Source organism: Leguminivora glycinivorella, chromosome 27, assembly GCF_023078275.1.
Source record: "Leguminivora glycinivorella isolate SPB_JAAS2020 chromosome 27, LegGlyc_1.1, whole genome shotgun sequence".
Taxonomy (NCBI): domain Eukaryota; kingdom Metazoa; phylum Arthropoda; class Insecta; order Lepidoptera; family Tortricidae; genus Leguminivora; species Leguminivora glycinivorella.
In genome coordinates this window covers 791,750-863,838 of record NC_062997.1, presented here as the reverse complement: position 1 = coordinate 863,838, position 72,089 = coordinate 791,750, and the positions used below count along the sequence as shown (strand labels likewise).

Below are 72,089 nucleotides of genomic sequence, written 5' to 3'. Positions count from 1 at the left end.
AAAAATACTCCCTTCTTGACGTATAGGGGGTACATAATAAAACATTTTTTCCACTTTTTATTTTACCACTTTGTCTGCGTGATTGATATATGTATATATATTGGTACCAAATAAATAAATAAAATAAATAAATAATATAGGACATTCTGACACAGATTGACTGAGGCCCACGGTAAGCTCAAGAAGGCTTGTGTTGTGGGTACTCAGACAACGATATATATAATATATAAATACTTATATACATAGAAAACATCCATGACTCGGGAACAAATATCTGTGCTCATCACACAAATAAATGCCCTTACCGGGATTCCAACCCGGGACCGCGGCGTAGCAGGCAGGGACACTACCGACTGCGCCAGACCGGTCGTCACCAAATGTCAGCTTTCTAGAGCTAACGGTCACTGAGATTATCCGCGGACGGACGGACGGACGGATTGACGATGGTGAAACTAAGGGTTCCTAGTTGACTACGGAACCCTAAAAAAAGGGTAAGGATTAAAAATAAAACGTTTTTTGTTTATGGTTCGTCATTTGACAATGGATTGAGTCATGAAATGGGTGGGTTTTTGAGTTTGGGTTGTTTTCGTACTTTTTTTTAATTACTTACGTAATTTTGAAGTCGGTTAGCTTGTTGGCGTGAGCTGAGGGTCTCGTTTCTGATAAGAGCAAATATTTGTAGTTTTTGTCTGTGATTTATGATGCTTTGAACAATAACTAGAATGATGTATTTAAGCTGTTAGTTTAAACAAAACTACTTATATTATAACTAGAATGATGTAATAGTATCATTTGAACGTCATTTATATTTTGTGTATTTTTTTATTATTTTTATATGTATAAATTCAAGAAAACAAATAATATAAATAAAACCGATTTCTTGTTTTACACAGTCAATCACAAAATCAACCAATAGTCCTAATGATGTTATTGTTTTAAGTAATTATATGTTAATTCTTAATAATGATGTTACACGTTATCTTCTATTTGGGCTAACTTGGGAGGTCATATTACCATTCATTATACATCAACGCATCCATAATTTTGTCGATTTTTTTATATAAATAAATAAATACATAGGTATTACGAGTATATGTATATTATAACACATGCACAGATTGACTGAGTCCCACGGTAAACTCAAGAACGTTTGTGATATATGTAGTGGGTGCTCAGATAACGATATAGAAATGAAATGAAATATTTATTTTCCAAGTAGGCATATTACAATGCGCATATGAACGTCAAAAAAAGCTACGCCGGCTCTTAATTAAAAAAAAAATCAGGCAAAAAAAACATAAATGACAAAAAAACAAACGCCTACGCCTCAGCCTCGAGAAGATTTCAGTCCCCCCTCAGTTGGAGGGGGGTATCCACTATGGGACGAAACCACTTCTTTTCAAAACATTAGGTACATCTTATAATTAACATGCATTAAAAAACAAGATACAATTTAACATACAAAAGTATATCGTTACACAAATACTTTTAGAATTCATCCACGACTCAGAAACAATATCTGTACTCATCAACAACTAAGCTAGAGCGGTCGTCAAATATACCTTAGTTTTGATATTTTACCCAACTCATGACTCATACTCAGAATATATGTCCAAAATGTAAGTAATGTATGTTTTTATGTTTTTTCTGTTTTCGGGACCCGGCCGGTGTTTTTTTGGAGGCTCCCGGGGTGGCAGCGGAGGCCGATAAATCAGGCCCGACACCAGATACGGGTTAAGGGGACGATGGAGTTATATTTAAATTTGTAATATCGAAGATTATAGAGAGTTACTGTCGAAGTAAAATGTGTAATCACAGTGCATAGACTGCCATCTCTCGACACAGGCTTAAAACTTTTGAACCTCAGTTTTTTCAATTTGGCCCATATTCTTAGCTTGATATGTGTTAAAATGTCAAATATTAATATTAGCGTTATCTAGCTGAGCGTTCCCCAAAGGTGTAACGCCATCTAGGCCACCGTACCTTTTCCTGTATGGAACTGAGGTACGTTTTTTTCTTAGACTTTATCTGCTTATATGGTCTTTGGTAATATGTATACATAGAAATACGGTAATTTAAATTACTTGTAATTACGCGATGATATGCAGTTGCAGGTAAACTACTTAACAACAATTTATATAAGTGGGAGGTAGGTTTTTTTTTTATATTTTGTAGGTATGATATTACAGACACTGACACTAAATATGGATCAATGGCTTGAATGGTTATATTTAAAATAAGACATTTGAAAGAAAATTTTCATTAAGTTTTTTATTAACAAAACCAGTTTAAGTTATTCTCCCTATTAATACCCGTGTATTCTATAATTTTATGAATTATTTCATTATGATACTTCTATATAGTACATTACGATACAAGTGCGTAAAAAAAGGAAGTTCGAAACGAGTAGCGATAAATTAAAACACGACCGAAGGGAGTGTTTTAAATCGACACGAGTTACGAATTTCCTTTTCGCACGTGTATCCTACGACGTTTTTCAGTACAGATGAGCCTCCGAAGTTTCGACCTGGCATATAATGAACGACTTCTCGCACTAGTGCGCAAAAAAAACACCATCTGTACTGAAAAATATATAAAAGAAGAAACTGACTGACTGACATATCAACGCACAGCCGAAACCGTTGGTCCTAGAGATTCCAAATTTGGCACGTAGGTTCCGTATAGAGTGTAGAGGAGCACTAAGAAAGGATTTTTCAAAATTCACCTCCTAAGGGGGTGAAATGGGGGTGCAAAACTTGTATAAAAAAACAAGATTAGATTAGTACGCGGGTGAAGCCGCGGGAAACAGCTAGTAAATTATTATGACCTGAGATCGTTAGTCAAAAATTAAATGACTGGTAAAATATTCTCTAACTTGTTTCATACATACATACATACATACAATCACGCCTGTATCCCATAAAGGGGTAGGCAGAACACATGAAACTACTAAAGCTTCAGTGCCACTCTTGGCAAATAACGGGTTGAAAGAAAACGAAACTGTGACATTGCAGTGACAGGTTGCCAGCCTCTCGCCTACGCCACAATTTAACCCATATCCCACAGTCGCCTTCTACGCTACGACACCCACGGGAAGAAAGGGGGTGGTGAAATTCAACTTGTTTCATAAATATTATTTTATGAAAATTTAAACGTTTTGTGCGTTGATGTCTTTTGTACTCCAGTCCGGTTGAATTACTAAAATACGGAACTCCAAAAAATGAGATGGACAGAAAAAAAATTGTACGCACTACAAACATATACCTGCACAAAAATATATTTAACCAGGGTGAATTGCAGAAAATGTGTACCTTCCAGACACACACACAGTTGTGTCCAGTATCTAATGGGGTGGCAACGCGCATGTGACACTCACACATTTCCATCAGGCGGACCGTAAGCTTGTTTGCCACCGACGTAGTATAAAAAAAACCTTTTTGATTTCGTAATAAAACTGAGAAGTAACGAAACTGATAAACTATAAATCTAAATCGGTTCATCCGTTCGGGAGCTACGATGCCACAGACAGACAGACACGTCAAACTTATAACACCCCGTCGTTTTTGCATCGGGGGTTAAAAACTAAATCTAAATCGGTTCATCCGTTCGGGAGCTACGATGTCACAGACAAACACACACACACAGACAGACAGACAAACAGACCGACAGACACGTCAAACTTATAACACCCCGTCGTTTTTGCGTAGGGGGTTAAAAAGGGTCTATCACTTTGTTTTTTTTTTCGATTTAGTTTTAAAAAATCGTTCATGCTTTGATGACATTCAAGCTAGCAAGCTCTGAAAAAGATGTATTTATTGCACGAAAAAAATGTGATAAAATTAGAGAGAACTTCCCCTTAAGGGTGGGATGTAGACATTCCGGGCGCGGAATGCGCATGCGGTAATGACCGCTTGTTCAACCCTATTGTTACATGTGTTTGCTGACGCGACAGCCCTAGCGAGTACGCAAGCATTGTGACTTTATACTCATTTTTGTAAAAAGTAAACGTTGTTTACTCCAATTACATTTTAAATTTGTACTTAATATAATTTCTTGAAATTAATTTCCATAGAGTGTAATTTTTTTTTATGAATATTTTTGCTTATTAAATTGTATCTTGTTTTTTAATGCATGTTAATTATAAGATGTAATGTTTTGAAAAGAAGTGGCCCGCCGAGTTTCTTGCCGGTCCCATAGTGGATACCCCCCTCCAACTGAGGGGGGACTGAAATCTTCTCGAGGCTGAGGCGTAGGGTTAGTGCGTTTTCACATTATCCGATCCGATATCGGATGTCGGACCGATATCCCATACATTACAGGCGCCATCTTGGATTTTTTCCATTGAAATCCTTCCGACATCCGATATCGGATCGGATAATGTGAAAACGGCCTTAGAGTCGGCATAGTTTTATTTGACGTTCATATGCTCATTGTAATATGCCTACTTGGAAAATAAATATTTCATTTCATTTCAATTACAAGTAATTTAAACTAAAAAAGGGCACTACATGCCATATCCTGCGATTTGTTTAGTTTATTGAAGTTATATTGATAAATTAGGCGTACTCCATTTAATTGCACAAATAAAACTAAATACCTAACCTACTTGTAAACAAAAAAAATTACCTTAATCGAACAAATAAAACTACTTAAAACTAAATTCCTAACCTACTTATAAACAAAAAAATTGATCTTAATCGCCAACAATGGGCAAGGTACCCAGAAGGCTGGCAGCATTTCCACGCTGTATAGCGATTACTTATATGTCGCGCTAAATACTGGCCAGCCTTCTGGTTGCCTGAGGTCTCTAATAGATACAATAAAAAATAAAACAAGTACTATCTATAGGAAATGTATTAATCAGTTTCCCAGAGAGTGTTCTTCATATTATGTCTATTTACATAATAATTATTTTGTAAATCAATTACAGTGTGTATAACAAATATAGTGTAAGTAAACGGTAATGGCCGCTTGTTCAACCCTATTGTTACATGTGTTTGCTGACGAGACAGCCCTAGCGAGTACGCACGCTTTGTGACTTTATACTCATTTGTGTATAAAATAGGCGTTGCAGTCAATGCAATTATTAGTTGTAACCTTTGTTAATGTGTTACCTTAAGTAAAAACCGGCCAAGAGCGTGTCGGGCCACGCTCAGTGTAGGGTTCCGTAGTTTTCCGTATTTTTCTCAAAAACTACTGGACCTATCAAGTTCAAAACAATTTTCCTAGAAATTCTTTATTAAGTTCTACTTTTATGATTTTTAGGGTTCCGTAGTCAACTAGGAACCCTTATAGTTTCGCCATGTCTGTCTGTCCGTCCGTCCGTCCGTCCGTCCGTCCGTCCGTCCGTCCGTCCGTCCGTCCGTCCGTCCGCGGATAATCTCAGTAACCGTTAGCACTAGAAAGCTGAAATTTGGTACCAATATGTATATCAATCACGCCAACAAAGTGCAAAAATAAAAAATGGAAAAAAATGTTTTATTAGGGTACCCCCCCTACATGTAAAGTGGGGGCTGATTTTTTTTTCATTCCAACCCCAACGTGTGATATATTGTTAGATAGGTATTGAAAAATGAATAAGGGTTTACTAAGATCGTTTTTTGATAATATTAATATTTTCGGAAATAATCGCTCCTAAAGGAAAAAAAAGTGCGTCCCCCCCCTCTAACTTTTGAACCATATGTTTAAAAAATATGACAAAAATCACAAAAGTACAACTTTATAAATACTTTCTAGGAAAATTGTTTTGAACTTGATAGGTTCAGTAGTTTTTGAGAAAAATACGGAAAACTACGGAACCCTACACTGAGCGTGGCCCGACACGCTCTTGGCCGGTTTTTTTTCATATTTTTTAAACATATGGTTCAAAAGTTAGAGGGGGGGGGACGCACTTTTTTTTCCTTTAGGAGCGATTATTTCCGAAAATATTAATATTATCAAAAAACGATCTTAGTAAACCCTTATTCATTTTTAAATACCTATCTAACAATATATCACACGTTAGGGTTGGAATGAAAAAAAAAAATCAGCCCCCACTTTACATGTAGGGGGGCTACCCTAATAAAACATTTTTTTCCATTTTTTTATTTTTGCACTTTGTTGGCGTGATTGATATACATATTGGTACCAAATTTCAGCTTTCTAGTGCTTACAGTTACTGAGATTATCCGCGGACGGACGGACGGACGGACGGACGGACGGACGGACGGACGGACGGACGGACGGACGGACAGACAGACATGGCGAAACTATAAGGGTTCCTAGTTAGAGATGGGTAGGGGTGAGTAAATACTGAGTATTTACCCGTAATTTACTCAAAGCACCGAGTAAATACTCGTATTTACTCATTTGGGTGAGTAGAAACTGTTACCTAAAAATAATCTAAAAAATGAGATTTAAGTACTTAATCGTGTTTATTTTAACTGTGTGGACATTTTTATATGAGATTTATATTATTAGAAGCTTATGGGAGTCTTAGTTTGTCGAAAAAGAGGTCATTGTGAGAAAAAAATAGTGATAATGTTTAGTTAGCAGTTTTGTGTTAAAAAAGCAGGTATTTACAGTAAAAAATAAGTTCAAAAACTAAAACCCGACTACTATAAAATGTGCTCTTAAAAGTATGAAACAAGATAGAATTGTTTTATGAAATTATCATGCATGAAATACACAGTGTGTATTCTTTTCAATACATAAACTCAATGTTATAATAAGTTTGTAAATTTTAGAAATACTTGCAGAGATTCCGAAGATAACCGTGGTCGTTTGCCACAATTATAAACTTTAAGGTAAGTGGCATACGACCACGGCCATCTTCTGAATCTCTGCAAGTATTTCTAAAATTTACAAACTTATTATAACATTGAGTTTATGTATTGAAAAGAATACACACTGTGTATTTCATGCATGATAATTTCATAAAACAATTCTATCTTGTTTCATACTTTTAAGAGCACATTTTATAGTAGTCGGGTTTTAGTTTTTGAACTTATTTTTTATTTAACTTACTTTGGGGTTACTATTTTATTTATTAAGTATGAGGGCGCTGAAGGCGCCCGGCTTAGGAAAGCCTGCGTCGGGCTTCGCCCGACACCTTAAAAGGAGCCGAGGACGCCGGGCTTATTACTACGTGCGTCGGGCTTCGCCCGACACTTTAAGTTTGAGGGCGCCTTCGGCGCCCGGCTTAGACAACGTGCGTCGGGCTTCGCCCAACACTTTAAGTTAGAGGGCGCCGAGGGCGCCCGACTTAATACCGCGTGCGCGGCTTAGACCACGTGCGTCGGGCTTCGCCTAACACTTTAAGTTATAGGGCGCCTTCGGCACCCAGCTTAGGACGGCGTGCGTCGGGCTTTGCCCGACACTTTAAGTTAAAGGTTGCCTTCGGCGCCCGGCTTAGGACCGCGTGCGTTGGGCTTCGCCCAACACTTTAAATTAGAGGGCGCCTGCGGCACCCGGTTTAAACCACGTGCGTCGGGCTTCGCCCGACACTTTGAGTTTGAGGGCGCCTTCGGCGCTCGGCTTAAGACCGCGTGCGTCGGGCTTCGCCCGACACTTTAAGTTAGAGGGCGCCGAAGGCGCCCGGCTTAGAACCGCGTGCGTCGGGCTTCGCCCGACACTTTAAGTTAGAGGGCGCCGAAGGCGCCCGGTTTGGGATCGCGTGCGTCGGGCTTCGCCCGACACTTTAAGTTAGAGTGCGCCTTCGGCGCCCGGCTTAAGACCGCGTGCGTCGGGCTTCGCCCGACACTTTAAGTTTGAGGGCGCCTTCGGCGCCCGGCTTAGGACGGCGTGCGTCGGACTTTGCCCGACACTTAAAGTTAGAGGGCGCCTTCGGCGCCCGGCTTAGGACCGCGTGCGTCGGCCTTCGCCCGACACTTTAAGTTAGAGGCGCCTTCGGCGCCCGGTTTAGACCACGTGCGTCGGGCTTCGCCCGACACTTTGAGTTTGAGGGCGCCTTCGGCGCTCGGCTTAAGACCGCGTGCGTCGGGCTTCGCCCGACACTTTAAGTTAGAGGGCGCCGAAGGCGCCCGGCTTAGAACCGCGTGCGTCGGGCTTCGCCCGACACTTTAAGTTAGAGGGCGCCGAAGGCGCCCGGTTTGGCATCGCGTGCGTCGGGCTTCGCCCGACACTTTAAGTTAGAGTGCGCCTTCGGCGCCCGGCTTAAGACCGCGTGCGTCGGGCTTCGCCCGACACTTTAAGTTTGAGGGCGCCTTCGGCGCCCGGCTTAGGACGGCGTGCGTCGGACTTTGCCCGACACTTAAAGTTAGAGGGCGCCTTCGGCGCCCGGCTTAGGACCGCGTGCGTCGGCCTTCGCCCGACACTTTAAGTTAGAGGGCGCCTTCGGCGCCCGGTTTAGACCACGTGCGTCGGGCTTCGCCCGACACTTTAAGTTAGAGGGCGCCTTCGGCGCCCGGCTTAAGACCGCGTGCGTCGGGCTTCGCCCGACACTTTAAGTTAGAGGGCGCCTTCGGCGCCCGGCTTAAGACCGCGTGCGTCGGGCTTCGCCCGACACTTTAAGTTAGAGGGCGCCTTGGGCGCCCGGCTTAGAACCGCGTGCGTCGGGCTTCGCCCGACACTTTAAGTTAGAGGGCGCCTTCGGCGCCCGGCTTGGATCGCGTGCGTCGGCCTTCGCCCGACACTTTAAGTTAGAGGGTGCCTTGGGCGCCCGGCTTAGAACCGCGTGCGTCGGGCTTCGCCCGACACTTTAAGTTAGAGGGCGCCTTCGGCGCCCGGCTTGGGATCGCGTGCGTCGGGCTTCGCCCGACACTTTAAGTTAGAGGGCGCCTTCGGCGCCCGGCTTAGGACGGCGTGCGTCGGGCTTTGCCCGACACTTTAAGTTAAAGGGCGCCTTCGGCGCCGGCGTAGAACCGCGTGCGTCGGGCTTCGCCCGACACTTTAAGTTAGAGGCGCCTTCGGCGCCCGGCTTGGGATCGCGTGCGTCGGGCTTCGCCCGACACTTTAAGTTAGAGGCGCCTTCGGCGCCCGGCTTAGGACGGCGTGCGTCGGGCTTCGCCCGACACTTTAAGTTTGAGGCGCCTTCGGCGCCCGACTTAGGACAGCGTGCGTCGGGCTTCGCCCGACACTTTAAGTTATAGGGCGCCTTCGGCGCCCGGCTTGGATCGCGTGCGTCGGGCTTCGCCCGACACTTCAAGTTATAGGGCGCCTTCGGCGCCCGGCTTGGGATCGCGTGCGTCGGGCTTTGCTCGACACTTTAATTTTGAGGGCGCCTTCGGCGCCCGGCTTAGGACAGCGTGCGTCGGGCTTCGCCCGACACTTTAAGTTATAGGGCGCCTTCGGCGCCCGGCTTGGATCGCGTGCGTCGGGCTTCGCTCGACACTTTAAGTTTAGACGCCGCTTAGGACCGCGTGGGTCTTTAAGTAGGTTTAGGACCGCGTCTACGGTATGTATATACACTCTCATGAAGCATACCATATACTGAAAGAGACAGGAATAGCTGACAATCAGTATCGTGATACCGCATTTCTCTCTCTTTATGAAAATTATATTAATTTTAAATGATTAACTGGCTTTCAATAATATATTGTAGTAGTGGAAACTCATTATGCCATGCCATGATGACGTAACATCTACTACATCTAGGGTGTCCTACAATCTATGATACACGTCAGAATGTCAAAACAGTGTCAAACTACTTCTAGTTGTTATTATGACAATTTGCTGTATGAAATTGAACTTTAGGTCGAAAAAATATTGCAAGTCTTTAATAAAATAATTATATAAAGCAGCCAAATTAGTTCCTTTGGCAAAAGCCTTCGTGTGTAACCGAAGTCGGATAATGCATGGAACTATGGCATTGCGCTTGCGGATTTGCAAATAGTCAATTTTTCCGAGAAATTACTGAATTATCCGGTGTAATCAGGTAATTCTGGAAATAAAAGCTTACAATATGTACATATTTGAAATGTGCTAATTAAGCCCTTTCAAATGATATACAACATGTCATCCTAACTTCATTTTATTTTTTTGCTTCGTTACTTTATGACCTCTAGAGGGCGCCATGTTTCGTTTGCGGTGACGTTATATAGCCTATAACCAGCGGACGATTAAGACGATTCGAATGACATATCGTTTGTCAAATTCTAACGAGTACTTTAGAAGTTATGAGGGAACAGATGAACATACATACATACATACATACATAGCCACATACATACCGGTCAAAATCATAACCCTCCTTTTGCGTTGCCGTAGTCGGGTAAAAAGTATGAGAGAGTGATTGTTAATGTGGCACTTACGACCTTTTATTAAGGGTTTTCTAAAGAAAACTCAAAAATGGCTCAGCTGGTGACGTTTAAAGTACTAGTTTTGTGTTTTGTATTATATGGGCAATAATTTGACGGTTTCTGGATATTTTTCCAACAACGAATTCGAAAGTTATAAAGGTATAAACATTATTTCGGCCTTAATTATCGTTTTATTCCAAAACTGTTCATATTATTAAAAAACTTTTTTAGAAACATTCAATTAATTTTTAAAGACCTATCAGATGATGTATAACACACTGGTAATTTCTGAATTTTATTTTTGTGAAAAATAGTTACATGTATGGAGAGCACGTCTTTAAAATAAAATTCATATAAATTTGATTACTTAACTTAGTAGCCGATAACAAAAGACACCAATATTTCTAATTTGTATTTCCATTTCAGCACGCGAAATAGTTTATACCCACCAATTTGAGTAAAAACGAGTAAATACGGGTATTTTGAGTAAATACTGAGTATTTACTCGATATTTACTCTTGAGTATTTACTCACTACCCATCTCTATTCCTAGTTGACTACGGAACCCTAAAAATGGAATAAATGAACAGTGCACATGTTTTTGTAATTTAAGTAGTTCAGGTTATAATTAGGTACTAAACTGGTAGTACAAAAATGATATAAAACACTCCTGCACTCAGACTGGTGTATGTAAACGAAAGGCACGTTAAATAAAACAATCTTGAATATTCACTGCTGTATTATTCACAATAAGAATATAAGACATTCCTTTTCAATAAAATAATAATACGTGAAACCTGGTTAAGTGGGACCTGGATAAGTGAGAAACCTCTTTAGCTGGGACCCAAGGTGCGGTCCCGACACTTTCGCACCGATTTACCTCTGTTAGTGAGACAAAACAGACCTCTATAACTGAGATTAGCCTTTTCGATTTTTTAGTCACATTTCCCTCTAATAGTGAGACAGAGTGTGTATTTTACCTCTGTTACTGAGACTATATTTAAAATGTATATTCACTTAATTGTTTGTTAAGAATTTTATAGAAATTTACCTCTGTATCTGAGATACAGTCAATCTATGACCTCTGTAACTTGGACTTTATCGAAAATCTATTTCCATATTTTTAATAATTCTTAGCCCATCTGTAAATTACGCGATTGATTCTTTGTGTTTAGGTGAGTTTAAGGGTTTTCTTGGTTATTTTAAGTAATTAAAACTAAAATTTCGATTTGTAACATAAAAATTATTAAAAAAATATAACTTTCATAATATAAAATTTCTATGACACAATAACATTAAAGTCTTATATATTATTTAAAGACAAGGCTTATTTACATTTTCGTTTAGAATGCAACTAATAATAACTATATAAAAACACCTTATCACCTCTATAACTGACACATCCCCCTATTCTGGCCTCTATTAGTGATACCCTCTGTAAGTGAGACAAACTTTGTATTATACCTATCTAACTGAGACCCTGAATAAGTGGAATACCTCTTTAAGTGAGATAAATTTTGTCGTCCCTTGAAGTCTCACTTATTCAGGTTTCACTGTAAATCCGTTTATTGCAGACAACATTTGGTCCAATTAAAATAACAGTACAATTAAAATAAATAAATCACAGTTCAAAATAAAAAATACATAATTTACCAGTAATTTCAAAAATTAAAATTATATTGTATTTGCGACAATACATAATTTAGGTTAATTGGACAGTAAGTAATAATATAAGACAAATTTTAAAACAGGGTGAAGTAGCCTATAGCTAACTTCATTTATCAGTACTTAGTATGTGTGATAAAATCGACAAAGCAGTTATATCGCGTCGATTCCCGATCGAGTAGCGCAGAGCCTTATTTTCGTATCGTTTGTTTTTTTATCGTCGACTGTCCAAGTACTGGTGACGGAGTGTTATTCTTCGTGCGAGTACAGTCGGGGACATTAGTGGTTTATTTGATTGATTACTTAGAATACAAATCGGTAAAAAAATGCAGACAAATATGTTTACTAAGTTTAGAAAATTTCAAAAATGTAAGGAATTTTGAATATTGAAAATATTTTAGTTTTCTTTTTAACCCCCGACGCAAAAACGACGGGGTGTTATAAGTTTGACGTGTCTGTCTGTCTGTCTGTCTGTCTGTGTGTGTGTGACTGTCTGTGGCACCGTAGCTCCCGAACGGGTGAACCGATTTCTATTTAGTGTTTTTTATTTGAAAGCTGAGTTAGTCGGGAGTGTTCTTAGCCATGTTTCATGAAAATCGGTGTACTATGTCGGGGGTTTATCAAAATTTTAATTTTGTGGTGAGGATATTATATTCGTCGTGTGTATATTTATGAAAATCTGTTTTGTCCCTATTTAAAAGGCGGAGCCGAGCAGAGGCGGCCGAGAAAATAAAGGTAGGAAAATACAGCGGTCTCGGCGCCGAATATATTTTTATTCCATTCGGCGTCGAGACCCTTGGTCCGTGGGGCCCTGGCGCTCTGAGTCTCTTCAAGGACTTATCGAAGAGACTAAGAGACGCCACCGGCGACCGAAGAGCTGGCAGCTTCCTCGCTCAGCGTATTAGCTTGACAATCCAGCGAGGAAATGCTGCCAGCGTCTTCGGTACTATGCCACAGGGGCCGTTTTTAGATTTACTTTAGTTTAATTTTAGATTTATTTAGATAGATAGATAGATAGATAGATAGAATACTCTTTATTGGCACACCTCAGCAAGAGATACAGAAAAAAGATACAGCGGAGACAAAACAAATGATTATAAATAGAGGCAGACAACAGGCGGTCTTATCGCTAAAGAGCGATCTCTACCAGACAACCTTTGGGTAGCGGAAATAAAAAACATAATCAGAAAGAGTAGGTTTAGTTTAATTTAATTTTAATTTTTATTTTATTTTAAGTTTAATTTTAGATTTAATAGTTTAGTTTTATTGTAAGATAATTTTATGTTTAACAAACACATGTATAACAGATTTGTAATAAATTCATTTGACAGTAAAAAAAAGTTATAAAATATTTTCTAAAAATTGTGTTATTACAAGGATAGGCTGCTGGCCCATCGCACACATCACAAAAATATCTATTACCTGTACTTTACTAATGATTTTTAGGGTTCCGTAGTCAACTAGGAACCCTTATAGTTTCGCCATGTCTGTCTATCCGTCCGTCCGCGGATAATCTCAGTAACCGTCAGCACTAGAAAGCTGAAATTTGGTACCAATATGTATATCAATCACGCCAACAAAGTGCAAAAATAAAAAATGGAAAAATATGTTTCGTTAGGGTACCCCCCCTACATGTAAAGTGGGGGCTGATATTTTTTTTCGTCTCAACCCCAACGTGTGATATATTGTTGGATAGGTATTTAAAAATTAATAAGGGTTTACTAAATACGTTTTTTGATAATATTAATATTTTAGGAAATAATCGCTCCTAAATGAAAAAAAAGTGCGTCCCCCCCCCCTCTAACTTTTGAACCATATGTTTAAAAAATATAAAAAAAATCACAAAAGTAGAACTTTATAAGGACTTTCTAGGAAAATTGTTTTGAACTTGGTAGGTTCAGTAGTTTTTGAGAAAAATACGGAAAACTACGGAACCCTACACTGAGCGTGGTCCGACACGCTCTTGGCCGGTTTTTATTTTTATTGACAACTTTTCTTTAGTAATTTATTACATCTTATAAGTTCGCAAGCCTTATTTCGGCAATTTCTTTAACCACTAATGAACTTCATTCCTTAAAATAACTGCAAGCCATACAAATTTCTATTTCGCCTCCAAAAGGACAGAAATCCATATTAAAAATATAAATCTTAATCCCATTTTACTAAATCAAAAACAGCGGTATTTCTCAATTACCTTCCTTTATATTTATAAAATCTTTTGTTAATACATTATTAATGGCAACGTCACGTCAGACGCCATTTTGTATTGATCACAAAATGGCGGAAGCGCTTGGAACAAATACGTCGCGTACGCCATTTTGTCGGCATCATTTTGTTTTGTAATTATGGCCGCGTGATCGCGAATTTGAAATAATGATTGATCGACGGACAGTGCAGTGTTATGGATTACATTTTTGCATTTTGGTGAACCCACTGAGGGTTCTTTATTTATGCAATTTTAATGATATTACAAATATTATACCTAGGTACCTATGTAGTTTTAAAAAGACTAATCACTAATGTAATTGTATAATCCTAATCGCTTCCTATCAATTATAACCTGGCGAGTGTGGGCACCAGTAGGTAAGTTTCTTTTTTTATACCTTTTGTAAGTTTTTTTTTGAGTTAGTTAAGTTTATTTGCAGGCTAATTTGTACCTATTGTAATTGTTACCTTAAAAAAATATTTTGTCTTAAATAAATGATATTTATTTTAAACTTAGCTTAGTTAAGAAAATAAATGAAATCAAACCTTTCACAATATTTACAAACTAAATAAACCTATGAATGAAACTAAATGTAATCTAAAAGCTTAAGTAACCCTAAAAAAATGTAATTTTTGCAAAAAAACTTATTTTACTTTGTAATTACTAAACATTTTTCTAGTTAACTGTACTTCCTAGCTTTGGTACTTCAAAATTAAACACGAGTGTACTTTGTCACTTTGCGTCGACTAACGGCAGGTACTGTACTATGATGGTGGCAAATAAGCGCCATGTCGCCATATTGTAAGCGAACACCATAACTTATGAACACTTTCTACTCTTGAATCACATTCTTCTTATCAGTCATCATCCTCCTAGCGTTCATGCGCGGATCCAGGGGGTCATGGGGGTCATGACCCCCCCTGGAGCCTAGGTTGGCCATACAAATAGACCACGTGACCCCCCCTCTGGGGCCTGGGCCTTTACCACGTGACCCCCCCCCCCGGGAACGAAGCTGGATCCGCGTTTGCTAGCGTTATCCCGGAATTCGTGAGAGCCTGGGGTTCGCTTTGTCATCAAATGCCATCTACTCTTGAGTCACATCACATGTAATTTTTTTAACTAAAGACATATGAGTATGAAACTCCTTATAGACAGATAAAGTCTAAGAAAAAATGAATCTCGGAACCATCAAGGAAAATGGTCGTCTAGAGGGCGCTAATATTAATACTCGACAATTGTAAGCAAAGACAATATAGTCAATTTAAGAATGCGGGCAAAAGAAAGAATAAGAATATAATATTTAAAGATTATGGGAAATTCAAAATGTAAGTCTAATTATTTTAAATTTAAATATGTACTTAAAATATTTCTCAAAAATCTGGAAGACCATATCTATTCTAAACATGTCTTATTAGAAGAAAAATGGATTAAGTATTTACCTATCATACACTTTCCATGCATATATTTTCCAAAATCTACTTTATTTTGCAAAGGTTGCTACTGTCCATCGCTATTCAACGCGGTAACGCGGCGAGTGTAATGGGCACCTTTGCACCAGGGATTGCGCGGGGAGGCCTCTTCCAGTAGGTAAGTTTCTTTTTTTTATACCTTATGTAAGTTTTTTTAGTTTTTGAGTTGGTTCAGTTTTTAGATTTTATTTTATTTTATTTGTAGGCTAATTTGTACCTATTGTAATTGTTGCCTTAAAAAAATATTTTGTCTTAAATAAATGATATTTATTTTAAACTTAGCTTAATAAATAATAATAAAATAAAAATCATTTATTTCAGACTCAGGGTCCATAGATGGTTAGTAGAACATTACAACTCTAAAGAACTAATATTAGTGTTAGTAAGACATTTACCTAATGCTAAGACTTAAAAAACTAAAACAATTCACACTTAAAACCTAGACATAGCGACAGCGTGCATCATTTGCCATCGGTTGAGCATGGGGCCATTTTCACGCTCCATAAATACGCTCAAAATGCTGTTGGGGCTTAGCTTAGTTAAGAGAGTAAATGAAATCAACTAATACTAAATAAACCTATGAATAAAACTAAATGTAATCTAAAAGCTTAAATAACTCTAAAATTAAATTTACAAAATGATAAATGATATCTAAAACAAAACAAATCTTTAAATATTAAGTATGAATGAAGTGAGTCATACTTGAGTTTGTTAAACTGGACAGGTTTTTTGATTTCATCATATTATTATGCTTAAAACTTTGTCACATTTTTGCACTACACCATTCCCCTATCCAATCAATTAAAAACCGTGATTAATCAATCAATTAATCGATCCACGTCTCAATTAATTAAATAGAGAACAAACCACCCACAACCATGAGCCATAACCAAACACTATAATTTCATAGAGTCCGTATCAATGAGCGCGCCATAACTCACGACCATAAAGATCTATACATCATATAGATCCTCGATCTTTCAAAGAAATCATTGGAAAAAAAAAGTCCAAGACTTCCAATGCATGCCATTATACCTGTCCCGCTCTAACGCGGAGGAATCCGAAGGAGTGAGAGAGAGGGATATGTTTTTTAACTTTCTTATTCAAGTGGTTGTTCTGAGAAAAGTCAGTATCGGCTCGGCACTCGAAGCGAACGGACGTGTATTTTGAGAGAATTTTGTGGGGTTTTTCGATTTTTTTGTGAATTGTGACTTGAAAGTGAGTGTTGTGTTCAGGAATTCCGAAGGTTGGTTCTTATGTTTAGTTATTTAAATAATTATTAATTGATATCGATATTAGTAAAGATTTGTCATTTTTTTGTATGTAACAGGATTCTTAAGTTGTAATTTGTCCCATTTGGGATTTATTTAAATGTTGTTTCCGTTAGAATACGTAGATATTAAAAACATGTTTTCAAACAATAACTGAGACTAGGTTTTATTGAGCACAGAACTAATGCTTTTGAGGTTAAATACCTTAGAGTAGAGTTGAAATAAAACGAAAAGATAGAGCTAATCTTAACAAAGGAGGTAATGAAAACAATAGAAAATAAATGGCAACTTATATTCTGTCATAGTCAAAGATTGGTTCAAAAAGACGTTAATAGTTTCAAGATGATTTACACATAACCTAACCACTAAATTATAATTTTGAAAAACCCCTAGACCGCGACATAGTAGACCGATTTTCATGAAACATGGCTAAGAACACTCCCGACTAACTCAGCTTTCAGACAAAAAAACTAAATCTAAATCGATTCATCCGTTCGGGAGCTACTATGCCACAGACGGACACACACAGACACGTCAAACTTATAACACCCCGTCGTTTTTGCGTCGGGGGCTAAAAAACTGGACCTTGATCAAATTAACTCTGCATCGCATTTTTAATGGCAAAAAGTGGAAAAGTCAAGAATGTTACATTTTTCAGGCTAACGTTTAAGTATAATGGCACTGCTCACTTTGTCAAAAGCTGTCTCGTTTTGTCAAAAGCTCTGACAAATGTTATACTTAAGTATTCAGAAATAATAATAACCTAACCACAAAATTAAAATTTTGAAAAAACCCCCGACTGCGACATAGTAGACCGATTTTCATGAAACATGGCTAAGAACACTCCCGACTAACTCAGCTTTCAGACAAAAAAACTAAATCTAAATCGGTTCATCCGTTCGGGAGCTACGATGCCACAGACAGACACACACACAGACAGACAGACACGTCAAACTTATAAAACCCCGTCGTTTTTGCGTCGGGGGGGTTAAAAACGGGACCTTGATCAAATTAACGTGCATCGCATTTTTAATGGCAAAAAGTGGAAAAGTCAAGAATGTTACATTTTTCAGGCTAACGTTTAAGTATAATGGCACTGCTCACTTGTCAAAAGCTGTCTCGTTTTGTCAAAAGCTCAGACAAATTTTTGAAAAAACCCCCGACTGCGACATAGTAGACCGATTTTCATGAAACATAGCTAAGAACACTCCCGACTAACTCAGCTTTCAGACAAAAAAACTAAATCTAAATCGGTTCATCCGTTCGGGAGCTACGATGCCACAGACAGACACACACACAGACAGACAAACAGACAGACAGACAGACGGACAGACAGACACGTCAAACTTATAACACCCCGTCGTTTTTGCGTCGGGGGTAAAAAAAAAAAAAAATATTCTAATGTCCTGCCCGGCATCGCATTCCTCGCATACCGAAGTTTTACCTGAGGGCCCAAATGCCAGACTTATCGCCGTCATCAGTGATGTCTTCCAGATAACCTTTTGGTAGCAAAAACAGGAATTAGGGAGTTTTATTTATTTTCCCCTCACTAGCTCGGAAACACGTGTTTTGTCCTTTAATACCAGCGGGTAAAAACGCATTTTATCCACTAGTGGGTAAAGTAATTTGACCTTGAATAAAGTCAAATTAACTGCTTTAAAATTGATAAAAGTAGGTGAATCTAGTAATAAAGATGATTTACCACCTGTGGAACTACTGGAAGCAGTGATAAACGCATTTTTTGCGTTGTAGTTTCTTCGCTATAGTGAGGGGAAAAGTTTTGTGTTACACTCGGGTGCAAATGTATTTTACTTCTCGTGTGTTAAAAAACTCGCAAGTTCAGGATTCTATTCTCGAACCACTCGCTTCGCTCGTGGTTCAACTATAGAATCCTTTCACTAGCTCGTTTTTCAATTCCACACTCGGCGTTAAAATACAACTTTGCCCCCTTGTATAACAAATAACTATTAAACTTTATTGCACAGTAAAAAAAATGTACAAAAGGCGAACTTAATGCCAGAAGGCATTCTCTACCAGCTAACCTTTGGGCCAAACAGAGATCTATAAGAGCTTAATAGGTGCAGGAAATGTCGCAATGACGAGAAATGGAATACCTACTAAATAACCATAAATGATTATATATATATGTATGTATGTATGTATAAGCTTTATTGTACATAAAGGAAACAAAAGAGACACAGTTACAGAGTCAGTAATATACAATGTAGGCGGACTTATCCCTTAATGGGATCTCTTCCAGTCAACCTTTGAGGAAATGAGTAGAAGCGAATTAGCGATGAGTGACGAATTCAAAAATGTACAACCACTAAAAGAATACAGCTATATATCATACAGCTTACTATTATATATATTAAAAAAATATACATACTTAAAATAATATAGATACCTACTTACAAATACACATAAATATACATACGTAACATTATATATACATAAATAAATATATATATCTGCCTTATAATTATTACGACTCTTAGTCTTATGCGTGTTAGTTTTAATCTTATGCGTGTTATTTGTGTGCTCTAGTTTTTACCGATTGGAAAAATAGAGGAATTAAAGGAATATGTAGTAGGCTATATGTAGAATATGTATATACTAGGCTAGTAGAAGCGCTGGTCGCCTAGCGGTAAGAGCGTGCGACTTTCGATCCGGTGGTCGCGGGTTCGAACCCCGGCTCGTACCAATGAGTTTTTCGGAACTTATGTGCGAAATGTCATTTGATATTTGCCAGTCGCTTTTCGGTGAAGGAAAACATCGTGAGGAAACCGGACTAATGGAAGGTCAGATGGCAGTCGCTTTCGTAAAACTAGTGCCTACGCCAAATCTTGGGATTAGTTGTCAAAGCGGACCCCAGGCTCCCATGAGCAAGGAGGAAAAAAAAAATGTAGTAGGCTATATCATCATCCTCATGGGAGCATGGGGTCCGCTTTGACAACTAATCCCAAGATTTGGCATAGTCACTAGTTTTATTAAACGACTGAAATCTGACCTTCCAACCCGAAGGGTAACTAGGCCTTTGGAATTAGTCCGGTTTCCTCACGATGTTTTCCTTCACCGAAAAGCGTGGCAAATATCAAATGACATTTCGCACATAAGTTCCGAAAAACTCATTGGTACGAGCCGGGGTTCGAACCCGCGACCTCCGGATTGAAAATCGCACGCTCTTACCGCTAGGCTACCAGCTAACAGTGTTTAGGATCGTTCTATTCTTCGAAAATAAGTCGGTTATCGATGAATCGTATTCCTTAAATTTTGAAACATAAATCTGTGTTTGACCTTAAACTTTTTGACGGCAGTGTAAATTAATGTTTCGACCATTTAGCAGGAAGATTCCGGCTCGATTGCAACGAAGCAAATAGACAAATATAAAAATATATCCCACCAAAAACATTCCGTAGAATCCTAGCCAAGTCTCGATGAAGCTGCTTTATCTCCAAAAAGTAATGAAATCTAGACAAAGTCGTGCCAAGTCTAAGGTTCATTACCGCGATTTCTTTATTAATGTTGTTAACACTGTATGTTGTTTGACTTGGTCGTTGAAGGGTAGCCGGCTCTGGCGACAGATTGGTGCAATGGTGTCATGGAGCACCTGGTTTTTAACTCCCGACGCAAAAACGAAGGGGTGTTATAAGTTTGACGTGTCTCTCTGTCGGTCTGTCTGTCCTTCTGTCTGTCTGTCCGTCTGTCTGTCTGTTTGTCTGTCTGTCTGTGTGTGTGTCTGTCTGTGGCATCGTAGCTCCCGAAAGGATGGACCGATTTAGATTAAGTTTTTTTGTCTGAAAGCTGAGTTAGTCGGGAGTGTTCTTAGCCATGTTTCATGAAAATCAGTCCACTATGTCGGGGTCGGGGGTTTTTTCAAAATTTTAATTTTATGGTTATGTACCCTTGTGTACCGGCTACGGCCAAGTCACACAACATGAACTATAATAATCTTCATATTTCTACAACTATAGTCTAGAGTCCAGACTGCATTCCGTGTACAGTCATCTAGTTGAGCAACGGCATTCGCAGACGTTTCGTAACAATCGTAGCTCCTACAATAATGCTATGATTCTAACCCATTGATCTCTGTTTTACGATTATGTATGTGATTATATTATACTTATTTACGCTAGTGGCGCCAGACTGGCAGTTATGGGACTAAAGTAGGTAGGTACATATCTATCAAAATGTATAGTCGCCTACATACTTAATGGTTAAGTATTATATAAGAACTAATACTAATAGATAGATAGATAGATAGATGATTTATTTCACGAAAAAAATTACAATATAAGTTTGCATTTCTGTACAAAAATATAAGAATTCCCATCATGATCGTCGTAAAAGTAAAAACTTAGAGATAACAGGAATAATATTAATAAATCATATATTCCCCCAATACGGATCGTCATTTTCCAAAATTTAACAAAAAAAAACAAATTAATAAAGATTAAAATTAAAATTATTACACTGAGAGAAATTTGCATTGTGAATTTAGCAAGTTCGACTATCGTTACGGGTTTATCCGTTTGAAACAAAACTATTTTAGTAAACGGAATAAATCACAATATTGATGATACAAGTTGAATTTGTTCGAACGACAAGGTCAAACTTGTTAAAAGATATGAAATTTGATTGAATCAGCCAAACATATGTTAAAACTATGTGTCATGTTGCTTTTATAAAATCGACTTGTTGATTTCAAATATATTGTTGATTGAAATGACAAGTACCTAACTTGTAGGATGTACTAGTTACTTAACAAAATCTAACTTGTTCGAACCAAAGAGCACGTAGCGTAGGCGCTATTTAAACTAAAAAACTTGTTGAACGAACATGAAAAGTGGTTGTTTTTTCTCTCAGTGTAGGTAGAAATAAACATTTTTGAATAGGAATACAATCTACAGTTGTAGATTGCAATTATTTCTTAAGTTACAGAAGAAGCAACTTGTATGTATATGACAGGTCCCACTTTTGATATAAACTTGAAACTATCTAAAAGTATTATATTTAAGCAGTTACAATATTGTCTTCGTTACAATTACAACGTTCCAAATAATCCTGACTTGAGTTAAGCATCAATGACTTACAATAAAACAAATCTATAATCACGATTTCGGCGGTCAAAAGGCAAAGCTACATAACGCAGAAAAAAAGGAAATCGTGTCTTTTCGTGTCAATGTGTCTTTTGTGTCACAAATGGTATCGTGACCCGGTGACGCTATGCATCACGATATGACGCCAAAGCGTCACGATGTGACGCGGTGTGACGCTTGGTCAGTGAGAAAATTTTGACCTTTTGATTTTTGGTGGCCAATGGACACGATTTTGGATGACCGGAACAGTTTTTTTGTCCGTTTTTTGTTTTTTTTTTGTCCGTAACTCAAAAGGAAAAAAATTCATTGTATAGGATCACTGCCTTTTCCGTTCACTGTCTATTTGTTTCAAGCTGAAATCAAATAGGTATATTTAAATCCATACTTAATATTATAAATAGGAAAGTGTGTGTGTCTGTTTGTTTGTCAGTCTTTCACGGCAAAACGGAGCGAATTCAATTTTAGGTACAAAAAGTACACCACAAAGTTAACTAAAAGTGGGTAAAATCACTTTAACCACTAAATTATCACCACGCAAAGTGGTCCTTCCAGTTCATGCATTATTTAACCAAGATTTATATGTTTTAGACAAGCCGATCGCAAATTTATGTTAAAATGGTTTTTATTCGCCATAACTAATGTAGGAATTATCTTTGGTATGCAAAATTAAAATTTTGAAAAAACCCCCGACTGCGACATTAGTAGACCGATTTTCATGAAACATGGCTAAGAACACTCCCGACTAACTCAGCTTTCAGACAAAAATAACTAAATCTAAATCGGTTCATCCGTTCGGGAGCTACGATGCCACAGACAGACACACACACAGACAGACAGACTGACACGTCAAACTTACAACACTCCGTCGTTTTTGCGTCGGGGGTTAAAAAATAAAGTTGGAGTCGTTAAATTGCATAATAATTTAATTAGGAAAATACAGAAATAGAAACACAAGAAAAATAGTAATAAAATAGATATAGCTTCTACCAGAACTGATGAAGCCTATACAAAAAAACCGGCCAAGAGCGTGTCGGGCCACGCTCAGTGTAGGGTTCCGTAGTTTTTCGTATTTTTCCCAAAAACTACTGAACCTATCAAGTTCAAAACAATTTTCCTAGAAAGTATTTATAAAGTTCTACTTTTGTGATTTTTTTCATATTTTTTAAACATATGGTTCAAAAGTTAGAGCGGGGGACGCACTTTTTTTTCCTTTAGGAGCGATTATTTCCGAAAATATTAATATTATCAAAAAACGGTCTTAGTAAACACTTATTCATTTTTAAATACCTATCCAACAATATATCACAAGTTGGGGTTGGAATGAAAAAAATATCAGCCCCCACTTTACATGTAGGGGGGGTACCCTAATAAAACATTTTTTCCATTTTTTATTTTTGCACTTTGTTGGCGTGATTGATATACGTATTGGTACCAAATTTCAGCTTTCTAGTGCTTACGGTTACTGAGATTATCCGCGGACGGACGGACGGACGGACGGACGGACGGACGGACGGACGGACGGACGGACAGACAGACATGGCGAAACTATAAGGGTTCCTAGTTGACTACGGAACCCTAAAAAAAGTGTAACCCTGAAATATTTGCCTTTTAGGGATAAAACTAGATGGCACTGTTTCGTAGCCTGGAAGGCTATTACTGAACCAGTGAGCTACAACCTCGACCTTGTCGTCACTTTCCATCAGGTGCGACTAAGGTCAATCACTGGCCAGTTTATAATAAAAAAAAAAACTTATATACTTACCACATAGAAAGCATCCTTAACTCAGGAAGATAGATTTCAGCGCACAAATAAATGCCCCTATCCAGATTCGAACCCAGGGCCGCGGCTTAGCGGGCAAGTTCACCACGCGCTAGACCGGTCATCTGTATGTATGTAAACAAAATGTATGGCGCGGAAACAGACGCAGATAAATCTGACAGACAGACAAATTCTAACGTCTTGTATTTATTGCCGTAACCAGTTTCTATCTTTTAGAGACATGTAAGAAATATAGACTGTTAAGAGGCAACAACACTGAGAGAAAATACAACCAGTTTTCATGTTCGTTCAACAAGTTTTTTGGTTAAAATAGCGCCTACGTGCTCTTTGGTTCAAACAACAAGCTACTTGTCATTTGAATCGGCAATATATTTGAATCAACAAGTCGATTTTATAAAAACAACCTCACACATATTGTTTTAAACATACGTTTGGCTGATTCAAACGGATAAACCGCAACAAGTCGAACTTGTTAAATTCACAATGCAAATTTCTCTCAGTGAAAAATTCATGGGTAATGTCACAGCATAATAAAGAGTACAATCGTACAGTATGGCCACTCCCGCTCCCCGCTGAAAGTGCCGCCCACTCCCTCTCGGTTACCTCACAGTTAACGACTGTCAAAAACGCGACAGTCGACCTGTCATATCTCACTCATACAAGCATGGCACGCGTTCGCCTACACGAGCTTAGACTGTGCGTAGGAACTAGGAACGCGCCTCTTTCATACATTTGATCGCCATAGTCTTAGGTGCGCCCTAATCTAGGCGGTCGTTAAATGAGCATTTCTTTTTTTTGCCATTTTTCTTATTTTGATTTTTTTAGGGAATTTTAAGTTTATTGTACTCAGAATCACATTATAGTATTAAACGCATTATAGTATTTAGATAGTGACTTATATCTATTTAAATTTCTGTTTTATTTTCCGCACCAATTGTAAGTTTCTGTTTGGTCCAATGGTTGACTGGTAGAGAATGCCTTAAGGCATTAAGTTCGCCATTTGTACTTTATGTTGTGCAATAAAGGTTAAATAAATAAATAAATAAATAAATAAATCACGAGTACTTTCAATCTCAATGGGAGACTAAAAGTGTCCCAGAATTTCCATACATTTTTGTTACTTCCCTCTTTTGTTACCCCACACAACATGTATGGAAAATGGCAACAAAATACTAAAAAATCGTATGGGACAATTTTTTTAACTACTAGGATTGAAGAAGCTAGTGTTTCTGAGTAGAAATACCATAAATTAAAAGAAAAAATCACATTTCATAAAAGTGGCGAAAAAAAAAGAAATGCTCAAATTGTGTCTTTCTTTCTACGTGTCTTTGCCTCTGATAATATGATACGTTGTACAAAACATGTCTATTTTGAGCATAGCTCATTTTAGTGATTTATACTGTAAATGAAGTAAGGAATGGCTCACTTAGTGTTTAGAGATATTATTTATTTGCCTTTCTTAATGGATCGTCTTACAGTGCAAGCGAGATAGACGCTACGGATGTCGCTAATGTAAATGTCAAATGACAACTCGTGGTAGCACGTGACATGAGTCACCTTACAGCGACGACCGGTCTCAGTCGGTAGTGACCCTGCCTGCTAAGCCGCGGTCCTGGGATCGAATCCCGGTACGGGCATTTATTTGTGTACAGATATTCGTTCCTGAGTCATGGATGTTTTCTAGAAATAGAAATAGAAATGTTTTATTTGCAGAAAAAGGGTACAACAAGGGTCTTAGGTTAATAAAAATACACCTTCACCTTATTCTGCTCTTTATAAACAGCATGCAAATTTGTAGATACATTGTTAATGATGCATTAACACAATAATATTAAATTACGTACGTAAGACTACATATATGTCTACATACATAAGTATGTATTTATCTATCTTAGTATGTAATTATATCGTCGCTTAGCACCCATAGTACAAGCTTTGCTTAGTTTGGGACTAAGATGATCTGTGTAAGTTGTCCCCAATATTTATTATTTATTAGACTGATAAACTTTCACGATTTTTGACATATTTAAAATTGAAAACGGGACTTAATCGCTTATAACTAACTATGTTTACGATACCACAGACAGACAGACAGATCAAACTTATAACACCCCGTCATTTTTGCGTCGGGGGTTAAAAATTATAATTTAAATTATAAAATCTAATAGGTCCCTTCAGTCGCAGACATCCAAAGGGTACGGTGACCGCTTTCCATCAGGCGGACCGTTTGCCTGTTTGCCACCGACGTGGTATAAAACAAAAGATTTGTATGAAAGCCGGTTTTGAGCCAATCGTCGTTTATTTTTAAAACGGTCGTTAATGCAAATCTGTATTAATTTTACTGCACACTTATTAATTATACCTCTTCATTTGCCGAACGATTAGAATCTTAACGTTTACTTTAATTTGTTAAACGGGAACTTTGGTAATACCGTTGCAATGCGTTTACTTTTGATGCAATCTCGTACTTGAGTGAGGTAACGATTTAAAAAAAACTTTTCAAGGATTATTTATATAGAACTAGCTATTGCCCGCGGCTTCGCTCGCGTTAGAAAGAGACAAAAAGTAGCCTATGTCACTCTCCACCCCTTCAACTATCTCCACTTAAAAAATCACTTCAATTCGTCGCTCCGTTTTGCCGAGAAAGACGGACAAACAGACACACACACTTTCCCATTTATAATAATTATTATAGTTGTTAGTTTGAGTCAAAACCACAGAACTTAATTTAGATAGAAGAAACAAATTCATATATTTGTATAGGGGCCGAGCGTGTCAAATTTTGTACTGAAGTTGATTCTTGCCTGTAATTTTAAATATGTCTCAGGCTCTTGATTGTTCATAATTTTTGTGTTGTTGCAATTGAATATCACGTAACGAGGCATTTTTTTATGTTTTGGTTGACTTCAACTTACAAAAATTGACGCCCGAAAGCTGCAAGCTGCGAGTAAAGACGGACAACTCAGTGGATTTCACTGAGTTCATTTGACACGCTAAGTAGATACGTTTGCTTGATCTATGGTATATATGACATCTGTGGTCAAAACGTAGAAGCTAAATTTAACACACTTCCCGGTTTCCGATTGAGCTGAAATTTTGCACACATATGTAAATCACGTGACAATGTAATATTATGGTATCATGGAGCTGATCTGATGATGGAGCAGAAAGGTGGTCATAGGCACTCTGTCATGAAACGTCGTATCCCATCGAGTAAGGGGTTTTTAGAAACGTCTCGGAGAGCAGTAGATGACTGTTGAAAGAAAGGTACAGTCAGCGATAAAAGCTTGTGGCAAAAATTTAAAAAAACTTATTTAAAATTTTTGACCACCAGGTTTTAATCCCAACTATTTTAACCTACCAAAACTATGCTTTAAAAACCAAAACACAGAAACACGAACGAATTAAGATTCCGAAAGGCTAACTCAGGCATCAATTAAAAAATAATAAAACGTTTCTGAGAAGGCTGCGTGTATACAAAAGAATTCCTTAGTCATTAGTAACTTTGTGTTGGTTTTTGCGATGCGGTATTCGGGTTCGAGTCCTCGGGATGCAGCCTATGGTTACAACCATACAGGAATGAGTATGGGAAGAGTTGTAACTCCATACATCAGTAAATGCAAGTTATTTGTAGTGACATCTAGCGTCATCCACGCGTCAACTAGCGTAAATTATCAATGGAATAGAATAGAAATATTTTTATTCATGGCAAAATAATACAAAAAAGACACACACAAAATACAGATCAACAACAGAGAATTATTTACACATATAATCACAAAAGGTAAGTAAGTACACATAGTTGCCATGAATATGGTCCCGACTCAGCATGGTGTTAGCCTGGGTGGCCAACGCTGATCTTCCGTCAGGGCCATACCGAATGATACCACGGAAAGTATACACATTACAAAGAAAAAAAAAAATTAAAATAAGTTGACAATCGTAATCAGTAACACTACTCAACACTAGGTGTCCACAGTGTCGCGTCTGCCAAAAATGTAATATTAAAACAGTTTACAACTTATATTACAAGCAGAAGTAACAATAACCTACCTACAAAATTAAAATTTTGAAAAACCCCCGCCCGCGACATAGTAGACCGATTTTCATGAAACATGGCTAAGAACACTCCCGACTAACTCAGCTTTCAGTAAAAAAAAATCAAAATCGGTGCATCCGTTCGGGAGCTACGATGCCACAGACAGACGGACAGACACGTCAAACTTATAACACCCCGTCTTTTTTACGTCGGGGGTTAAAAATATACATATGTCGTGTCGTGTCACAGAAATGAAAATTTTCTAATAAACTACTTTTATTAGGACATCCACGTTGTTCTATTCAACTCTATATATTATATATTAGTTATATCACTATTTTATTCTTACAAAATATCGTTTAAACATGTAACACTGTTTAGTTGAACCATTAGTTAACTTGCAGGCAAGTTAATATAGTTAGAGTTACGCGTGTCTGTCCGATAGTCAACCGGTTCCGATTGTATCTGGGCCCGAATTCCGTGTTCTTACTCTTGATGAGGAGTCGAATGTTTTTAGAACCAGGGTACATAGCTGAATGGCACAAACGGTCACGAAATGAAAGAAAGAAAAATACGTTTATTTGGTGTATAAAAAATAAAAATAAAAAATGAAAACTTAACCTATTACATCTTAGTTTAATAACACTTTATACACCAAAATGGTTGCCACTCAGCATTTGCCGATGACTAACTAAGTTAGCCATGGCGCTGGTTTTCAGGGCAACCAGATAAAATGAAACGCTCGTAGATATATCTCCAGAGTAATAGAAAAATTAGATAATGTGAAATTTTTAGGATTAAATATTGACAAAAACTTAAACTGGAAACGACACGTCGAAGTAGTTTGTTCCAAACTTGACGGATTCGTATTTGCTCTAAGGAAAATTAGGAATACGGTATCTATAGAGGCTGCAACAACTGCCTACCATGGATATGTAGCGTCTGTACTTAATTATGGCCTATTACTGTGGGGTAATTCAGTCGACATTGAGAAAGCGTTCGTTCGGCAGAAAAAATGCATTCGTGCGATAGCCAATGCCTGGATCATGGACACCTGTAAGCCACTGTTTGAAAAATTTAATATTTTGCCTTTACCTTGTATGTATATAAGAAAAGCGTGTCTATTTGTAAAAAAACATCCAGAACTTTTTAGAAAGAGGTGTGATGTATTGCCAGGAAATCAGAGAGCTCAATATAAAGACTTATTATATCAGCCTCCCTCACATTCCACTATATACCACAGGAATGCATATAACATGTGTATAGTTTTATTTAACAGCCTTCCTGATGAACTCAAAAAAATTGATTGTAAACAATTTAATAATAAAATTACCAAATGGCTGTCCGAAAATTGCTTTTATAGTGTAAGGGAATTTTTGGAACATAAATTATTAAACAAGTAGTATATTTCACATTGTGTACGTTTCTTGACATTTAACTTTTATAATTCTTAATTATTAATTCATGACTTCCATTTTGTATATTTTTTAATTTTAACGACTAGTATTAATAACGTTTTGACAGTTGCATTTTTTTTTATAAGTGGAATCCTTTTTATTATGTAAAAAACCCACCAACCATATTATCTTGTTTTAATTTATAAGTCTGTTATTATTGTTGTAAAGTTTTCATATTGTAATATTGTCAATTATTTGCATGTCGTGTTTTCGACTGAATACTGATACTTTAAAAACCTGTTATCATCCTGTACCATACGTATTCTGGCAAATAAAGAAATTCTATTCTATTCTATTCTATTCTATTCTATCTATCTTGCGTATTGGCGCGACAGAGCCAGACTACCTTTTGCGGCGTTTCGTTTTCGTTTCGCGTCACAGAAATGCCATTCGGCTGCGGCACCAGAAGGCCCGGCCCCGTAGTCGAAACGCCGCAGAAATGCAGTCTGGCTCTGACGAGCAAGAGCGATAGAGATAGATAGCTGACCATTTCTTTTTTTTTGCCATTTTTTTTATTTTGATTTTTTTAGGGAATTTTAGGTGAATTGTACTCAGAATCACGAGTAATTTAAATCTCACTGGGAGACCAAAAGTGTCCCAGAATTTCCATACATTTTTGTTACTTTCCTCATGTGTTACCCCACACAACATGTATGGAAAATGGTAACAAAAAAAAATTAGTTTTACTTTTTTTATGGGATAGGAGGCAAACGAGCAGACAGGTCGCCTGATGGTAAGCGATCACCGCCGCCCAGGGACACCCGAAACACCAGAGGTGTTGGACGTGCGTTGCCGGCCTTTAAGATGGGTGTACGCTCTTTTCTTGAAGATTTGAAGGTCGTATCGGTCCGGAAATACCGCAGGCGACAATTCATTCCACAGTTTAGCTGTGCGGGGCAGGAAGTTTCTGGAGAAACGCACAGTTGAGCAACTAGTTTTAATTAAAAGTTATCTAGAATTACATTTATTATGTCTTATTCTCGTCACAGTAAAGAGGTTTGCCCATATTAACTAAACACACTGTATAACAATTTTGATTTGTAACCTTTACTTGACTTTAACCGTTCTTTTAAACGACTTTGACATTTTACGAAGTTTATGTTTAATAAGCTATAAATATCTGATTCATAATGTAAAATGTTTTTAGGGTTCCGTACCAAAAAGGTACAACAGGAACCCTTATGGTGCGACTCTGTCCGTCTGTCCGTCTGTAACATTCCTAATTATCTCGAGAACTACTAATGCTATCAACTTGAAATTTGGAAAAGTTGTGAACATTGTAAACCTCTACAAATAGAAAGTATATATTTTTTTAATTTATTAATTTTAATGGAAGAAAATGGCCAAAATGAAAGGGGGGCAAACTGTAAATTTCAAGTTACCAGGTCAAGTGGGGTATCGTTAGAAAGAGCGCAAATTGAACGTAAATAAACAATTTTTTTTTTTAATTTTGTAATGGAAAAAAAAAGGATTTTGAAAGAAAATGTAAAAAAAAATACCGTTCCACCCTTATTCCGAAGTTTACCAACGAAAATTATGAATATTTTACGAAATATTGGCTTTATACTAAATATTACAGGAAAAATATAATCGTGTTTGTATCTTGAAAACTTTTTTTTTTAATTGACAAAAAACTTTTCAGACTTTTATTTTCAATTTACCCACCCTTGCGGATGTATATCGTTCTTCAAATTAATACGAGATGTTACCTAAACCATCTTCTTTCCAATAAAGTAAAAACTGTTTAAATCGGTTAACATTATAAAGATTTACCCTTGAAAAACCAACTTACTATACAGGTCGCGCAAATTAGTTAGCGAATTCACCCAAAGATGGCACTATACATATGAAGCTATGCTCATTAGTACCCATACTTTTGTCTTCTAGTCAAGTCATTAGAGTTATGTGAAAACATGAGATTATTTTAACTAGGTAGTTTGAAAGAAAGTTTGTACGGAACCCCCGGTGGGCGAGTCCGACACGCACGTCCGGTTTTTTTTAATAATAAAAGTGCTTGCAATAAAAATGAAATACTTGATATGAGTTCCACAAAAAATATTATGTTAATAGAGGTCACGAACGATGAGACTTATTCTTTGAACATTTTTTAAAGTTTTTTTACAAACGCCATAGACCTAACCTAACCTAACCACAAAATTAAAATTTTGAAAAAACCCCCGACCGCGACATAGTAGACTGATTTTCATGAAACATGGCTAAGAACACTCCCGACTAACTCAGCTTTCAGCTCTTCAGATTCGTGACTTGACTGTGATGTAATGATTTTAAGAACTAAGTATTTTTCAGTTTTGCGTTTAAAGCCACTAGTTTTGTATTGTATGGATGCCTACCATCTCCAATTCTCCTTTAATTGCTCAAAGGTTTACTGGAAGAGATCCCTTAAAGGGATAAGTTCGCCGTTGTACTAATGATAAGCTCTTTTCTCGTGTCTTGTGTTATTTTCTGGTACAATAAAGTGTTTTACTACTACAAGTAGTTGATTATTTTTACATGCATGATCATCACTAAAACTTCACATAAGTTTAGTTACATTGCGTAACAAAACCATATATTTTTACGACCAAATAAATTGATAATCATTAGAAAACATCTAAACATAATTTCTAAATGAAGACGTAAAATTTTATGACAGTATGTTTATTTATTGAAATGAGTATGAGGACGGTACGAGAGTTACTGTCAAAGTAAAATGTAGTCGCAGTGTATAGACTGCCATCTCTCGGCACAGGCTTAAAACTTTGAACGTCAGTTGACATTAAATCCATACCAAAGTCCTTCGTAAAGACCGATAAAGTCTAAGAAAAAAAACGTACCCCAAAACCATACAGAAAAAGGTACGGTGAGCTAGATGGCGATACACCTTTGGGGTACGCTCGGCTAGATGGCGCTAATATTAATATTTGACATTTTAAAACATATCAAGCTAAGAATATGGACCAAATTGTCAAAACTTAGGTTCAAAAGTTTTAAGCCTGTGTCGAGAGATGGCAGTCTGTGCACTGTGATTACACATTTTACTTTGACAGTCATTCTCTATAATACTCGATCCTCTTTGACTATACTAATAATATTATAAATGGGAAAGTGTGTGTGTCTGTTTGTTTGTCCATCTTTCACTGTAAAACGGAGCGACGAATTCACGTGATTTTTTAAGTGGAGAGTGACATAGGCTACTTTTTGTCTCTTTCTAACGCGAGCGAAGCCGCGGGCAAAAGCTAGTAAACTATATTTTAATGACATGTTTACATGATAAAACAAGAAACAAAATAAGTAATTTGGAGGTAATTAAAAGTTCTACCAACAGAAAGTCTAACAAAGAAAGTCTAACTCGTGCAAAAGATATTTTTTTTTTTTTTAATTTTATACTATTATATTTAAGTATTGGGTAACTACCTATTAACTAGGCAAGGTCACCGAGATGAAATAAACTATGGAAACGGATTATATCGCGTATAATGAATTTACAATTCTTTATACGAGAGTGACTGCCATCCTGCCCTTCCAATCCAACCCATAGGGTATATAACCTCCGTGAAGTTGACCGCCCCATATCGAGTGCCCGCAAATTACATATCTATATCGTTAGTTCATCGTTAGTTCACGTTAGTTCAGTATGTGAAATCGTTAGGATCCGATAACAACATCATTTTTTTTTTAAACAAAATGGAGGGGGCCAACTTCACGCTACCGCCCCAAAACTGATTTTACGGTTTTTGTCAATTGGAATCGAAAGATAATCGTTAGTAGACGTTAGTTCAGTATATAAAATCGTTAGGATCCGATTAGAAGTATATTTATATAACTAGGCCTTATTGAGATTGAACCTCAGTTGACAATTGGGCTCATATTATTAAATATGTTTTAAAATTGTCAATTATTGATATTAGCGCCATCTAGCGAGAGTCAATCAAATGTATAGCGCCATCTAGCGTACATTTCTCTTGATGGTTCCGAGGTACGTTTTTTTCACCCCCGATACAAAAACGACTGGTGTGTGTGTGCGGGATCGTAGCTCCCGAAAGGATGCACCGATTTACATTTTTTTTTGTCTGAAAGTCGGGAGGGTTCTTAGCCAAGTTTGATGAAAATCGATCTACTATGCTTTTAGGTTTTTTTTTTTTTTCAAAATTTAAATATTGTTTGTCTGTCTATACGTAGTTATATACGTCTTTGGTAAGTATAATTGAAGCGCGCTCCGCTGCTGTCGGTACTTCTTTTTTTGAAAGCGACTAATGTGTGTATATTTTTGTGTTTTAAGCCGGGGATACACTGAGCTATTTTAGGAATGTGTTTTAATTATTGGTTAGTGTGATTATTAATATAAATATATTTTTAAATTAAAGGAAAAATGGAAAAAATTCACACCTCCGGCAGGACTCAAACCTGCGACCTTTGGCCTTTCCGGGGCCTTCACGCTTACCAACTGCGCCACGGCGCTCCGGCGCTCCGGTGAATTTTTTCCATTTTTCCTTTAATTTAAAAATATGTAATATCGCTCGCAGACGTTTCTGCATGATAAAAAAAAATATTAATATAAATGTTATAATATAATGTAAATATTGTGTAAAAAGCCGGCGCGCCTGTTGCATGCCTCCGACTAAATTAATTATACTTTTATTGCGAAAACTCAAAACTGTCAAGAGAAATGTACGGTCCACTAGATGGCGCTATAACCTTGGTTCACTTTCGGCTTGATGGCTCTAAAATTAATAGTATGACAAATTACACGTATCATTTACATATCAAGCTAGAATATGGGCCAAATTGTCAAAACTGAGGTTCAAAAATTTCAAGCCTCTGTCGAGAGATGGCACTGATGGTAGTTTACGCTCTGTGGCTACAGCTACACCTACTTTGACAGTAGTTCTTGTATCATTTACATATCATGCTAATATTTGGGCCAAATTGTCAAAACTGAGGTTCAAAAATTTCAGCCTGTGTCGAGAGATGGCACTGATGGCAGTCTACGCTACAGCTACTCTACTTTGACAGTAGTTCTTCTTAAACTCGATCGTCTTTGGTATTATCAAAATTAGGTTAATATGGCCAAAGACATATCGTCACTACTTTTTAAAAAACTTGTATCTCCGTCTGTCAATGAAAAGAAAATTGTAGTAAGCATGTATGGAATGGAATGCATATAGACTTACTGCGTTTCAACTTTGAGGAGCAGCGTGAGATACGAGATTTTTCAAAAGTAGTGACGATATGTAACTCCGTATAGACAGCTGCAGTCTAAGAAAAAAACGTACCTCAGAACCATGTAGAAATAGGTACGGTGGCCTAGATGGCGTTACACCTTTGGGAGACGCTCGGCTAGATGGCGCTAATATTAATATTTGACATTTTAACACATATCAAGCTAAGAATATGGGCCAAATTGTTAAAACTGAGGTTTAAAAGTTTTAAGCTTGTGTCGAGAGATGGCAGTCTATGCAACGCGATTACATATTTTTAACCCCCGACGCAAAAACGACGGGGTGTTATAAGTTTGACGTGTCTGTCTGTCTGTGTGTGTGTCTGTCTCTGGCATCGTAGCTCCCGAACGGATGAACCGATTTCAATTTAGTTTTTTGTGTTTGAAATCTTTTGTGATATGTTTTATGAAAATCGGTCCACTATACCAAGTTTCTAATAGGGTGGCAACGCGCTTGTGACACTGTTTGAGTTGCAGGCGTCCATAGGTTACGGTGACCGCTTTACATCAGGCGGGCCGTATGCTTGTTTGCCACCGACGTAGTATAAAAAACTATACGGGCGGGGGGTTTTTTCAAAATTTTAATTTTGTACTTTGACAGTAACTCTCTATAATACTTTATCCTCTTTGATATTATATTGATTCTGTGCTACTACTGTGTCCCAACCTTAAGCGCGCGCCACACTTATCGCGCCACGGGATCAGTTTTTTACAACAGCCGCCCAAAATTTCCGAAACTGTTATATTTTCGCGAGAACCCTTATTTAATCATATTTCAAGTTTTAAGTTTCATATCTCACGGGAATCGGTAAATTTTATTACGCATTTCGACCATAACCGTTATTATAAGTAATAAATATATTATATAAATTTTAATTTTGAAATATGGAACGTAAATTGTAACAGACTATTCATTGATACTTGAAAACACACTTTAGTTCATGATTATGGTCCCATAGTCAAATTACATATATTCATTTATTTCATACTAGCTTTTACCCGCGGCTTCGCCCGCGTAATAAAAGTATTCTTATTCAAACGTTTACAAAAAATAAGATTTGTTACTCGTATGTAGGTACATTTGTCCGCAATTATTTCGATTAAGGTGCAGCGGGGCATTATACTTCTACATGTATCCACTGAACACGCTTACCATATATATTCCCCGTCCCCGTCCCCGTCCCCGTCCCTCCCCTATCCCTATTTCTATCCCTATCCCTATCCCCATCCCCATCCCCATCCCCATCCCCATCCCCGTCCCCGTCCCCGTCCCCGTCCCCGTCCCCGTCCCCGTCCCCGTCCCCGTCCCCGTCCACGTCAGATTTTAAAAACGTTGTATTTATCGTGATCAGCGACCCGATAAACCATAAAAACGATACCCATATTGGTTTTTTGACATTATCACCCCTTTTCACCCTTTTCAAAAACTTGAAACACGTATTTAGTCATATGTCTTTAGCAGTATTTAGTCATATGTCTTTAGCATTTTGAAGTTTCGCATAACAGTGAAACTAACATTGTTTCCCCATACAAACTTTGAACCCCCATTTGACCCCCTTAGGAGGCGAATTTTGAAAAATCCTTTCTTAGTGCTCCTTTACACTATTATAAGGAACCAACGTGCCAAATTTGACATCTCTAGGACCAGCGGTTTCAGCTGTGCGTTGATATGTCCGTCAGTCTATATATTTTTTTGATATTTAAACCCCATTGCACCACAACAGGGGAGAAGGTATTTCACTTCCGCCTCGTTAGATTTAAAAAACGTTGTATTTATCGTGATCAGCGACCCGATAAACCATAAAAACGATACCCATATTGGTTTTTTGACTTTATTAACCCCTTTTGACCCTTTTAGGGGTAAAATTTTCAAAAAACCTGAAACACGTATTAAATCATATGTCTTAAGGAATCTTCCTGTGAAGTTTCGAATAAAATAGTCAAACTAATCTTGTTTCCCCATACAAACTTTGAACCCCCATTTGACCCCCTTAGGAGGTGAATTTTGGAAAATCCTTTCTTAGTGCTCCTCTACACTATATAAGGAACCTACGTGCCAAATTTGAAATCTCTAGGACCAGCGGTTTCGGCTGTGCGTTGATATGTCAGTCAGTCAGTCAGTCAGTCAGTCAGTCAGTCAGCTTCTTCTTTTATATATTTAAGAAGTTCATACATAGGGACATTAATTTACACGTCACAACGTCTGAGACATCGTCATCCTTATCGTATTTTTTACATATTTAATTAGAATTCGAATCAGGCTAAAAAAAGTAACCCCCCGATATTTTTATTAATTAATTAGTTTAAATAGTTTTTATAACTTCGTTTAAAAATGACAACGGCTATGAATAATAGTGTTAAATCAACATTATTTTATTCTGTATACTGGTAAGGGCCTGGCCACATGGGCGCGTTGCGGCGACGCACCGCAAAAATTCTGCGTTGCGTTGCCGCGCCGCCAGTTTTTGCGGCAGGAAATCTACGGCGCGGCACCGCGACGCAAGAACTCGCGGTGCGTCGACGCACCGCAAAAACTCGCGGCGCGGCACCGCAACGCAGAATTTTTGCGGCGCGTCGCCGCGCCGCCAAAACTGGCGGTGCGTCGCCGCGCCTCGATAACTATACACAGTGCAGAATTTCACGATCAGTCTTTATCCAGACATGGATCCCATTACGCGCATTCTGCTCTTGCTGGTATTACGGAGGCGCTTAAAAATAAAAACCGGCCAAGAGCGTGTCGGGCCACGCTCAGTGTAGGGTTCCGTAGTTTTTCGTATTTTTCTCAAAAACTACTGAACCTATCAAGTTCAAAACAATTTTCCTAGAAAGTCTTTACAAAGTTCTACTTTGGTGATTTTTTTCATATTTTTTAAACATATGGTTCAAAAGTTAGAGGGGGGGGACGCACTTTTTTTTCCTTTAAGAGCGATTATTTCCGAAACTATTAATATTATCAAAAAATGATTTTAGTAAACCCTTATTCATTTTTAAATACCTATCCAACAATATATCACACGTTGGGGTTGGAATGAAAAAAAATATCAGCCCCCACTTTGCATGTAGGGGGGGTACCCTAATAAAACATTTTTTCCCATTTTTTATTTTTGCACTTTGTTGGCGTGATTGATATACATATTGGTACCAAATTTCAGCTTTCTAGTGCTTACGGTTACTGAGATTATCCGCGGACGGACGGACGGACGGACGGACGGACGGACGGACGGACGGACGGACGGACGGACGGACGGACGGACGGACGGACAGACAGACATGGCGAAACTATAAGGGTTCCTAGTTGACTACGGAACCCTAAAAAGGAGACGAAAAGAAGATGCTGGGTCAACCCATATCTTATACTTTTAAACGAGCAATTCTTGTATATTTATTTATTTATTTATTTATTTATTTATATATATATTTATTTACACTGACGATCTCGGAAACCGCTCTAACGATTTCGCAGAAATTTGTTATGTGGGGGTTTTTGGGGGTGAAAAATCGGTCTAACTTATCCTTAGGTCCCGGAAAACGCGAATTTTCGAGTTTTCATGCGTTTTTCTTCGCGCGCCATCTCGTGTGCAGTAGTTGTACTGTTAAGACAGAATTCTTTCGGTCGATGTAAGTACTATTTATTGCAAACACTAGATGGCGACACAGGTCAAGGCTAAAATGAATAGAAAATACACTATTTGAGTTTTTGTGGCGAAATGCGCGCCATCTCGTGTGGAGTAGTTGTGTTGTTAAGGCTGAGAATTCTTTCGCTCGATGTAGGTACTATTCATTTTTGAACTAGATGGCGACACATGTCAAGGATACGAAACAGAACCGAGCGAAGCTCGGTTGCCCAGATATTATATATAAAATGAATAATGACGGAACTCATTTTGAAAGGAAATATGCGGCATTAAAGACAAGTGAAGTGAAGTTCAAAGAATATTTCAGAATGACAATAGCAAGTTTCGAAGAACTGGCCCCGTAGCCGAATGGCATTTCTCCGACGCCAAACGAAAGCGATACGCCGCTGGCTCTGTCGCGCCAATACGCAAGCGCGATAGAGATAGATATCTACTAGCGCTTCGTTTCGTGAGCGTTTCGTGAGCGATTGTGCCATTCGGCTAGCCACCCTGGTCTTTAAAATCTCACCTCGAATAAAAAAACAATATATATTTAGAAAACCTGTCGGACCTCTGGAGATGCTGAGATTAACTAAATATGCCGAATACCGAATATTTACCGAATATTCGGCCCATCTCTAATATGGACAAAGGACGAAAGGACAGCCTTATAGACAGCAGGCAGGCAATTATGGTCGCGCGATAAATGATAAAAATATCAGGCCGTCCCTATCGCACTATTTGTAAGTGCGATAGGGACTAGGGACGGCCCGATGTTTTATCATTTATCGCGCGACCATGATTGCCCTGCAACTTCTTATTGCTATCGGTGTCGAGTACTTATCCAAGTTAGGTATCTATTTTAAATATGACGGTGTAATTGTGTGCAGTACAGTACCTACATAAAAAATGGTACAGAAATTAAAAATAATTACAGTACGCTGAACCAAAATAATATATTACTTACAATACTATATATCATATCATTTTCCTCAGAGCATTTTTCCTGTCTTTGTGTATACTACCTACGGTTGGCAACCCTACGGCCGTTTTCACATTATCCGATCCGATATCGGATATAGGAAGGATGTAAAATGTAAGATTTATGCGCTTCCAGGTTTTTTATTATGTATTTAATAGATCATTATTACTAAAAAACGATATAAAACGCAAAAATTGCGGATTTAATGCAGATGGCACTCTCCTAGAACAGTTTTTGTCCGAGGCCCCACCGAACTGCCGATATCGGCAGGACGCTTCCGACATTTTTGGCATGCCGGACCCCCCGCCAGCTGTCGGCCGATAATATTTGTGTGTGTGCGTATATAATGTAGGTATACGTTTGTAGTGTAGTGTGCGTGACAAAAATGGCGTCTATTAAACAGCTGCTGTTAATGATGAATTTCTGTTGAAAACAAAAAGATTGTAATTCATCGGTCCGAATTGCGGATACTAATTTTTTCATCTTTTAGTAGATATAGTTAAATGTAAAATTATATGAGTATTTTTATGCTCGTTATTTTAATTTTACAATAAAATATTTGAAACATAGTGCTTATAATTATTAAATATAAAACTTTTTAAAAATATTTTTTGGATACAAAATCATACTTCATTGATTTGAAACAATGCGTTTTATCGAACTGACATCCGACACTATCGGAAGCGTTTATCGGATGTAGGATGTCGGTCCGACACCCGATATCGGATCGGATAATGTGAAAACGGCCTACACCGCTCAATGTGGCATTTGCACGATACAGCAACGTGCCGCGGCGGCCGGCCGTGTCGCAGTTGTTAGCTAAGCTACCCTTGTGTGCGTGCGTGATGACACGATTCGCTGGTTGTTCTTTTAGGTATTTAAGTACTTTTAGGTGTTTAAGTACTTTTAGGTATTTAAGACGCTACAGGAGCGAAAATGGAAAGGAAAAGGAGCCCTTTCAATTTGGGAATTTTAGTTAAATATACTAGTGTTATTAACTAGATTTATCGAAAAAAAATTGTCCATTCAGAACAACTCAGTTAAAAGATATTGCGAAAAAATTCTTTAAAATCGAGGTTCCGCTCTCGACTGTTTCCTCCTTCAAAACTTAATGAATCGTAAGTGCGTTTTCACATTATCCGATCCGATATCGGATGTAGGACCGATATCCCATACATGACAGGCGCCATCTTGTATTTTTTCCATTGAAATCCTTATGACATCCGATATCGGATCGGATAATGTGAAAACGGCCTAACGGAATTTAATTACTAACAAAAATAATTGATTAGTCTATAATTTTTTTTTAATTTATTATTCACAAAAATAAACTTATAATTAACAGTTTACAGGAATCCTCGCCAAACTGTAACGATTGATGGCGAGAGGCGCTCATTGTTTTAGACATTAGTTACTTAAAAATACAGTTTTGATATAAAACAAAAACGTAACTTAATACTCTAAGATTAATATTTAATGTTTGTAACTTAATACTAATTTAAACTTTTTTTTTTTTTTTACTTTAAACTATCGAAATTATCATAACTCCTGGTTGTCCTCTGATAGATAGGACTTAAGTTTAGTTTTTAACATCGTTTTTGACATTTTTGGAGTATGTCTTAAAATATTAATTTTATTATAAATTCTTGGCACTATATATGAGGACATTCTTTCCAGGGATTGTAAAACCGGTTAAATTGAATACCTGTATATAAACTGTCAAACTATTACCGCTAAAAAACTAATACCAATATTCGAATTAGAGGTATTGTTGTCAAACCGCTTTTGTCTTTTTCACTATGTATGAACTATTTTCAGTATTATTTACCTCTATTCAATACCGGTATTTGCTCGTGATAGATAAGGCGTCAAGTAGACTATGACATTTATGACTATAGCACATCAAATAGGTGTAACGTTACTCAATGACGTCTTGGGCTAACACTGGTTGAAATGTCTGCTAGTAACGAAGAAATAATTTGACTTGCGAATTTGCATTGTCGGTTTGTTTGTTCGTTTTTCTGTAATTAGTTTATAAACTAATAGCAAAAAGCCACACGAAAAATAAAGGTTTCGCATTAATAAGAATAACGTTCTATAAAATGGGTGGCGGTTTTCGGAGGTGCTGATTTAAAAATTAAACACTACATTGGAATCTGACATTGCTGACTGTCACTTAGACACAAAAAGTGGTCATGGGTGTGGTCAAATAGGTTCTCGGGGTGCTGATTTCAAAATTAATGACCTATTTGGAATCTGATATGGCTGACTGTCACTTTGACACAAAAGTCGTCATGGGTGTCGCCGAATAGGTTTTTTGAGGTGCCGATTCCAAAATTAATGGCCACTCTGGAATCTGACACTGCTGACTGTCACTATAGAGCAAAGTCGTCATGGGTGTCGTCAAATAGGTTTTCTGAGGTGCTGATTCCAAAATTAATGACCAATCTGGAATCTGACATTGCTGACTGTCACTTTGACACAAAAGTCGTCATGGGTGTCGTCAAATAGGTTCTCGGGGGTGCTGATTCCAAAATTAATGACCAATCTGAAATCTGACACTGCTGACTGTCACTTTAAAGCAAAAGTCGTAATTGGTGTCTTCAAATAGGTTTTCTGAGGTGCTGATTCAAAAATTAATGACCTATCAGGAATTTGACATTCCTGACTGTCACTTTGACACAGAGTTGTCATGGGTGTCATCAAGTAGGTTCTCGGGAGTGCTGATACCAAAATTAATGACCAATCTGGAATCTGACATTGCTGACTGTCACTTTGACACAAAGTCGTCATGGGTGTCGTCATAGGTTCTCGGGGGTGCTGATTCCAAAATTAATGACCAATCTGTAATCTGACACTGCTGACTGTCACTTTAAAGCAAAAGTCGTAATTGGTGTCTTCAAATAGGTTTTCTGAGGTGCTGATTCTTAAAAATTAATGACCTATCAGGAATTTTCCAATGGGTGTCATCAAGTAGGTTCTCGGGAGTGCTGATACCAAAATTAATGACCAATCTGGAATCTGACATTGCTGACTGTCACTTTGACACAAAAGTCGTCATGGGTGTCGTCAAATAGGTTCTCGGGGGTGCTGATTTCAAAATTAATGACCAATTTGGAATCTGACACTGGTGACTGTCACTTTAAAGCAAAAGTCGTCATTGGTGTCTTCAAATAGGTTTTCTGAGGTGCTGATTCCAAAATTAATGACCTATCAGGAATTTGACATTCCTGACTGTCACTCTGACACAAAGTTGTCATGGGTGTCATCAAGCAGGTTCTCGGGAGTACTGATACCAAAATTAATGACCAATCTGGAATATGTCGTTGCTGACTGTCACATTGACATAAAAACCGTCATGGGTGTCGTCAAATACGACAGAAAAGTCGTCATGGGTATCGTCAAATAGGTTTTTAGGGGTGCTTTTTTTCAAAATTAATGACCTATCAGGAATTTGACATTCCTGACTGTCACTCTGACACAAAGTTGTCATGGGTGTCATCAAGTAGGTTCTCGGGAGTGTTCATACCAAAATTAAGGACCAATCTGGAATCTGTCGTTGCTGACTGGCACATTGACATAAAAACCGTCATGGGTGTCGTCAAATAGGTTCTCGGGGGTGCTGATTCCAAAATTAATGACCAATATGGAATCTGACATTGCCGACTGTCACTTTGACACAAAAGTCGTCATGGGTATCGTCAAATAGGTTTTTAGGGGTGCTTTTTTCAAAGTTAATGACCAATCACCAATGTCAGCAATGTCAAATCTCTGATTAGTCATTAATTTTGGAATCAGCAACCCCGAGAACCTATTTGACCACACCCATGATCATTTTTGTGTCAAAGTGACAGTCAGCGATGTCAGATTCCAAAGTGGCCTTTAATTTTGAAAGTAGCACCCCCAAAAACCTATTTGATGACACCCATGACGACTTTTGTGTCAAAAGTGACAGTCAGTAATTTCAGATTCTAAATTGGTCATTAATTTTATAACCAACACCCCGAGTCCCCCAAAAACCTGTTTGACGACACCCATGACGACTTTTGTGTCAAAATGACAGTCAGCAATGTCAGATTCCAGATTGGTTGTTAATATTGGAATCAGCACCCCCGATAACCTATTTGACCACTCCCATGACCACGTTTGTGTCAAAGTGACAGTAAGCAATGTCAGATTCCAAATTGGTCATTAACTTTGGTATCAGTACCCCCGAGAACCTATTTGACGACACCCATGACGACTTTTCTGTCAAAGTGACAGTCAGCAACGTCAATAAACGGTCTGGTACAATAGGGTAAAACCGTTTTTAAGGATACTTTTACAGGCCCTGTTAGGTAATGCTGATTATAAAAATAATGACCAACTTGAAACCCTAAGTTCAGAGTTAGTTTAGCCTGACTTTTCGTAGAAATTTACTTCCTGTCATATATCAATCGAGAATTAATCGTGAAATCAATCGGTTAAGATACGGATTAGATCAATTTCAATCGTATCTTAGGTAGATTAATTTAATCGCGAATAAATTAATCGTCGACTAATTTTGACGATTAATTTTTTTAATCGATTAATTAGTCGAATAAAAAGTTAATCGATTAATGCCCATCTCTGCATGGAATACTTTTCATTTTTAAATCTATTTAACACTTTCGAAACCGGGCTCTACGCGGCGCTACGACATTTTCGCTACATACGGGGAAACCCATGTAATCGGCTACGCTTCTACGAGCGGTGTACCCGACAGTCGGGTTCTTGGTAGCGAAAGTGTTGTACACCCGCCATTCGGACTCTCACCACTATGTCAGGGGCTTTTTTTAAATGTAAATTTTGTATCATGCTTTTTAATTTTGTTTTTAAAAACTAGAATATGAGAATAAAAAAGAAAATACAACAAACAATCGGTTTATCCTCAAATTTGTTATGTAATATTCACGAGAAAAACCACATGAAAGTCGTGTATATAATAGTTAGAGTGTTGTGAAACTTGTGAAGAAGAATCTAGAATAATACCTAGTCGAAAATACAAAGGACACGTCAATAACGTCACTATTAAAACGAAAAGGACAAACTCATCATATGATAGAACGGTACTCTTTTCGATGATTCATAATTTAAAATAAGAAAATGTTTGGACACTGACAGTGACAGGTGTATTACCGGTAATGGTTTTATTGATATTTTATCAAATAGAGGTAATGTTGTCAATAGTCGAAACCGCTATTACATTTGAATACCGGTTTTGATTATACCGCTAATTAGATATTTAGTGATATAAATACCGAAATGCAATGATAACCGGTTATACCTTATTTAAAACCGGTAGTAAGAATACCGGTAACGATCCCTGATTCTTTCACCATTTGGATGTTTAGATTATTGCAATACATTAAGACGCTACGGGAGCGAAAATGCTAAAATGGAAAGGAGTCCCCCTTTCAATTTGGGAATTTTAGTTAAATATACTAGTTTTATTAACTAGATTTATCGAAAAAAAAATTTTCCATTAAGAACAACTCAGTTAAAAGATATTGCGAAAAAATCTTTGAAATCGAGGTTCCGCTCTCTTTTCCTCCTTCAAAACTTATTTAAACGGAACGAAATTTGAGAATCTGAATAATTTAAAATGAAATAATCTGTGTCGGACCGTTTAGATTTTTTGGACAATTGTTACCGATCTTGAGTATCCCTTTTTCGAGCCATATTGAAAAATGCCGTTTTTAGAAATTTTTGATTGGATCGAGCATCTTTTAAAATAAGAATAGCAAAAAATATCAAAACGGTCCGACTCAGAAAAAAAAATAATAATCTGTGTCGAAAAAATCATTGCTCTATCTTCAAAAACCAAGGAGGAAATAGTCGAGAGCGTTTGTATGGAGAACTGACCTGTATCGTATCGTCTTAAGAAATCTGATTTCAAAGGTTTAGGTAGGAAATCTAATCATCAATATTATTGCAATGTAAAATTATTTTTTTCTTTTTTCTCCGTGTTTTCTAACGCGCTTATTTTTAGGAAGCGGTTTTTTTTCATGGTTTGTTTAAGGTACACACCGACATGTTCTAAACGTTTTTTAGTTTTTCGTAAGTTAGTCGTTAACGGTGGTCTACAGATAAAATTGATCTACGACAGAAATGATCTGTACATATTAAAGTAAGTAGGGAAGAAAACCGCCATGCTGAAGTGTATTTGTGCATGCCACGTCTGGTCTGTCGCATGCATGGTGAGACGACTTGGACGCCTTTATGAGTGACTGCATGGCCGGAAAAATAACACCAGAGGGAGTTGAGGAAATCAAGGGGAGAGGCCTTTGCCCAGCAGTAGGGCACTATAACGGGCTAATAAAAAAAATCTGTACCAGTTTAATATTAATCTATTTTTAAGAAAATTTCCTACTAAAATGTAGATTCTAGCGAAAAAACGTACCTTGGTTTTTCCAGTTGAATATTATTTTTAGCTGCAAGCCACTATTTACGATTTAATCGATTTAAATAAAACTTGCCTATTTAAATAAAATTTTGAAAAAACTCCCGACCGCGACATAGTGGACCGATTTTCATGAAACATGGCTAAGAACACTCCCGACTAACTCAGCTTTCAGACAAAAAACTAAATTTAAATCGGTTCATCCGTTCGGGAACTACGATGCCACAGACACACACACACACACAGACAGACAAACAGACAAATAGACAGACAGACACGTCAAACTCATAACACCCCTTCGTTTTTGCGTCGGGGGTTAAAAATAGTCTTTCGCTATATCGTAATGCTGCAAATGGATTCATATAGGAGGTGCAAGCACTAATTGTTGCCTTGGGCCTTGTCGTTTTTTCTTTCGTGTATGATGTCTATTTCAATTTATAGAATAATCTGTGTTGAAAAAATCAGTCTACCTTCAAAAACCAGGGAGCAAATAGTCGAGAGCGTTGGTATGGAAATTGAACCGTCCTGTATCGTCTTAAAAATATAATCGATTGTCGATTTAGCCCCGCTCCCCAGCTGCTAGCTTGCGGACCTGAGGTTGACTATGATAAGAGAAGCATCTTAGCAGGTTGCCTCAAGGGCCTACTCCAAAATCCTGCCAGATTTCCGTCCATAGTCCATAATAGTGCGTAATTTTATTTTCACGAATTTATCGGATTCGGTTCGGACGTAGTTCGAAAGCGCTCTATTTTTAACGTAGGTACCTATCGTCATATTCAGATAGAACGAATATTTTCTTTACCTATGTATTTACAAATTGTCAAATCTTTTGGGAATTACATAAAAGTCATAAAATTATTTATTTAATTAAATTTTGAAAAAACCCCCGACCCCGACATAGTGGACCGATTTTCATGAAACATTGCTAAGAACACTCCCGATTAACTCAGCTTTCAGACAAAAAAATCAATCTAAATCGGTTCATCCGTTTGGGAGCTACGATGCCACAGACAGACACACAGACAGACAGACAGACAGACAGACAGACAGACAGACAGACAGACAGACAGACAAACAGACAGACAGACAGACAGACAGACAGACAGACAGACACGTCAAACTTATAACACCCCTTCGTTTTTTGCGTCGGGGGTTAAAAATGTTATTATTTAAATCTACCCATCGATGTACCCATTGCGGGTATATAAATTAGAGAGGCACTCCATTGTCAATAAACCCTTTATTGCATGATTTTACTTTTTTTAACAATTTACAGATATATGATACCATGGTGGTATATATGCTGAGCACTGGAAAAATAATGAAAAAAATCTATCACCATTTTTTTAATATGAAACAACGTAACTAAAAAAGATGATTTTTAATAGCATATTGAAAAATTCGAATATAGCTTAGTATTTTATCGTGAAAAACTGTACTAAATCTACTATTGATTCAATTTTCGTGATGCTTGGAAAAAAATCCATCACCAAGTAAAGAAGGGTTAAATATAAACGACACGAAGTTTAATTCGAACACAACAGTTCACAATTGCGAGCAGCGGTAACGCACCGCCAGTTTTGGCGGCGCGGCGACGCGCCGCAAAAATTCTGCGTTGCGGTGCCGCGCCGCGAGTTTTTGCGGTGCGTCGACGCACCGCGAGTTCTTGCGTCGCGGTGCCGCGCCGCAGATTTCCTGCCGCAAAAACTGGCGGCGCGGCAACGCAACGCAGAATTTTTGCGGTGCGTCGCCGCAACGCGCCCATGTGGCCAGGCCGTAACTGTATTTGTCACCTATTGGTTATTTTAACACGTTCTTAGATAAATATGTTAATAGCTATGTATGCCGCGGTTCGAGCGATTCAAAATGACTTGATCGCGCTCTCATCCTTGGTACTACATTTGGAATCTTATGCTAAAGAGAATAGAGTTCATTTTAACAAGATTCAATAGAATTTGGATCTATACTAAATTTTGAACGTAATATATCACAGTTTCTCTTTACTTTTAGTCTTACTTTAGCCATTTTAAACATTGATTTTGGCGTTTATATAAAGAATCACCACTTTTTCTATATTATTAGAAAGAAATACATACTACAAATTATACTAGACTTAGAAAACTAAAACTAAACCTATCTAAAAAATAAAAATACCTAAAAGTCTAAGCCCTGGCTTCTCGGCAAGGTGGCCATCACGCAGGCAGCATTCCCGCGCTATATTGCAATAGCAATTCTTTGCGCGAGAAAGCTGCCGGCGCAAGGGTCACCTGTTGCCTCCCTTAACCGCTTCCCCAACTCCCTGAGAAGCCCACGCGCTCCTTTACCCCACGGTCCGAGTGTCTCGACGCCAAATCCTACGAACTCGTAGTTGGCGCCGAGACCGCTATATTTGGTGGCCTTAAACCGCTCCCGGGCAAATAAATGTTTGATCATTTGAACACATAAATGGGTCAAATTGTCAAAACAAGGTTCAAAAGTTTCAACCCTGTGTCGAGAGATAGCGATGTATGCATTGTAACTACACATTTTTAACCCCCGACGCAAAAATCACGTCTCTATCTGTCTGTGTCTGTGTCTGTCTGTGGCATCGTAGCTCCCAAACGGATGAACCGATTTAGATTTTTTTTTTGTTTAAAAGCTGAGTTAGTCGGGAGTGTTCTTAGCCATGTTTCATGAAAATCGGTCTACTATGTCGCGGTCGGGGGTATTTTCAAAATTTATATTTTGTGTCAATACTAACTGAAGTCTCTTTACACTATATACCTAATTGGAGGATTATTGAAAAGTGTACTGTAAAAGCAACTCGACCAGTAAGCGCCTATCTCACCCGATAATCTGCAGTAGCAATATCTGCAATTTTGACAGGCACTGTCATTAATGCGGTCTTACAACCTGTCACTTGTCAATGTAATACCAACATGAAAAGTTCGGACGCGCGAAATTTTACTTTAAACAAAATGAAGTAAGAGCTTAGTCGATTGAAAAATGTGCTTAGTATTTAAATGTTGTGTTGTATTTTAAAATAGACTTTAAAATCGAGGTTTAAACTTGATTATTGTATGTCTTAGTGAAGTATTTTTAAAGTAATGGACCAACTTAAATCAATTTTAAATTTGAGCGAAAATAAACTCTAATTGTATGGAGTAGCGTGTTAACATGTTTTGTTTTCTGATCACAAGTGTGTCCAGTATGATCGATTGGTAGTTTTTTTTTATGCTGTGCCATAATGTGTTATATGATTCATGACCGGTTTCAATATTCAGCAGTATTTGGTGTTCAAAATAAATATAAGTACAAAATTAAAATTTTTAGAAAACCCCCGACCGCGTCATAGTGTCTAAGAACACTCCTGACTAACTCAGTTTTCAAGTAAAAAAAACGAAATCGAAATTGGTTCATCCGTTCGGGAGCTACGATGGCACAGACAGACACACACAGACAGACAGACAAACAGACAGTCGGACAGACACGTCAAACTTATAACACCCCTTCGTTTTTGCGTCGGGGGTTAAAAACAACATTAAATTGAAATAGTGGCGTATGCTATAGCAGATGTCATTTTACCTATTGGAATTTTGTAGGGTCATTTATGTACTGAAAATGTTTTACAATACACGTGCAAACTGAAACTTCGGCACTTGTATCTTAAATTCCTGGCAATAATTACAAAAAAGTAGTACTTAAGTATGGCACAATAACCTAACCACAAAATATTTTGAAAAAACCCTCGACTGCGACATAGTGGACCGATTTTCATGACACATGGCTAAGAACACTCCCGATTAACTCAGCTTTCAGATAAAAAAACGAAATCTAAATCGGTTCATCCGTGCGGGAGCTACGATGCCACAGACAAACACAAACACACACAGGCGGACAAACAGACAGACACGTCAAACTTATAACACGACGTTTTTGCGTCGGGGGTTAAAAAAATAACAGGTAACAGGATTTTTAACCCCCGACGCAAAAACGACGGGGTGTTATAAGTTTGACGTGTCTGTCTGTCTGTTTGTCTGTCTGTCTGTAACATCATAGCTCCCGAACGGATGAATCGATTTCGATTTAGTTTTTTTTATTTGAACGCTGAGTTAGTCGGGAGTGTTCTAAGCCATGTTTCATGAAAATCGGTCTACTATGTCGCAGTCACGGGTTTTTTCAAAATTTTAATTTTGTGGTTAGGTTATTAGAAGAATGTTTACTTTGAATCTGACTGCCGCTTATATAAGTTTATTATAAATAGGTACAGTTAAGTATAAGAGCGCTCAGCGCCGCTTATTGATAAAATAACAATATGTTCATAGAACATCTTATTGGTGTAGATGTTAAAGTAGGTACAGTCAGTATTAAGGGCATTTTCATAATTTGGGATCCCCAAATTACCGTAGGTAATAAAAATTAGCTCACTGTCAGTTTTGTGACGATAATTAAGCATGAAATTTCAATAAAAATATTATTTTGGTATTTATTGCAATAAACTTTAAGCAATAATCGACATTCAACAATACAGCGAGTGGATTCCATACGGGCGAATAATGTATCCAGTTATAGTATCTGATCATACGAATCGTGTACTATAATCATTTTGTTAAAAAGTGTTTTTAATTAAGAGTAATTATTTTTTTAAATCTGACCAAGCAGCAATGTACCCCGTCCAACTTCATACGTTGACATAAACGTCATATCGTAGTGGCGATTAGGTAGGTACGCTAATTGATGTGGACGTAATACATTGCGTGCTGAATTATTATAGTATGAAAAAAAAAATTCATCTATTTAAAAAAAAACAAGTAGTTAGGCTCCTTAGGTCCGATACTAATCGTTACTAAGATATTCGCCCGTATGAAATACACACGCTGTATAACCTAACCACAAAATTAAAATTTTGAAAAAACCCCCGACCACGACCTAGTGGACCGATTTTCATGAAACATGGCTAAGAACACTCCCAACTAACTCAGTTTTCAAACAAACTAAATCGAAATCGGTTCATCCGTTCGAGAGCTACGATGCCACAAACAGACACACATACAGACACGTCAAACTTATAACACCCCGTCGTTTTTGCGTCGGTGGTAAAAATAAACGTAAGAAGGTAACTGCAAAACAAACCGTCTTTTACGGCAAAACGGAGCGACCAATTGACGTGATTTTTTTAAGTGGAGATAGTTGAAGGGATGGAGAGTGACATAGGCTACTATTTGTGTCTTTCTGACGCGAGCGAAGCCGCGGGAAAAAGCTAGTATTGAATAAATGAATGCATGTTTTATTAAAGTTAGTATTTTATTCGTTAAAGTTTGTGTTTCACTCGGTGGCAAAGTTTGTTTAACCTTCGTACCTTGAAACCCTCACAACGCTACTGGCATAGGCTACTATTTGTCTCTTTCTAACGCGAGCGAAGCCGCAGGCAAAAACTAGTATCAGTATAAACGTAAGGTAACAGCAGGTGTCTCTAATCTATGGGCAACGATTTTATCATTAATCAACTCGATTTAGGAGCTCCGTCACGATGACTCGCGTATTCTTGATTCGATCTTTTGTTGATTTTCCTCGATTCGAATCGGCTCGATTCACTGAGAGAAAATACAACCAGTTTTCATGTTCGTTCAACAAGTTTTTTGGTTAAAATAGCGCCTACGTGCTCTTTGGTTCAAACAACAAGCTACTTGTCATTTGAATCGGCAATATATTTGAATCAACAAGTCGATTTTATAAAAACAACCTGACACATATTGTTTTAAACATACGTTTGGCTGATTCAAACGGATAAACCGCAACAAGTCGAACTTGTTAAATTCACAATGCAAATTTCTCTCAGTGTTCGATTGTGGTTAACAAGGTTGTTAGTTGGGAATATTTGTGACGTTTTGGAGTAAACGGTAACATTGTAGTTTTTTTTTATACTACGTCAGTGGCAAACATGCGTACGGCCCGCCTGATGGAAAGCGGTCACCGTAACCTATGGACGCCTGCAACTCAAAGAGTGTCACATGCGCGTTGCCACCCCATTAGAAACCCCATTAGTTAACCGTAAGGCTGGAATTTGTTCGTAACTTTATACGAATTACCTTGACAATGTGGTAACTTTTGCTTGAAAACGGTGCTTTTATTTTTGACGACCGGTCTGGGTCAGTCAGTAGTGACCCTGCCTGCTAAGCCGCGGTCCTGGGTTCGAATCCCGGTAAGGGTATTTATTTGTGTGATGAGCACTGATATTTGTTCCTGAGTCATGGATGTTTTCTATGTATATAAGTATGTATTTATCTATTTAAGTATGTATATCGTCGCTTAGCACCCATAGTATAAGCTTTGCTTAGTTTGGGGCTAAGTTGATCTGTGTATAAGGTGTCCCCAATATTTATTTATTTTTATTTTTATATAACTTTTGCTTGAAAACGGTGCTTTTATTGCCTGCGTTCTGGACCGACCAAGGAAGGTTTGACCTTCAAGAAAAGACGTACACCCATCTTAAAGGCCGGCAACGCACCTCCAACACTTCTGGTGTTTCAGGTGTCCATGGGCGCAGTGATCGCTTACCATCAGGCGACCTGTCAGCTCGTTTGCCTCTTATCTCATAAAAAAAATCTAACGTCTTACGTTGAAACTAATTGTAAGTCAACTTCAACTGATTGAAATATTTTCCATGTTTTTTAAACCCCGACGCAAAAACGACGACGACGGGGTGTTATAAGTTTGACGTGTCGGTCTATCTGTCTTTTTGCCTGTCTGTCTGTCTGTGTGTGTCTGTCTGTGGCATCATAGCTCCCGAACGGACGAACCGATTTAGATTTCGTTTTTTTTTTGTTTGAAAGCTGAGTTAGTCGGGAGTGTTCTTAGCCATGTTTCATGAAAATCGGTCCACTATGTCGGGGTTTTTTTCAAAATTTTAATTTTGTTGTTAGGTTAAATATACATTAATCACCCTGATTGTCATATTTATGTGTCCAATAAATAAATAAATAAATAATAAATAAATAAATATTATAGGACATTCTTACACAGATTGACTGAGGCCCACGGTAAGCTCATGAAGGCTTGTGTTGTGGGTACTCAGACAACGATATATATAATATATAAATACTTATATACATAGAAAACATCCATGACTCAGGAACAAATATCTGTGCTCATCACACAAATAAATGCCCTTACCGGGATTCGAACCCGGGACCACGACGTAGCAGGCAGGGTCACTACCGACTGCGCCAGACCGGTCGTCCAATAGTTACATATGCATAATTTTGGCTGCCGGGATAACACAGGGATGATGATGGCTACATATCGTCACTACTTTTAAAAAAACTCGTATCTTCGTCTGTCAATGAAAAGAAAATTGTAGTAAGTATGTATGGAATGCATATAGACTTACTGCGTTTTAACTTTGAGGAACAGCGTGAGATACGAGATTTTTTAAAAGTAGTGACGATATGCATATTTCTTGAACAGGAAAAAAATGATTTATGTGTTAGCTTGTTAAGTTTTATTCTGTTTTTTTACAGAAGTGACCCTTTTCTGAATGCATTCCTAACATCCTTGGACTCGTCTGAACATGTATTTAAATGTCCTTTCAAGATTAATTGGACGTAGTTACGCAATAACGTTCCAATCCATCTGAAATTGTCATTGAAATGAAAGACTTTTGTTTTTCATACAAGGTCTAAAACTTAATGACAATTTCACGTGGATTGGAACGTTATTGCGTAACTTTTTTTTTTAGTATGGATAGGTAGACGTTTGACCACGATCACACCTGATGGTAAGTGATGATGCGGTCTACGGTGGAGCACGCTTACCTATGAGATACCTATTTACTCTTGCTTTAAATAGACCTGGATTGTACTCGTGCGGAAACACAGACTCAGGCAGGGCATTCCACTCCTTGGCGGTTCGCAAAAGAAACTACGTCCAATACCTGTTCAATTCTGCCACAGTGTAATAAAGAGCACTATCGTACAGTATGGCCACTCCCGCTTTCCGCTTAAAGTGCCGTCCATCCCCTCTTGGTTACCTGACAGTTACCACGAGCGTTTGTATGGAGAATTGACCCCTCCTGTATCGACTTAACGCTCGATCGCGAGCGAGTGACGTAGGCCTGGTTTTTAACCACCGACGCAAAAACGACGGGGAGTTATAAGTTTGACGTGTCTGTCTGTCTGTCTATGTGTGTGTTTGTCTGTGGCATCGTAGCTCCCTAACGTATAAACCGATTCGGATTTAGTTTTTTTATCTGAAAGCTGAGTTAGTCGGGAGTGTTCTTAGCCATGTTTCATGAAAGCCGGTCTGCTGTGTCGCAGGGGTTTGTCAAAATTTTAATTTTCTGGTAAGGTTATGGAAAAGGTGATATTGCGATCACTAAAAACACTAAGTCACTGGACAAGACATATCGTCACTACTTTTAAAAAATCTCGTATCTCACGCTGTTCCTCAAATTTAAAACGCAGTAAGTCTATATATGCATTCCATACATACTTACTACAATTTTCTTTTCATTGACAGACGAAGATACAAGTTTTTTTAAAAGTAGTGACGATATTCCGGAGCGTATCAAACAAGAGCCTAACAAAGCGTAGTCTATTAACCACGACTTGTCTTGTATGGATCGTGAAATCGGAGATCCGATGAGATACGACAATCTTGGGGCATATCTGATAACGGGACTTTGTGCTTTTCGTTTACTAGGTTTTGCCGTCGCGGTCCTTCTACAGATGTAGTGCAAAAAGATTTTTCCCCTCACTAGCTCGGAAACGTGTTTTGTCCTTTAATACCAGCGGGTAAAAACGCATTTTATCCACTAGTGGGTAAAGTAATTTGACCTTGAATAAAGTCAAATTAACTACTTTAAATTTGATAAAAGTAGGTGAATCTAGTAATAATGATGATTTACCACCTGTGGAACTACTGGAAGCAGTGATAAACGCATTTTTTGCGTTGTAGTTTCCTCGCTAAAGTGAGGGGAAAAGTGTTGTGTTACACTCGGGTGCAAATGTATTTTACTTCTCGTGTGTTAAAAAACTCGCAAGTTCAGGATTCTATTCTCGAACCACTCGCTTCGCTCGTGGTTTAACTATAGAATCCTTTCACTTGCTCGTTTTTCAATTCCACACTCGGCGTTAAAATACAACTTTGCCCCCTTGGATAACAAATAACTATTCCTAGAAAGTCTTTATAAAATTCTACTTTTGTGATTTGTTTCAGTTTTTTTAAACTTACGGTTCAAAAGTTAGAGGGGGGGACACATTTTTTTTACTTTAGGAGCGATTATTTCCGAAAATATGGGCGTTATCAAAAAAATATTTCAAAAACCCGTATTCACTTTTAAATACCTATCCAACAATATATCACACGTTAGGGTTGAAATGAAAAAACATCACTCCCCACTTTACGTGTAGACCCCCCTACACCCCTAATAAAACATTTTTATCAACTTTTTACTTCTTTTTGCACTTTGTCGGCGTGATTGATATACATATTCGTACCAAATTTCAACTTCCCAGTCCTAACGGTCACTGAGATTATCCGCGGACGGACGGACGGACTCCATCTTTTTTTATAAGGGTTCCTAGTTGACTACGGAACCCTAAACTCCGCCTATACTAGCATTTTTAAAGTGTAATCATAGAATTATTAGAATCAAGATAGCATTGTCCGTATCACCTTAAAACCCTTTAATATAATATCTGCGGCCATAACTTAATAAAGGCCCACACTCCATTGTCCCGCCCACGCGTGGGCAATGGGCGCTGGGCGATATATTACTGTTCCCTATTGGGCTTTTTGTCTATTTTCGCTTTTAGGTATAAACACAAATGTAATAAATATAAGATGTTTATGAAATATTTAAGTTCTTTTTCAACCCCCGACGCAAAAACGACGGAGTGTTATAAGTTTGACGTGTCTGTCTGTCTGTGACATCGTAGCTCCCGAACGGGTAAACCTTTTTAGATTTCGTTTTTTTTTGTTTGAAAGCTACATTACTTTTTGGAATTTATTTTTGTATAAATATCTCTTTAAAGATGGTGCGCTGTTCCCATAAAAAAATTGTGTTTTAAGTTTGACGTGTCCGTCTGTCTGTCTGCCTGTGTCTATGCCTGTCTGTCTTTCTGTTTGTCTGTGTTTGTGTCTGTCTGTGGCATCGTAGCTCCCGAACGGATGAAGCGATTCAGATTTAGTGTTTTTTTTTTTTTTTGTGAAAGCCGAGTTAGTCGGGAGTGAACCGATTTGGATTTACTTTTTTTTTGTTTGAAAGCTGAATTAGTCGGGTCGGGAGTGTTCAGCCATGTTTCATGAAAATCTTTCACTATGTTGGGGGTTTTTTTTTAATTTTAATTTCGTGGTTTGGAAATACATGATTTTAATTGCACAATTGCTATGCATGTCCACGATACAAAAAAAAAAAAAACCGGCCAAGAGCGTGTCGGGCCACGCTCAGTGTAGGGTTCCATAGTTTTCCGTATTTTTCTCAAAAACTATTGAACCTATCAAGTTCAAAACAATTTTCCTAGAAAGTTCTTATAATGTTCTACTTTTGTGATTTTTTTCATATTTTTTAAACATATGGTTCAAAAGTTAGAGGGGGGGGACGCACTTTTTTTTCCTTTAGAAGCGATTATTTCCGAAAATATTAATATGATCAAAAAACGATCTTAGTAAATCCTTATTCATTTTTAAATACCTATCCAACAATATATCACACGTTGGGGTTGGAATGAAAAAAAATATCAGCCCCCACTTTACATGTAGGGGGGGTACCCTAATAAAACACTTTTTTCCATTTTTTATTTTTGCAATTTGTTGGCGTGATTGATATACATATTGGTACTAAATTTCAGCTTTCTAGTGCTAACGGTTACTGAGATTATCCGCGGACGGACGGACGGACGGACGGACGGACGGATGGACGGACGGACGGACGGACAGACAGACATGGCGAAACTATAAGGGTTCCTAGTTGACTACGGAACCCTAAAAACAATGTATATATTTTTTCCCAGTCTAGAAAAATAACCGTATATTTCACAAAATTGCCCATTTCATTCACCTCAGGAGGCCTCGAGCGTCTTGTTAACATTCTTATGCAACAATCGAATCACACCTATCGAATCTGATTTTTACGTTTTTTGTAGTTATACGGTTTGGCCGCGGCCGATTCGACGCGTCTATAATGTTATTACGGTAGCCGACTAGCTGTGTTGAATTGATACGTTCCCATTTGATTGGACGTGTAACTGAGAATTTACGTTTTTTGTGCAAAGCTATTTTTAACCTACGACACAAAAAAAAAAAGAAAAAGCCCGCGACTGCGACATAGTGGACCGATTTTCATGAAACATGGCTAAGAACACTTCCGAGTAATTCTGCTTACAAACAAAAAAAAACTATATCTAAATCGGTTCATCCGTTCGGGAGCTAAGATTCCACAGACAGACACACACACAAACAGACAGGCAAACATACAGACACGTAAAACTTATAACACCCCGTCGTTTTTGCGTCGGGGGTTATAAATAGTTCACCCTTAACCAAAATTACATTTGTAACCGATTGAGAAATTACTCGTATTTGACAAACACACAGAAAAAAAACCAACGATCCGTAGCAAAATGTGTTTAACAAAATTCTTACAAGCCACACATTATAACTTAAAAAGTACCAAACCACTGTTAAAAACCAAGAAAAAATCGTCCTAAAATGTATAAGATAAGGTTTTAAGTCGGTTGGATAAGAATTTGGTAGTTTTATTTCGTTCGGGCGATGTAATAAAAAATGTTAAAAAAAGAGTTGTATGGTTTTGCCTCGGCGCACTCGTTAACCTTAGATGTATTTATATAGAGCGGTTATTTGGGCGTGTTTGTGTTTATGTTGTAACCACTTATGTAAGCAAGCAGTAACCGCAGCTTATGGATGCCATGGAAGCTTATGGATGCGATTTGTTTTTTTGATATGTTCAATAAATCAGGGAATAGTACATTTCGATACAATTGCGAAAAAGAGGAAGTTCGAACGAATTTCCATTTCGCACGTGTATCGAATGACGTTTTTCAGTACAGATGGACCTCCGAAGTTTCGACCTGACAAGAAGTGAACCACTTCTCGCACTAGTGCCTAAAAAACCACCATTTGTACTGGAATAGTACATTACGATACAAGTGCGTAAAAAAGGAAGATCGAAACGAGTGGCGATAAATTAAAACATGACCGAAGGGAGTGTTTTAAATCGACAAGAGGTACGAATTTCCTTTTCGCATGTGTATCGTACGACGTTTTTCAGTACAGATGAGCCTCCGAAATTTCGACCTAGCATATAATGAACCACTTCTCGCACTAGTGCGTTTAAAAAACACCATCTGTACTGAAAAAATATTATTAGACCGCATTTGAAAAAAGAACTAAGATTTTTTTTAAAACATCTCTCGTCATCATCGTCTCATCTCTCTCAATCTAATTTTTACACATACATACTGTATACATACATACAATCACGCCTGTATCCCATAAAGGGGTAGGCAGAGCACATGAAACTACTAAAGCTTCAGTGCCACTCTTGGCAAATAAGGGGTTGAAAGAAAACGAAACTGTGACATTGCAGTGACAGGTTGCCAGCCTCTCGCCTACGCCACAATTTAACCCATATCCCATATCCATTTCTAATTTTTAAATACATATTTTTATTTTTGTCTTCAAAATAATCTTTATATGTATTATATTTTGCAATGATAAAGTGTGACTATATATGTGGAACAAAATTCCTATGGGAGTATAATGTTTTTATCACTCTCACTTTTTTCTGTTCAACTGTCAGGTTACCCTAGAAGTATCTATCATAAATCAACTCGCACTTGACCAAAAAAAGGTGGTAATAACATCGCGAGAGTGGGCGGGAACAAACCTAATTGAAATACAACCGAATAAGTGGATAATAAGAGGGTTTTAGCCGCTCTATATAATTACACTACTTTTTTGTACTTGTTTTTTTTTGTTTTTATTAGTTTGTTTTTGTTGTTTTTGTGCAATGAAATATGGACACGACAGAGTTTTGTAGTTATTGTCGTAAAGCTCTGTGGGGTTTTTATGGAATTTTATATTTATTCGAGTTGTTTTCCTACTGGGTGAGTAATGATAAAAGGTAGGATAATAAGATATGTCTCAGAATACATGAAATGGTCGGCCGGGGCGGAGTCGAGGGCAACAAACATGCGATTTGAGACTTACTTATTTAGTAGCCGAGTATTTCTTATTTTTTGCCATTTTTTTATTTTGATTTTTTTAGGGAATTTTAGGCCAATTGTACTCAGAATCACGAGTACTTTCAATTTCACTGGGAGACAAAAAGTGTCCCAGAATTTGTTACTTTCCCCTTTTGTTACCCCACACAACATGCACGGAAAATGGTAACAAAATAAGAAAAAATCGTACGGGACAATTTTTTTAACTGCTAGGATTGAAAAATCTAGTGATTCTGAGTAGAAATACCATTTTTTTTTTCAAAAATATCATATTTCATAAAAGTGGCAGAAAAAAAAAAGAAATGCTTAGCCATGGTGTGTATACTATTTTTCTGTTCGACGGACCTCAAAGCCGGGAAATATGACGCTTTACTGTCTCTATAGATAGAACTTAGTTGTTAGGGATCAAGTGCTGCGATCTTGGGTTCGAATCCCGGTAAGGGCATCTATTTGTGTGATGGGCACCGATATTTGGTCCTGAGTCATGGATGTTTTCTATGTAGGATTTGTATATTATGTCGCTGTTGGATTATATCGTTTTTGGAATAGGAACACAAGCCCTTTTGACTAGAGTTTACCGTGGGACTCAAGCGATCTGATCTGTGTAAGAATGTGCTATAATATATCTATCTAAGTATCAACTCACGTACCTAAATATTAGATAATCATTCAATATACAATTTTTGTTTGTATTGTGTTAATATAAATGATACACTAACCGAAAAAAACCACGACAAAAATGTTCATTCAATACTTAGGAGTGCACAAAAACAAAAAACAAACGCCTGTCAGTTTTTTTCTCAAGATAATATATATAATATAATAGCACGCGCGATGGGCGTTCACAGAGTAATGGACTCACTGGATAATAGGATAATTGGGGGTTGTAGCCCCACTGTGTAATTATTGTTTTTGTAGTGTGGTAGCAAGTTTTTATGAATATTTAAATAAATGTTGAGCTGTGGTTGCGGTGAGGGGTATTAACCACCCCATTAGTATAACATGACATTTTATGTTACTATTTGAGCCGATTTTGTGATACTACTGATAATGTTGTTTGATTTTGTCCCAAATACAATTAGTTTAAGTTTTAGGTAATGCTGGGAAAAATAAACTGATTCATGAAATAAAACTATGGAAACGGATTAAATCGCGTATAATGAATTTACAATTCATCCCGACGTTTTGAACACTACAGCGTTCGTGATCAACGGGTGACTCACCGTTCCATAGTTGTATTTCATGAGTAACTATCGCGGTAACCGAAGACAATATTAATAAACTGATTTTCAAATTGTAAAATAAAACATTTAATGAGTTACAATTATTCTTAACAATAAGATTTATAGGACTTAAATGGAAAATGCGCTTAAGTTGGGGACAAAATAGTTACTTAAAAAACAATAGAAATCTAAGGAAATAAACTTCAAATTAAATAAAAAATACACTTCGTTGCACTATAAACATAAATAAATAAATAAATATTGGGGACACCTTACACAGATCAACTTAGCCCCAAACTAAGCAAAGCTTGTACTATGGGTGCTAAGCGACGATATACATGTTTAAATAGATAAATACATACTTATATACATAGAAAACATCCATGACTCAGGAACAAATATCTGTGCTCATCACACAAATAAATGCCCTTTCCGGGACTTGAACCCGGGATCGCAGCTTAGCAGGCAGGGTCACTACCGACTGAGCCAGACCGATCGGCCGGCCATTGCCTATAATTCTGCAAAAGATGATTTAAAACTTATCAAATTTCCGACAGCTACAAATGTTTACGCAAAACTATGACTAATTTTGTTAATCAGGCCCATAAATTTTGATACGGATATCAAAACGAACACCTCAAAGCCTCTAGTAGAAAAAGATATAATATTCTAAACTTTAATATGCTTTTAAAGACCTTTTTTATGCAGCAGAAGTATTATTCATTCAACGTCTGATGTAATCTTGAAAGTCATATATCAGTCAACCGAAAAATTTATTATGTTTTCCCCTCACTAGCTCGGAAACACGTGTTTTGTCCTTTAATACCAGCGGGTAAAAACGCATTTTATCCACTAGTGGGTAAAGTAATTTGACCTTGAATAAAGTCAAATTAACTGCTTTAAAATTTATAAAAGTAGGTGAATCTAGTAATAAAGATGATTTACCACCTGTGGAACTACTGGAAGCAGTGATAAACGCATTTTTTGCGTTGTAGTTTCCTCGCTATAGTGAGGGGAAAAATTTTGTGTTACACTCGGGTGCAAATGTATTTTACTTCTCGTGTGTTAAAAAACTCGCAAGTTCAGGATTCTATTCTCGAACCACTCGCTTCGCTCGTGGTTCAACTATAGAATCCTTTCACTTGCTCGTTTTTCAACTCCACACTCGGTGTTAAAATACAACTTTGCCCCCTTGTATAACAAATAACTATTATTGGTATCAATTTCTGAATTTGTTCTCTATTTGGGCCATTTTTTTTAAAGTTGTCCACTCCACTTTTTTTTTGTATTTGAATTTTTTTATGTGGTTCCCACTCAAAATTGCGTGCTCTTTCAATTCTAATATGGGAAAAAAAGTATCCCAAGGTTTTTTCCCATTCCGTTACCATTTTTTCATACATTTAGTATGGCGGTAACGGAATGGAAGGTTCGAAAAAATGTATGTAAATCTTGGGACATTTTTTTCTTTTTTGAGTATGAATCGCGTAAAAAATACCCATGTTTCAAAAAAAGTGAGGTAGACAAGTTTGAAAAAAAAATGGCCCATTTCACCACATTGACACTTGACACTGACAATTCTAATTCATAAATAAATACCAATTTTTGGGTTGATAAGTAACATTGTTACTCAGTTACAATATTTTCTTGTTGGACATGCAACAAACGACAATTTTCACTATCGTGAAATAGGCCACTGGTGCCTTTTATTCTATTTAATTATTCAATGTTAGCGGACTGAATATAATTCAAATACATGTAAAATTTTATTTAAAGTTTCTCTCTTTTGTTACAGGTTACCATGACAACGGTGTAGCAGTCATCACCATGGCAACATACATTGAAGACGAGGAAAGAGCAATCTGCGACGATAAAATGGCACACAGACTGCCAACATTACAAGAAATCAAAACTAACGCTAGACAAAAGACAGACTTCAAAATCATCACAATGAAAAACAGTATACAATACAATAACTTCGGATATAAAGAAGAATTAACAAGAAGAATGAAGAAAGAATACAGATGTTACAATCTATGCTTCCTAAGTGTATGCCTCAGTTTTATCCTAGGATTAACAATAGGAATAGTCCTTATGAAAACATCCCAAAATATAACTAGAAGAGTCACTATAAATAGCAGTAAAGACTTAAGAACACTTAATTCATTTAAACATGAAACTAAGACTGATTTCGAAGTAAAAGACGAGAACAAATATGACACAGTGACAGCTGGTCATAAATATAACAAAGATGTCTACCCTAAAAGCTTAACAGAAGATATGAAGGAGATACTTAAAGATAACAAATCTCATCACAGACATGTGATAGCACATATTATTAATAGTACTAAGCCTTATGTTCCTAGTGACCAAACTGTGTTGTATAATAATGTGTATTGGGGACCAGAGGTAGAAGATTCAATGCCACAAGGATATGGAGTGAGCAGTGGGGAGCTCTGGGAAGAATACGTCGGTCAAACTGAAGTTGTAGAGATGAAGCCTGGATGTGGCCGCATGCAGAATAGACTAGTCATCTTCAAAGATGGATCTCAAGCGTGCGTTAGATACAGACAAAACACGGATCAGATCCAGGGCGAAATCTTCAGTTTCTACGTAGCTAAATTAATGAATTTAACCAATCTAGCTCCTTCTGTATTGAAAATTGTTGATTTAAAGGACAAGCTTTGGGCAAATGTGGCGAGTGATATAGCAACAGCGCAATGGAATAGCAACAGAGCTGTGGTTTTAACCCAATATATACCAAGTTTGGAATCAGCAACGATACCAGATATTTTCAAACCAGCTAATAGACATTTAAATAAACACGATGTAATGAAAATGTCTTTGAAAGAAAACGAAGCGCCAAAGGAAATATTAATAGAAAAACTAAAGACGAAAACAACTAAAGTCAAGACAGTAGATCATTTTGATCATATTGATTTGAAATTAAATAAGAAGACAATAGATTCATTTGTAGAACTAGCTCAATGGTCTGATCTCATTATTTTTGATTATCTAACAGCTAATTTAGATAGGATTGTAAATAATCTGTTTAACTACCAATGGAATATAAATATAATGGATGGTCCAGCTCATAATTTGGCGAGAAAAATGGATAGCGGACTTCTTTTGTTTTTGGACAATGAATCAGGACTATTACATGGTTATAGACTTTTAAAGAAGTATAATGTGTATCATAGTTTGATGTTAGATAATCTGTGTGTGTTTAGAAGAACTACTATAGAAGCTTTGAAAAGATTGTATGAAATGAAAGCAGTAGGTGTTAAATTAAGTGAAATGTTTCATAAGAAAAATAGTGCTGTAATAAGGGATATATTACCACCTTTGCCGGAGAAGAATGCTAAGATTTTACATGAGAGAATAGGTAAAGTTTTGAGTCAAGTTGAAAAGTGTGAGTCGAGTTTTTCTAACAGATAATGAGTGTGAGAATTTAGGAAAAAATCCGAAAGTAAATTGAATAATTCAAACACTATTTGTTAAATATTGAACTGGATTTGATACGATATTTCTGGTGATCGAGGTCACTCATTTATTTCAAATGCACCAAATCAGAGCCATATCACCAGGGTCGTATCAAAACGAGATCAAAACTGTAATAATGTTGTTGAAAATCCGCAGCAAGGACCGTTTATAGAACTAACTTGTAAAAGAAACTAACTTGTAAAAGAAACGAAAAAGAGCAGAAACAAGTTATGGAAGGAAAACTTAAAATTGTATTTTTTCTAACTGATGTCAGAAGTTATAACTATTGAAAGTACAAAGTTGTAAAATGAGAAAGCGTAATATGTTTGCATGGAGAACTAAGGTTGCTGCGGGCTCTAATCTATTATCCAATATCCTTGGATATAATTAATGGATCTACTGTTGTACTGTTATTATATCGCTATTTCTGCGACATGTTTCGGGCCAATTTTGAAGGCCCATCTTCAGGCATATAGGAGTTTACGCGGCGTCTAAGCCCCGAGCACTGAGCGCTCCGCTCGCCTCAGCGTTTAGTGCTCGGAGTTTAGCCGCCGCGTAAACTCCTATATACCTGAAGAGGAGCCTCGAAATTGGCCCGAAAGATGTCGTAGAAATAGCGATATAATAACGTTAGTACAACCGTAGATTCATTAATTATTTAAGTATGCCTATGATTTGAACGTGTATCCTTGGATATTATTAATTGTAAAAACATAACCGTACTTTTGTAAGCATTTTTCGATACCAAATATAATTATTTATTGTATATTATTGTGAATATATTGTAAAATGTGCCAGTTGATTCACTCGTGATATTTATGTTAAATGTCTTAGATAATTGTAATTTTGTAAATACGCTTTAAAATATATGCCATTAAAATATTTCTAAATATATTTAGTTTCTTTCAATTTACCTATTAAAGTTACCAGAGATATATGACTATTGTCAGGAGGGCGCTGTTATTCTAATGTACGCGGTGACAGTTTAGTATAGTATGAAGATAACCTAACCACAAAATTAAAATTTTGAAAGAACCCCCGACCGCGACATAGTGGACCGATTTTCATGAAACATGGCTAAGAACACTCCCGACTGACTCAGCTTTCAGACAAAAAAAACTAAATCAAAATCGGTTCATCCGTTCGGGAGCTACGATGCCACAGACAGACACACACACAGACAGACAGACAAACAGACAGACAGACAGACATACACACAGACAGACACGTCAAACTTATAACACCCCTTCGTTTTTGCGTCGGGGGTTAAAAATAGTTCTAATGAAATTCCGCAAGATGCCTTAGTCATATATTTCTGGTCAGGCCCCGCAGCCGAATGGCATTTCTCCAACGCCAAACGAAAGCGATACGCCGCTGGCTCTGTCGCGCCAATACGCAAGCGCGATAGAGATAGATATCTACTAGCGCTTAGGGTGGCTAGCCGAATGGCACAATTGCTCACGAAACGCTCACGAAACGAAGCGCTAGTAGATATCTATCTCTATCGCGCTTGCGTATTGGCGCGACAGAGCCAGCGGCGTATCGCTTTCGTTTGGCGTCGGAGAAATGCCATTCGGCTACGGGGCCAGGCTTTACCTCCACCCTTTAGGTCTTAAGTGCGTTTTCACATTATCCGAGTTTCTTGCCGGTCTCATAGTGGTAACCACCTTCCGACTGAGGGGGGACTGAAATCTTATTATTTATTTATTTAATCTTTATTGCACAACAAAATAAGGTACAAATGGCGGACTTAATGCCTCAAGGCATTCTCTACCAGTCAACCAATGGGCTAAACCAGAAAGATTAAGTAGGTGCAGTGTCTTAATAAAAAGAAGGAAAAGGAAAATGTAACCTAAACTATGGATAGATGAATATTAAACTATACATATTCAAGATAAACTTACATATATACGTAATAAAAATAAACATACATATTATATTTACATTGTTATACCTATACTATACCTGGTGTGAATCATTAAGATGACGATGAAGAAACTTTGTCAAGGAAATACTTGCGCAACATGCGCTTGAATGCGAATTTGGTCTGTGCTTGTCTAATTGAGAAATCTTCTCGAGGCTGAGGCGTAGGGTTTTTATTTTATTTTATTTATTTATTTAGGTAATTACAAACATAAATCTCTAATTAGTTTACATATTTAGTATCGTTAAACCAATAAGGTTTGTCTCGATACCTATTCCATTCCGCGGTAGATGTTATCAGCGCCGGCCCGCGCACTCGATCAGGGTAGAGCGAGATATAGATTTGGCGCCCCCCCCCTTGTTTAAACTTTTTTGGGGTCCGTCACTATGTGTAGACATAAATAGTAAACGCGAGCGAAGCGAGCGCGAAATTTTTTTCTTTTATTGATGGGGATTCTATTTAAATAGGGAGAGGGACAGGGGTCTTTCATAAGCCAAACGTACGCGAGGCTAAAGTTTTCCTGCACGGCGTGATGAAACAAAAGAGGCCAAAGGCTAAGCTCTGGCAGACCAAGAAACCAATAACTGATAACAGTTAGATTTGAGCTTCAGGGCAAGGCCAATTTGCAACAATGGCCAACTTGGACAAACATTTAAGAGTAGAGAAGTTCGACTCTAACTGCAGAACAGCAAAACTTGGAATTCAATAAGTTAATTATGCACAATTCAATAAGTTAATTATGCACATCCCAAGCAGTCGTTGTGAGTAACTACGTTTCTGGTTGGGTAAATGTTCCAAGTGGTGTTCCACAAGGATCTTTGCTCGGTCCCTTGCTCTTCAACATTTTTATCGATGACATCTCTGTATGCTTTAGGTTTTCTAAGTTGCTTTGTTTCGCTGACGATATGAAAATTATTGCTGAGATTAAATCAGTTCGGGAAGTGGCTCTTGTTCAAACCGATCTTGACCGTCTTGGTATATATTTTAGAGATAACAAATTAGATCTTAACCCTTCCAAATGTCATGTAGTTACTTTCTCTCGTCAGCGATCATTGATTATGTCTGTTTATGCCTTAAATAATCAAAATTTATTGAGAGTATCTTTCCTAAAGGATCTAGGCGTAGTTCATGATTCAAAGTTACTATTTGATTCTCACGTGGACAGCATCGTGAAGAGCGCTACCAAGTCCCTTGGGTTCATAATGCGCAGCTCTTCTGAATTTAAACAAGCTAAGACGTTGAAAATCCTATATTGTTCATTCGTACGAAGCAAACTTGAGTACGCATCCCAGGTCTGGAACCCCTGTTACAATATTTATATAGACAGGATCGAGCGGATACAGAGAAAATGTATTAAGTTTTTATGTTTTAAATTAAGTACTCCTTATAACTCATCTCAGTATGTTAGTGTATGCAAAAAACACCATATGTTGCCTTTGTATCACCGTCGGGAAATCGCTGACACTACTTATTTCCTAAAAATCACTAGCGGCAGCGTTGATTGCCCTGATCTGCTTGGTAGTATTATGTTCAACACTCCCAATAGGGTTAAAAGGTACAATCCACCTATTTCGATTCCCTTTGCGTCCTCGAACTACAGACGTAACAGTTTCCTCGTTCGCGCAGCTAGAACACTTAACAGGCTATCTAGAGAGCACGATATTGACGTATTTAATGCAAATACCCAGGCTATACGGCGTAATTTAACTCTTAAATTCTTTATGTGAGCTTGCCTTTTAATTTTTATTTTTTGTTTTCTTTTCTATTTCGTATGCTTGATGATTTTTCTTCTTTTTAATCTTCCCGGTTTTTTCTTTTGTTTCGCATCTGTATTAACATTAGATTTATGTACTTGTCTAGTCTAAGCATATTTGTATACCTACTTGTAATACCTAATACCTAGTGAAGTTAATTTCTATAAGATTTCTATCGGTGAGAACCTGTAATTGGCCTCTTGTTTCTATTGTTTCTGTTAACATGTTTCATGTGCTGTTGGTTTTCCAATAAATAAATAATAAATAAATAATAATAAATGTTATTCGGCCTTTGGCATATTTTGGGGTATTTAGACTACACAGGGTGCTTAACTGCTTATGTAGGTACGTTCCCGACATCTAGGCCTTTTATTTCGTTATCAGTTTTATTTTTATAACACTAAAAGTTAATTAGGCCACAATAACTCTGTCGTCAGCGTCGGGATGCCTGAATGGCTTGAATGCTTAGAAGTTCGTTCATCATCACGCTTACGCTCCTTTGACTCATACATATTGCGCTTCTCTGAGACGTTTTGCGCCTTTGGCTTTAAGATTAACTAATTGCTTTGGATGGTCGGATAAACACTTAGCATTTGGATAGCGAAGTAACTTTGTCTTTGTCGTTCGACCTCGCAATAATGTGGTTCGTCAAGAGCTAAATTCATCTTTCACGGCGCCCTAACCACAGCTCCCACCTTATGAATGTTGTACATGATGGCTTGTGGTGCAACTTTTCAGATAATCTGAAATTATGAGTCTCAATCACAAATCTAGGTTTTCAATACATACATACAATCACGCCTGTATCCCATGAAGGGGTAGGCAGAACACATTAAACTACTCAAGTTTCAGTGCCACTCTTGGCAAATAAGGGGTTGAAAGAAAACGAAACTGTGACATTGCAGTGACAGGTTGCCAGCCTCTCGCCTACGCCACAATTTAACCCATATCCTATAGTCGCCTTCTACGACACCCAAGGGAAGAAAGGGGGTGGTGAAATTCTTGACCCGTCACCACACGGGCAATAGGTTTTCAATAGCTGATTAAAATTCATTCCCGGCTCCCTGCCATTTTGAGCTATGTGTGCGCCCTCGCAATGACGATTTTGGCGCCCCCTTACCATTCGGCGCCTAGAGCGGCCGCTCCACTCGCTCTACCCTTAATCCGGCCCTGGATGTTATACAATACAACAATCATATAATTATGTAGGTATTCTATTCATTATACATATTATAACCAAAACAAGAAACCGCCAACATTGCAGTGAGCGCAAAGCCGGCGAAGCTTTATTTGACGTTCATATGCGCATTGTAATATGCCTACTTGAAAAATAAATATTTCATTTCATTTTCCGATCCGATGTCGGACCGATATCCCATACATTACAGGCGCTATTTTGGATTTTTGCATTGAAATCCTTCCGACATCCAATATCGGATCGGATAATGTGAAAACGGACTAAGGGTCTTTTTACGTTATGCAAGACTATCCTATAAGCCGCCATCTTTGACATCTGCCCCTGATAACCTTCCTACATCCGATATCGGATCGGATAATGTGAAAACCCTGTAAAGAGGCCGCAGAATATCAGTTGACCGGACGATATAGACTAAACCGGACGGCACATCTCGGACACTGGCGATCAAATATATGAAGAGGCGCGTTCCTAGCACACAGTCTAAGCTCGTGTAGGTGAACGCGTACCATGCTTGTACACAGAGAAATTTTGCATTGTGAATTTAACAAGTTCGACTTGTTGTGGTTTATCCGTTCGAATCAGCCAAACGTATGTTTAAAACAATATGTGTCAGGTTGTTTTTATAAAATCGACTTGTTGATTCAAATATATTGCCGATTCAAATGACAAGTAGCTTGTTGCTTGAACCAAAGAGCACGTAGGCGCTATTTTAACCAAAAAACTTGTTGAACGAACATGAAAACTGGTTGTATTTTCTCTCAGTGTATGAGTGAGATATGACAGGTCGACTGTTCGCGTTGTTGACAGGCGGTAACTGTGGGGTAGCCTAGAGGGGGTGGGCGGCGCTTTCAGCGGGGAGCGGGAGTGACCATACTGTACGATAGTACTCTTTATTATACTGTGCTGCCGTTTAGGAAATGGTCCCACCAAAATCGAGTAAACTATGAGCTAATCGACGATGGAAACGAACGAAAGATAGTCTCTCTCTTCTCCCGTGTAAACAAAAGAGACACGATTTTAAAAATCTGGTTGTCATTTTGACATGGTTGTAGAGTGGCCTAGGGTTCCAATTGGTTGACTGTGCATTCATGAACTGACATTTTTCCGAACGTTTCCGTATAAACACGAAGGAAAATCTTTTCGCAATACATTCATACATATGATCAATTAATATGGTAAATACCTAATAAAGTATAAATTGAAATAGATATCATATATGAAAGAAAAAACGGCAAAAGGATTCATATAGGAGGTGCAAGCACTAATTGTTCGCCCTTAAAGTTGGTCAAAAGGCGCCTAACCTTATCAGAGATAACATACACTAGAGAAATTTCGTCGGGTACCACGGCGGGCGGGTGGTCTATTGGTGAAGACGTTAGCCGCGTAAGCTGAAGACCCAGGTTCGGTTCCCGGCTCGGCCACCAGTGGGCCCTGCCGTTTTTTCTTTCGTGTATGATATCTATTTCAATTTACAAGTAGTGTGACTACTTGAAAAAAGAACAAATCAAAAAATATTCAATAAAGTAATTTGATTTGTTCCCTAGTTGTACCTAATAAAGTAATCACGGTCTATTATGGTATTAAATACCTACTGAACGATCACAACAATCTGATTTATTCAGCAATTCGTAATAGTACATTACGATACAAGTGCGGGAAAAGAAAGTTCGAAACGAGTTGCGATAAATTAAAACACCACCAAAGGGAGTGTTCCAAATTTACAAGAGTTTTATACATATGGTGCATTTTGCCCGTACTAGTTCGCAAAGTAGTACCAAGGATTATTTATACACCGTGTTTTTTTTTTGTTTTACGTTAAATTCGGTTAATTAAAAATTAGGTTCATTATCAGGAACAGGGCCGGATTAAGGGTAGAGCGAGTGGAGCGGCCGCTCTAGGCGCCGAATGGTAAGGGGGCGCCAAAATCGTCATTGCGAGGGCGCACACATAGCTCAAAATGGCAGGGAGCCGGGAATGAATTTTAATCAGCTATTGAAAACCTATTGCCCGTGTGGTGACGGGTCAAGAATTTCACCACCCCCTTTCTTCCCTTGGGTGTCGTAGAAGGCGACTATAGGATATGGGTTAAATTGTGGCGTAGGCGAGAGGCTGGCAACCTGTCACTGCAATGTCACAGTTTCGTTTTCTTTCAACCCCTTATTTGCCAAGAGTGGCACTGAAACTTGAGTAGTTTAATGTGTTCTGCCTACCCCTTCATGGGATACAGGCGTGATTGTATGTATGTATTGAAAACCTAGATTTGTGATTGAGACTCATAATTTCAGATTATCTGAAAAGTTGCACCACAAGCCATCATGTACAACATTCATAAGGTGGGAGCTGTGGTTAGGGCGCCGTGAAAGATGAATTTAGCTCTTGACGAACCACATTATTGCGAGGTCGAACGACAAAGACAAAGTTACTTCGCTATCCAAATGCTAAGTGTTTATCCGACCATCCAAAGCAATTAGTTAATCTTAAAGCCAAAGGCGCAAAACGTCTCAGAGAAGCGCAATATGTATGAGTCAAAGGAGCGTAAGCGTGATGATGAACGAACTTCTAAGCATTCAAGCCATTCAGGCATCCCGACGCTGACGACAGAGTTATTGTGGCCTAATTAACTTTTAGTGTTATAAAAATAAAACTGATAACGAAATAAAAGGCCTAGATGTCGGGAACGTACCTACATAAGCAGTTAAGCACCCTGTGTAGTCTAAATACCCCAAAATATGCCAAAGGCCGAATAACATTTATTATTATTTATTTATTATTTATTTATTGGAAAACCAACAGCACATGAAACATGTTAACAGAAACAATAGAAACAAGAGGCCAATTACAGGTTCTCACCGATAGAAATCTTATAGAAATTAACTTCACTAGGTATTAGGTATTACAAGTAGGTATACAAATATGCTTAGACTAGACAAGTACATAAATCTAATGTTAATACAGATGCGAAACAAAAGAAAAAACCGGGAAGATTAAAAAGAAGAAAAATCATCAAGCATACGAAATAGAAAAGAAAACAAAAAATAAAAATTAAAAGGCAAGCTCACATAAAGAATTTAAGAGTTAAATTACGCCGTATAGCCTGGGTATTTGCATTAAATACGTCAATATCGTGCTCTCTAGATAGCCTGTTAAGTGTTCTAGCTGCGCGAACGAGGAAACTGTTACGTCTGTAGTTCGAGGACGCAAAGGGAATCGAAATAGGTGGATTGTACCTTTTAACCCTATTGGGAGTGTTGAACATAATACTACCAAGCAGATCAGGGCAATCAACGCTGCCGCTAGTGATTTTTAGGAAATAAGTAGTGTCAGCGATTTCCCGACGGTGATACAAAGGCAACATATGGTGTTTTTTGCATACACTAACATACTGAGATGAGTTATAAGGAGTACTTAATTTAAAACATAAAAACTTAATAAATTTTCTCTGTATCCGCTCGATCCTGTCTATATAAATATTGTAACAGGGGTTCCAGACCTGGGATGCGTACTCAAGTTTGCTTCGTACGAATGAACAATATAGGATTTTCAACGTCTTAGCTTGTTTAAATTCAGAAGAGCTGCGCATTATGAACCCAAGGGACTTGGTAGCGCTCTTCACGATGCTGTCCACGTGAGAATCAAATAGTAACTTTGAATCATGAACTACGCCTAGATCCTTTAGGAAAGATACTCTCAATAAATTTTGATTATTTAAGGCATAAACAGACATAATCAATGATCGCTGACGAGAGAAAGTAACTACATGACATTTGGAAGGGTTAAGATCTAATTTGTTATCTCTAAAATATATACCAAGACGGTCAAGATCGGTTT

General features: G+C 37.7%; 1 protein-coding gene across 1 annotated transcript; it reads left to right on the top strand.

The window, feature by feature from the left end:
- The first annotated feature begins 16,716 nt into the window (after window positions 1–16,716).
- LOC125240369 (extracellular serine/threonine protein kinase four-jointed) lies at window positions 16,717–63,783 on the top strand. The gene is made up of 2 exons (XM_048148276.1): window positions 16,717–16,824; window positions 61,698–63,783. The coding sequence occupies exon 2, from the start codon at window positions 61,730–61,732 to the stop codon at window positions 63,338–63,340; it is 1,611 nt and encodes a 536-aa protein (XP_048004233.1). The 5' UTR covers window positions 16,717–16,824; window positions 61,698–61,729; the 3' UTR covers window positions 63,341–63,783.
- Window positions 63,784–72,089: the final 8,306 nt, after the last annotated feature.

Coding starts and splice junctions, on each gene's coding strand:
- LOC125240369 (XM_048148276.1), top strand. CDS start 61,730: ATGGCAACATACATTGAAGACGAGGAAAGAGCAATCTGCGACGATAAA.